This window comes from Helianthus annuus, chromosome 8 (genome assembly GCF_002127325.2).
Source record: "Helianthus annuus cultivar XRQ/B chromosome 8, HanXRQr2.0-SUNRISE, whole genome shotgun sequence".
In the NCBI taxonomy this organism is placed as follows: Eukaryota; Viridiplantae; Streptophyta; class Magnoliopsida; order Asterales; family Asteraceae; genus Helianthus; species Helianthus annuus.
In genome coordinates, this window is record NC_035440.2 from 6,596,136 (window position 1) to 6,668,224 (window position 72,089).

General features: G+C 38.5%; 6 protein-coding genes across 6 annotated transcripts; 3 read left to right on the forward strand and 3 right to left on the reverse strand.

Annotated features, from left to right (window-relative positions):
* Window positions 1-15,329: 15,329 nt before the first annotated feature.
* Window positions 15,330-17,959, forward strand: LOC110869471. The gene is made up of 3 exons (XM_022118724.1): window positions 15,330-15,414; window positions 15,468-15,563; window positions 17,061-17,959. Exons 1-3 carry the CDS (start codon window positions 15,330-15,332, stop codon window positions 17,957-17,959), a joined length of 1,080 nt encoding a protein of 359 aa, XP_021974416.1.
* A 1,363-nt stretch (window positions 17,960-19,322) lies between these two features.
* LOC110871893 (probable mitochondrial-processing peptidase subunit beta, mitochondrial) lies at window positions 19,323-22,880 on the forward strand. The gene is made up of 9 exons (XM_022120649.2): window positions 19,323-20,021; window positions 20,103-20,267; window positions 20,341-20,478; window positions 20,586-20,737; window positions 21,236-21,344; window positions 21,436-21,534; window positions 22,065-22,118; window positions 22,346-22,453; window positions 22,721-22,880. Exons 1-9 carry the CDS (start codon window positions 19,473-19,475, stop codon window positions 22,805-22,807), a joined length of 1,461 nt encoding a protein of 486 aa, XP_021976341.1. The 5' UTR covers window positions 19,323-19,472; the 3' UTR covers window positions 22,808-22,880.
* LOC110871894 (heterodimeric geranylgeranyl pyrophosphate synthase small subunit, chloroplastic) lies at window positions 22,857-31,187 on the reverse strand. The gene is made up of 3 exons (XM_022120650.2): window positions 31,091-31,187; window positions 24,742-25,117; window positions 22,857-23,668 (listed from the first exon to the last, which is right to left on the reverse strand). Exons 2-3 carry the CDS (start codon window positions 25,078-25,080, stop codon window positions 22,991-22,993), a joined length of 1,017 nt encoding a protein of 338 aa, XP_021976342.1. The 5' UTR covers window positions 25,081-25,117; window positions 31,091-31,187; the 3' UTR covers window positions 22,857-22,990.
* A 17,508-nt stretch (window positions 31,188-48,695) lies between these two features.
* LOC110869473 (miraculin) lies at window positions 48,696-49,283 on the reverse strand. The gene has a single exon (XM_022118726.2). The coding sequence runs from the start codon at window positions 49,281-49,283 to the stop codon at window positions 48,696-48,698; it is 588 nt and encodes a 195-aa protein (XP_021974418.1).
* A 2,188-nt stretch (window positions 49,284-51,471) lies between these two features.
* LOC110869474 lies at window positions 51,472-52,902 on the forward strand. Its single transcript, XM_022118727.1, has 2 exons — window positions 51,472-52,473; window positions 52,552-52,902. The coding sequence occupies exons 1-2, from the start codon at window positions 51,472-51,474 to the stop codon at window positions 52,900-52,902; spliced, it is 1,353 nt and encodes a 450-aa protein (XP_021974419.1).
* Window positions 52,903-58,812: 5,910 nt separating this feature from the next.
* LOC110869475 (miraculin) lies at window positions 58,813-59,456 on the reverse strand. The gene has a single exon (XM_022118728.2). It carries the CDS (start codon window positions 59,454-59,456, stop codon window positions 58,878-58,880), a length of 579 nt encoding a protein of 192 aa, XP_021974420.1. The 3' UTR covers window positions 58,813-58,877.
* Between the last annotated feature and the right edge of the window lie 12,633 nt (window positions 59,457-72,089).

Genomic DNA, 72,089 nt, shown 5'->3' on the forward strand with positions numbered 1-72,089 from the left:
CAATCAAACACCGTCCGACAGTTTGAAAGTTTAGTAAATTTGTCAGTTTTAGTTTCTAACTTTCAAAACTTGCAAATTTCGACCGTTTATGAAGATTTAGTCAATTCGGTTTTCAGTCAGGTTTCAGGTAACGAAGACTCGAGCTCCAACATCGTACGATCGAAAATAAAGTATTAATTTTTTTTTTTGGCTTTTATAAAGTTTATATTAAAACACACACAAAATCTTTTTGGTATTTTTGATATTTGAAATGTAAAGACTGAAAGCAGTAAATAAATATATATACAGACATTCTTTTTGCGAGTTTCGAGGATAAGAGAATCATATCAGTGTACGGTCATGCCAAAACGCTCTTGTTTTTCAATTAGTTAACATTAAGATAAGCATCCTATAACAATTATCGGTATTGTTGTCCACTTAAGCTCAACTTATCAGATGTAATCATGGCGAGGGGATACGTTAAGGTATGATTTATACTTACCGACCGGTGTTCATCCACATCACGACACATTCCCGTATCAAGGTATGCACGAGGATTCATCTTACCGGTGAGTATACCGATTATCATCTGTTTTGACCGTATATGATGTGAGATTCTCACTTATTTTGATTTGAAAACAAGCCCTATGTGATAGAATCACTTATTGAAGAGGAACTTGATTTTCATATGCATGAGGGCACAGGAGCAAGTCCGTGAACAGGTCAGTACTTTCGCACAGCAGAGAGACGAACTTGACTCCCGGATAAATGTGATATTTTATCACTTATTTGTTTGGACATGTGATTGTTATCACTTATTGAGGTCGAATGCAGTATGTACACGTATGTATAGTATCATGGAAGATCTAGACTTGCGTCCCCGTTATTTTTCGGAAAAAGATACAACCATGATACCCAGATGATAAGCAGCATAAAGACCGAATATCTCAGAACCTCGGCAATCAATCAAACGAAATTTCGGTACTAAGACCATATGCCAATGAATGGTTCCCACCTGATCTTCAGTCGATTTAAGTTTATATCACCCTGCACACTTTAAAATGATTGTGAGCCTACCGATACCCAGATGATAAGCAGCATAAAGACCGAATATCTCAGAACCTCGGCAATCAATCAAACGAAATTTCGGTACTAAGACCATATGCCAATGAATGGTTCCCACCTGATCTTCAGTCGATTTAAGTTTATATCACCCTGCACACTTTAAAATGATTGTGAGCCTACCGATACATCTTATATAGAGCTGCTTATCGTTTTTCATTTAAGGTTTAAAGAGGTTTGGATAGACCACTGATGTACTATCATTTTCTCTTTTGCTCGCCAGGAAACTCATTTTTGTTTTTCTATTGTTTTTGTGTTTTTAAATTTTTTCGCTGTTTTTGGATTTTCAGATTTTTGGATTTACTCCCCCTAAAATCAATAAACTAAGACAAATTTAAAACACAAAGATATATTTACAAAAATGATTTTCCGATGTTGGTTTTACTCTTGCTTGACCTTAATGCCGTTTACCAATAATAAAAAGTCAAATCTTGATTTGTCAAATGCTTTGGTAAAAAGGTCGGCACGTTGGTCATCGGTGTGAACCTTAACAACATCGATTAGCCTTTTATCAAAGCAATCACGTATGAAGTGATATTTGATTTCGATGTGTTTGGTCTTTGAGTGCTGCACAGGATTTCTAGTGATCTGTAAAGCAGCAGAATTATCAACGTAAATAGGAGTAGTTAGGAATTCAAAACCGTAGTCGCGTAATTGTTGTTGGATCCAAAGAACTTGGGAGCAACAACTTGAGGCAGCAATGTATTCAGCTTCGCATGTTGATGTAGCGACGCACGTCTGCTTCTTGCATTGCCATGTGACTAGGCGATTTCCTAAAAACTGACATCCAGCCGTTGTGGATTTGCCGTCGATTTTGCATCCGCCAAAATCAGAATCACTGAAAGCGACCAATTCAAAGTTATTATCCCTAGGGTACCATAGACCGGTGTCAGGGTAACCCTTCAAATAACGAAAAATCCTTTTGACATCTGCAAGATGTGAGGCCTTCGGGTTAACTTGATATCTGGCAAGCAGGCACGTTGGGTACATTATGTCTGGCCTTGATGCTGTGAGGTACATAAGAGATCCGATCATTGCGCGGTAGTATGAGGGGCTAACAGCTTCACCCTTCAAGTCTGGAGTAATTCCGTGATTTTGTGGCAGTGGGGTACCAATGGGCGTTGCATCAGACATCTGAAACCGGCTCAAGATGTCACCAACATATTTAGTCTGATGGATGAATATCCCAGACTCAGTTTATTGCACTTGTAGGCCCAAAAAGAAAGTCATTTCCCCCATAGCACTCATCTCGAATTTATCCTGCATAATGCGCTCGAAATTCCTACACAAGACATCATTAGTAGAACCAAAAATAATATCATCAACGTATACCTGTACCAGAAGAAGATCTCCATCTTGTTCTTTGATGAAAAGAGTACAGTCAATATGACCTCTTCGAAAACCGTTCTCCAGCAGATAGTTAGATAAGGTTGCATACCAAGCTCGCGGTGCTTGATGTAGACCATAGAGAGCTTTGTTGAGCAACCAAACCCGATCGGGATGGATAGGATCTTCAAAACCTGGAGGCTGTTCGACGTACACCTCTTCTTCAACCACACCATGTAAGAATGCACTTTTGACGTCCATCTGGTAAACCTTGAATCCTTTGAATGAGGCATAAGCCAGAAAGATCCGAATTGCTTCCAGACGTGCAACAGGTGCATAGACTTCGTTGTAGTCGATTCCTTCTATCTGACGAAAACCTTGAACGACTAAACGTGCTTTGTTCCGGATAACAACTCCGCGGTCATCCTTTTTGCATTTAAACACCCAACGGGTACCAATCTTCTTGTAGCCAGCAGGTTTCTCTACGAGTTTCCAGACACCAAGCTTCTGGAATTGTTGCAGTTCTTCCTGCATTGCTTCAACCCAAGAGTTATCTTTCATGGCTTCTTTCCAAGTTCTTGGCTCTTCCTGTGAAACATAACACGCGAAAGACCAATCGTTTTGTTGCCCGGATTCTCGAATAGCTGCATACAAGCCTGCATTGTTGTTGTTTCGCAACATGTTTCTTGTTTGAATGCCACTTTGCACATTTCCGATGATGTTTTGTTGAGGATGGGTATTATGAATCCTTGTTTCTGGATTATCTGGAACTGGAATATTTATACCCAGATTGTTGAAATTCAGATCAACAACTAAATCAATGCCCGGAATTGACGAAGAGGATGATGCAGTAGCTTCAGCTGTTCTATGGGTATCCACTGGAGGAGTACCCTCTGAAGTACCATGAACTGCTGTTGTTGGAGCTTCTTGATCTGCATCTAGAAATTCATCATCCTCTGAAGATTCGTTCAATTCGGTTGCATCATGAAAATCCTCATTGTCGAGAGTATTATTGTTCACCGAAGATGGTTCTTGATTGACAAGAATTGGACGCACTACCGGTGAAACTGTTGCATTGTCACTCTCGAAAAACATCCTTGCCGCAGCACTTTCTTCAACAGCTTCAACATTGATCGAATTGAAAAAGTCATCGTACTCAAACATCCAAGGCTGACCAGGACATTTGACTGGCAAAGTGTGCCTTTGTACTCTGACCTCAGACCATTCCTCGACCCTTTTAGTCTCTAGATTCCAGACTCGTAAATTAGGGGTGGCATAACCACGAAAGTATCCGTCAATTGCTTTGGCCCCAAACTTTCCATTAGGATCGATGATTGTACATGGAGCTCCAAACGGTTCAAGATAAGACAAATCTGGTTTCCGTTTTTGAAGAAGCTCAAAGCAGGTCTTATTGTGCCTTTTGACTGTAAGGACTCGGTTCAATGTGTAACATGCAGAGGCCACAGCTTCAGTCCAGAATGGAATGGGCAACTGCGACTCTACCAACATAGTCCTAGCAGTCTCGATCAATGTGCGGTTCTTACGTTCAGCGACGCCATTCTGTTGAGGAGTATAAGCTGCACTAAACTCATGAAGAATACCCTTTGAAGTGCAAAACTCCGCCATGGCATGATTTTTAAATTCAGTACCATTGTCGCTACGTATCCGCCTAACCTTCAACTTATACAAATTCTCAATCTGAATGATCAAGTTTTTGATAATGCCAAAGGTTTCACTCTTGTGTGCCATGAACGCCACCCAAGAAAATCTTGAATAGTCATCAGTTATCACCAGACAGTATTGATCATTCCGAATACTCTTGTGCTTGACAGGACCGAACAAATCCATGTGCAAACGTTCAAGAGGAACTGCCACCGTGTTGATCTTCTTAGAAGGATGTCGTTTCTTCGTTTGTTTTCCTTTCTGGCACGAAACACAGACGTCTTGAAGATGGAAGTTTTTAAGAGGAACACCATTCACCAATTCATTTGAAACCAAATGATTCATTTTGCGTAAGTGAATGTGACCCATTCGTCTGTGCCAAGAGATAGAGTCTTTTTCTGTGGCTTTGGAAACGAAACAAGTTGCTTGTGCAGACGTAGTAATAGCTTGGCTCATATCAAGGACGTACAAATCATTTATCCTTGGAGCTGACAAGAGAATCCATTCTTTTGGAATTTTGAAGCCGGGTTTCAGCACATAACATCCATTAGCATCAAAGTGTACTGAGAATTGCTTGTCACAAATTTGAGAAACACTAAGAAGATTGTGATCAAGTTGTTGCACAAAGTTGATCTTGTCAAAGCTGACAATCCCGTTGGATATCATTCCTTCACCCGTAATATAACCACCCTTATCTCCAGCAAATGCAACATAACCTCCTCTAATAGATTTGACGTCGTAGAGAAGCTTCATGTCGCCTGTCATGTGCCTGGATGCCCCACTATCAACAATCCAATGACTACTGATAGTTCCTCCTGGAACACCCTGCACATGAACTCAATCAATTAGTTGGAGATGGGGACCCAAGCCATTGTGGTCTTGGGTCTTCCATTTTCATCAATAACGATAACTTCTTGTCTTTGATGATTGGTAAATTGTGATGGTCCCCCTGATTCAGTAACCGTTTTTGGTTTCCAGGTCTGTTTTGTTTTACCAGTGTTATTCTTTAAAATTTTAACTTCATGGTTGTCTGAAGTTTTTGAATTCTCTGGTTTGACAGAAACAACTGTTTTGTTAACCACATTGGTTTTAATCGCCTTTTCAATTTTCTTGACCTGTTGGCGTTTCTGTTTCTTTTCCCTTTCTTTTACAAGGCGGGGATCTTGTTTTACCGAAACAGTTTGTCTGCGGTCAGTTTGGTCACGGGGAACATCAACTTTTCCTTTTTGTTTATGAAGATATGGACAATTTCGAATTATATGTCCAATTGTTCCACACTCAAAACATGATCTTCGTTCAACAAACCCCGAAGTATCATGTAATCGTCTTGCCGATGATGATGAACTTTGTGATCCCGAGGTACTAGGTTTTGAACTACTTGGTTCATTTCTTTTCTGTACAGTTGCTTTCTTAACAAAATCTAAGTTAAATTTGTTTTCAAACGTTTCGATTTTGTCCGTTCCCGTCGATTTCACAAAGTTTACATTTTTGTTCTTCTTTTGATTCGGCTTCTTTTGTGCTTGAGCCGGTGATTTTCCTTTTGGCTTGGTGTGATTTGGCTGCCTTTTCTCTGTTGGTAATTTCTGATTGCCATATTGTTTTCGAATTTCGGCCTTTGGAATAGGAGGACACTGTGTAACTGTAACATGTGGTCCTGTCTTTCCCAAAAACTTACTAGTCGAATTCTCAAAGACTTTACTGATTAAGGATTGATTAACATTCTTAATAGGAAAATCTTTGTCTGAATAAATTTTATCATCACCAACAAGAGTGTACAGCAAATTCACACTCTCCGACTCTTCTGCAAATGATGACTTGATTGCAACAGTCTTAGCGGGTTTTGTAGGAGGATCACATAGAATATGATTCTCAAGAGGTATGTCCTCTTCTTTGATTTCCGCATCAGACTTTGCTGGTATAGTATCATCGGATTCATCATCAGAAGAATCAACATCCTCAATAATAACTGGAGGGTCCTGATTCAGTTCAGCAGAAGACACACATGTATCTGCTGACACGTCTGAATCTGATGATACTTCTTTCGTGTATCCAAGTCCTGTAGCAAACTCCTTTACATCTAGAGGAACAGATGGTTCAAAGAACACTCTATCCTCCTCGTCAGGCATTGCATCATAATTGTGTCTCACTGGTGGTGGACATTTCTTGTAGCCTATGCATGTGACATCCCGTTTCTCTTTCTGAACGTCAATGATGTGATCCAACACATAGCTAGAGCTCAAATAACTGTCTAGCTTAAGTTGGATCGCCTCACTTTCGGTTTTCACACAAGCCATCTCTTTTTGTATAATCTCAAGGCGAGATATATACAAATTAATGTCAGTTTGTTTTCTGGAAACCATTTTAGTTAACTCGGTTTTATCTTTCTTTAACTTTTCAATTACCGATTTAAACTCCTTTTCATGGTTTTCATAAAACATATTGGCTTCAATGCATTTTGAAAGATCCACGGTCAACTTTTGATTGTGGATGAATGTCACATCATACTTTTCTTGCAAAGCCTCGTGTTTGCTTTGCAATTCACACCACTTGGCATTCAAAGAAACATGTTTGTCTTGCAAGTCAAACAAACTAGCTTGTAAAGCATCATGTTTGCCTTGCAACTCAGACATGTTTGCCTCTAAATCAGTACATTTAACATGCAAACTATCACAATTATCACAGTTAATAGCAGTGGGTTCATCGACACATACCTGACTTGATGAACTGTCGACATTAGCCATAAAGGCTGAATGGAGAGAAGACGAAGAATAAGCAGCTTGATCCACCAAGATAGATCTTCTTTGAGTTCCTGCTGCAGCTTCCTCCAAAAGCTCATCAATATCTGTATCGACTGACGCATTTGATGTCTCACCCACATGATCATCGCCTGAACTTGAGGATTCTTAATCTGAACTCCTGCTATATCCCGAAGAGTCTTCATCCTCAGAAGATTCACCACCATTGGCGGAAGATTCTCCACCACTGGTGTGAACTAAATCCTTAACCACTTCAGCAAAACATGTTGTTCCATCTGGAGCATCACCACTTAACTGGATTGACCAGTCACAACCTTCATCCACTTGAACCATAAGTGCCTGGTTGGCATTTGATGTTCCAGCTTGGCTCTGGTTGTTGACAGGTATTAATGTACGCTCATTGTTCCTGTTCTGGTTATGCTGGTTGCCTTGGTTTCTAAAGGGATTCTGGTCCCCATGCTGTGCTGGCTTTGTACATTCCCTTTTAAAGTGACCCCGTTCACCACAATTGAAGCACTTTACTGCCTGTTTATCGAACCCATACTTGGTGTCTTTCTTGCTTTCCAAGCTGGTTCTGCCAGTACTTTCCATGAAATCCTTTGCCCTTCTTACAGCACTAGCAAAGGCCCACTTGATATCCATCAAGTCCATCTCTTCCTTGTCAATCTGCCGATAGTCTTCTTGTGTCAGATTAATGTTGCCAATCTGACCTTCCACTAACCCATTGTACGCGCTCACTATAGTGTTAAGCAGCTCCACGTGTTCCCTTGCTACTTCTACACTGACCTTAGAGAAGCTTGAAGTGTCGAGCTGTACTATATTTGGTTTTGATTGCTGACCAGCAGATGATGTCCCTCCATAACACGCTTGTTGTTGAGCAGGAGGAGATGATTGTAGAGGATTTCCATATATGTCTGTGGTGGGAGCCGGCTTAACAGGGACTTGTACTGGATTGCCATACATATCCGTGCTTGTGACAAACGCCGTTTGAAGTGGAGCATGTGGACCGGTTCTTGCAGACGAAGAAATGGAAGTTCCATAATACATCTCTGGATTTTGTGGCACTGGAACTCTTTTTGCCTTTAAGGTTTCCTCCTGATCCTTGTTTTCTAAAAGCTGCACGAAGTCGTTGATGTTTGTAGTCCTCAACACTCCGTTATACTTCAAGATTTCCAAGAAACTATTCCATTGGGGAGGCAATGCATCAGCAAACTTCTTCACCACCTCTGCTGTAGTTGTCACTACTCCAAAATTGTTCAACTCTGTAAGCAAATGATAAAACCGGCTTGTCATATCTCCCAAGGACTCCTTATCCATACACGTGTCACACCCCGATTTCCACGTGTCTCACCGGTGGGCCCGGTGGGGGATTACCGTGACGATGTTGGCAACAATATAGTCAAACCACACAATTATATAATGCACAGCGGAAGCATAAGATAAATATATAAATTTCAACCTCTGATCGTAATATCAAAATGTATTACAGGGGTTGGATATATCCACAGTGGATCGTAAATAGATATAAAATATTGTTCCATCAGATACTGCAATCAAGCTTGCGAGACTTATCCCGACGCTAGGGAGCTAATACCAGCCAATTACGTTTAGGTACCTGCACTTAATCTTTTTGGGGAAAATACGTCAGTTTACACTGGTAAATACATTCAACTGACACATTTGAAAATGTTTATTAAAATTGATTTGAATGCACAAGGCACAAACTCTTTTATAACTTGGGAAAATTATAATAAAATCTTGTGAACGTTTTACATGTTCTTTTATGCGTTCAGTAGCCCGGGTCGTGCCGGGTTAAAGATTTATAGACACACCACGTTTGCGTAAAACCGTAGTATAAAAACCAACGGCTACGTCTTTTAAATTTAATGTCGACACTTTATACCGGGTGTACGCCTACACCGGGATGTCGATGGTCGTGGCCATTTCGTAAAATGATGCCAAGGATATCCGGGACAACGGTCATTAAACCCCCCAAAGGCTTATAAGCAACAAAACTGTTTAAATGAGCCAATCATATTTAATCAATTAACCACCTAAGCGATGGAATTATATAATGCTCAATCAAGCGGTATTAATATACCGTAACCCAAGCCCATATAGGGGAAATAAGTTAAAGTATTTACCTTTGCAAGTATTAATCCTTAATTTAGATCAAGTCACCGATAGCTTTTACTGGGGCTCCTAATCTGGAACGAAGGTTTTAATTAACCTCTTAGAATCCTAACGGTCCTTATATTAGCCGTAGCTTAAACCGGTTGATTCCGATATATAGATATGGTTAATTCGCACGAAAAGGCGAAAACCGAGAATGGAGTATGAGTTGGACCCAACAAGTTCAGTGACTTGTTTTATATGGGTTTATAGTTCATACTCTGGATTTTGGGGTTCAAATAATATAATTTGACCCATATCGGCTATTGCACGAAAACTAGTTCCATGAGCCGTACCGTGTGCGCAATTAGGCGAAACGGTTAACCATAAGTGTCCTACGCTTATTTCCTAAGTCAATATGCCTTAAAAGTATTTTGGTATCAGTAGGATACCTTCCGTAATGCCCGTAACGAGTTTAAGTTAATATTATGCCCCGTAGGGGCTTGTCGGTCATTTTAAAGACTCTAAAAGGGATTTTCGAGTTCTACAGGAAATCTGAGTTTCCCGAACAGCTTAAAAAGCTTAAAATACTTGATTTATTATTTAAAACCAGTGGCAACTGGAATCGGGTCAAAAGACCTTGTAGAACTCCCGTTTTGGCCAAAAAGGGCATATTCGGTATTTACCGAACCGTAGCCATAACCGCAGGTTATGAGCAAGGTAAAATTTATTAAAAATCTTTAAAATTCCCAAAATATTATTTTACCACAGTGGGTAAAAGTTTTGGTGACGAAAACTTGGGTTAGATGGGCGTTATGCTAATTGCGCCGTTAATTACAAAACTTTCTTAAAAGTGCGCCTTTTAGCATAACTCTCATTCTAGGCCTCGGATTGACGTGAAACTTTAAGGACATGCTTATAATTTAACAAGCAAGGTTTTGGTCCGTTCACGTGTCCGAAATACTCGTTTTAATTTTAAAAGGCCGTTACGGTCAACTTTTAGGCGAATGACGGAAATACGTAAAAGACTTGGATAACTCATGAACCGACCACAGAGGCGTATACCAACATGTGACCTGGTCCTAAGAGAGTCCTAAGGTATATTTATACCTCACTAAAACGGGTCAGAACTGAAGTCAAAGCAAAAGTCAAACTTATGCGACTTTCGGCTCCGAACCGGTTCAATATAGTAAATGATCGATTCAAACGAGCGCAAACAGGTTTATATACTTATTATCATGTTTTATGATTGTCAAAACAGGTTCCATAACATATACATTACAGATTATGCATAAATCGCTAAAATAGCTTTCTGTTGACTTTTTAACCGCACGTTTGACTCGACATTTGACATAGTTAGAGTGGTGATCAGGGGGAACCATTTTAGAGGTTTATTACCCACGTAAATACCAACTCATAACCACTTTTGATTCGTCATAAGACTGAACCATTACTGATTTATTGTAAAGTCAAACCGTAGTTACGACGGTTTGGTTTTTAGCTAACAACTAAGCATAAACTGAACAATGGATGATCAAGGTAACTTACAGAAGTTAGAACTTGAATATGGAGCAGAGAAAAAGGACTTGAGAGCTCTTGAAATGATCAGAGGTGTGTGTTTTGATGTTGTGAATGATATGTTGCATAAGGTGGCTATTTATAGCAAATGCCAAGCCTCTATGATCATTACAACCACCACAATAGTCCAGAGGTGATGGGTAGGTGTCCCAGAGGTGTATGGGTCGAGTAGGGGGCACCCATGCCTCATTTATTGGAGGTTGATCGTTCACAATGCTCAAAAGTCAAGAAAACACAAAGTTTCTGCATCTGGGCGTCCAATGCGGCCCGCATGGAGGTTCCATGCGTTTACAATGCGGGCCGCCTGGGATTAAAAGATCAGACGCGTTATTGAGGAGGCTCGCGGCCCGCCTCAACTTAACCCATTATGCAATGCGGGCCGCGTAGGGTTAAGATTTCAGAAATTTTAAATCTTTTTGCAATGATTGCAGAATCCGGCCATTAATAACGAAATCTTTCGTAATGATTTACCTGACCTTTCGGGTTTGAAGGGGTGACTTTGCGGTTTGGCCCTCGGTTATTTACCGATAGGGGCCTCGTGTTATTTACCCGCATTATTAAGTCCCCGGTTTATTTATTAATTATATTGGAAAGCCTTAACTTTCACTGTTGACGCTTTTAACCCTTCTTCTACGAATTCGATCGTAACTTTCTCGTTTCATATCGAAACTTCGCGAAATTCATATATATTATTTTAGTGAGGGTATAATACCGTTACAAAGTCTTTGGAACGTTAAAGGGTCACTCAGAGGTATTATTAAACATGTTGACACAGTTAACCCCTGTAGTTTGTAATCTCTCACTTTCTTCCGCGTTTTGTTTTTGTACGATCTATAATTTATTCGTTTGAAGGTTTAAGCATTATTTAGGGATACTATACAGTATATTTACCCTTGTTGACATTTATAACCCTCGAATTTATATACTTTCAAGGTTTGTCAAAATTAGTCCTTTATTTATTATAGATGCCACGTGTAACCAAATGACACGTGTTAACACATCATTGGACACAAAAATTCGAGGTGTTACAACACGTGAAACCGTCAAATTCTTTCTTGAGAAGATCATGACGCAATTGACGTGTTGCTTCATTCCCTACCCCTCTGGTCTTCAACGCGTCCCACAGTTTCTTCGTTGTCTTGAAACTGACAAACTGATGGTAAATATCTTTGCTTAACGCCTGAGTGAGAATGGCGTATGCTTTCTTTTCCAGATCATACGTCTTCTTTTGATCTTCAGGAAGATCGGCAAACGTTCCGGCAGATGAAGCGGCAACCTCTATTGTTTGATCGAAATATGTGGTGAAACGTAACCACAATTCTGTATTTTGCCCTAGCACGTAAGTGTAGAACCTATCAACCCAACCCGGATACTCGTTTAAGTGCATCAACTTTGGAGGTCGATTCAAACTTCCGGTTTCGCTTTCGCTCAATAAGATACTTTGAATGCCCGGAGTTTGATTTGACACTAATGCCCATTGACCTGTCGATATGGCATTTGCTTGCGAAGATGTCGACACCGGAGATTCGGCCCATGAGGGAGATAGACTTGTATTTGTGTACTTTCCACTATCTGGAGCCGGTGTACCCCACCATGAGGGAGTTGAACCTGTATTTGTGTATTTTCCACTGTCTGGAGTCGGAGTTCCCCACCAACTTGGGTTCATGTTTGATAATAAAAATGAATTCTATGTTAATATCTCGAAAGATAACACCAGCCGAAGGATCCCTGATCGAAAGACCTTAAAAACACAAACTTGTTAAACTCAAACAGACTAAGATCGAAGGATCAATACTTGTTCGAAGGATCAACAGTGTTCGAAAGATCACTGTTGAATTTCGAACAATGATTTCGAAAGATTCACAATTGAAAGATCCTTATCTTTCGAATATATATCCTTCGAAAAGATTCCCTGGATCGAAGGATAAGTCTCAGACTTCGAAGGATGTTCGAAAGATGATTATCTATCGAACTTCCTTTGATCGAAAGATGATCTTTCGACTTCGAAGGATATCCTTCGATCTCTACTGACACAGTTGACAAAGTGTGACAGGTTGGTGAAAAGGTGATGGGTTGGTAGAAAGCTTTCGGCAGAAAGTATGTTCAAACCATACTTTTTACCAAACCAGGATTTGACCAATAAAATATTGCTAAAAATGGAAGGATCTTATCCAGAAACCGGTCACCGGAGTAAGCCGGAATTTGGCCGGAAATGACCAAACTTCTTAAAAACAAATTTGTAAGTTACCCAACCCGTCCTTTAACACACCCGGTTAGTTTAGAACACGTTTTTACGTCAAGAAATGCGAGAAAAACACTAAAAACGGGTGCTAAACCATGTGAGTTTTGTCCAAACACTCCAAAGTCTTGTATAAACTCGGTTTTTAACAAGGAAAAGAGCCACGGCTCTGATACCACTTGTAGGTCCCTCGGAGGATGAGATCAAACCTTATCCTTGTTATGTTTAACACACTAGCAAGTGCGGAATCCAAGCTAGAATGCAAACCGAGATGAAACAAGCTCAAACACAAGACACACAATATTCACCGATTAACACCACTTGTATTAATACGAATGAGAGATTCAGTTACAAAGCTATGTTTACAAATGTGTTTTGCAAACCCTCTAAACAGTGTGTGTGTGTGTGTTGTGTTCTCTGTCTCTCTTCTGTCTATCTGTGAAGTGAACACTACATGAGTATATATATACCCAACACAGATCGTCTGGTCGAAGGATCAGATAGGCTGATCGAAGGATCAGATAGATGATCGAAAGATCATCTATCGATCTGAAACCTATCGAAGGATCCACATATACCTCGAATGATGATATCCTTCGAGGTCCATCAACATCCATCGAAGGCTTATCCTTCGAGCTCATCGAAGGATCTAAACAATCCTTCGATGACTCATCCTTCGATGAGTCATCCTTCGACAACTCATCCTTCGACACAACATATTACAGCCATTTTCTAACTGTTTGGCCAAGTCAAACCAAGAGGATGGTTGACTTGGTCAAACTTACAGGACTAACAAAGGACATCGTTTTATATCGTGACAATATACAGACAAAGTACAGACACAAGTGCACCAACAGTAGTTTCTTCTGCCTTCAACCCACATCTACATCTTCAACCCACGTTTACTGGAAGTTATTGATAAGATTTAATCGGTTCTCTATAAACTCCCCACTCCTCTACTACTTCCCTTAAACAACCCCACTCCCCTCTCTTTTTCTCCTGGTTTCTTGCTACCCCAACTCAACTGCTTGCATCTTACTTTTATATCACAACCAGTCATCAGGATTACTAACCTAATTTGGATTTGAAGAAATTAAATGTAGACTGACGATTGGGGGATGGGATTGCAACATGATTTTCTTCTCTTTATCCACTTTGATTTTAGTTCCAATGATCTTTGATTTCTCTAGCAGATTCGTAACTTACCAGAACCACTGTGGCATAAATTGAATGCATCACGTTTCTCTACTCCACACTATCTTAAAACCTGAATCTCGATTACTTGGTTCAACACTACGGCTGATCGGGAAGTTCATTTGCTAGCAATTTGTGTGATCCGCAACCCATGTCCTTCTCTGAATGGGAGCACGTAGGTTGCTTCATTTATGTTTGTATTATACATTTTGTTTAGTTTTCCAAGTTAATTGATGGAATTCTAGGTTTCTGATTGCGAAATTGTGCACAAAAAGATAACTTACGAATCTGATACTACATGCTTATAATGTGAGTCATTCTCTTTTTATCAATAGTGTTTTACAATACTCCAAATTATTTTCAAAATTTATAATTACAGGGATTAAGTCGTGGTTATCTTGAATCACTGGCTAGTGGGGTACTGTGCACATTACTAATTTCTCACGGTTAGGCTAATAAATCCTAACAGTGATAGTCATTACTACTTGGGTGAAAGGACCCAATAGTGGTATGACCATCGTCACCAGGAGGTGACACGGCGCCAGATAAAAATAAGATAGAAGCCATTGTAATCGCTCTTATGCTGTAATTTATAACTATGTGTCATTTTTGTACAAACTGAATGAACTCACCAGTATTTCCTGCTGACATAACCTTTTTTAAACGCGTTTCAGGTAACTACAGTAGATCGGAATAAGAGTTGGATACGGCACCAAGAAGGCTTATAGAAGTGGCTCATTTTATCAATTAAATTAAATTAAAAAAAAAGTTGTTTTATGTATTCGGATTTATCCTATATTAAAGCTACCTTTCAAAACATGGATTTATCCCATCTATTCAATAAATAAAAAATCCGGTGTTTTCTAAAACTCTGATATTTTTTCTAACTCACGGTCCTGATGAAATTCCGCTGCAATGCTTTCAAAACAACCACCCGTACCACTGAACTGGTTCGCGGCTCCCGATTCCGTCCAGGGTGGGGTCGGGGGTCGTGACAACTTAAACTCTAATATATTAGGATCTTTTGGTATGCTTGATCAGGTATAATTGATTGTACAAGTTATGTTTGATCATAGAACAGATATGCTTGAAAAGTTTGAAAAGTTAAATGGTTATATCAAGATTGTCTGTTAATGTGGGTTATATTTGCATCTATGATTGTACAGGTTATATTTGGTTATATCAAGATTGACTGTTAATGTGGGTTATATTTGCATCTAAGATTGACTGTTAAAAGCTTGTACAGGTTATATTTGCATCTATGATTAGTGGGTTTGGTTACACAGGCTGTATGATGTTTTTTGCAAAGGAAATGTGCCAATTTATGGTTTTATGGTATACATGAGTATGAATAAGGAAATATGGCAATGTCTCTGCAACTGCAAGTTTTATTGCTTCGTCTTGAAACCATTAACAACAAGTTTTATGAAACTGAGTTTTATGATGGCAATGTCTCTGCAACTGCAAGTTTTATTGCTTCGTCTTGAAACCATTAACAGCAAGTTTTATGAAACTGAGTCAAGGGCATTTTATCACGTTTGCTGTTAAAGATGGCAATGTCTCTGCAACTGCAAGTATGCTATCTGCAACTGCAAGTATGCTATCTGCAGGTTGATTGTCATCTTCATACATTTTTGCAGGTTGTTTGTAATAAGTGGAAGCTATCTACAGGTTGATTGTCATCTTCATACATTTCTTTAGTTTGGAAAAGTTTGATATAGTTTGTAATAATTGGAAGCTATCTGCAGGTTGATTGTCATCTTCATCTGTGGCATGATGATACATCATAAGTTATTAATGGGTTGATTATTAAGAGCAGGGGTTTATAATAATCGAATTTAGGTGGTGGCGGGAAGGTTTTTGGAAGTTGCAGGGGGTAATATTGCTTCGTAACACAAAGTATAGGGGGTAATAAGAAAGGGCATTTTAGTAATTTACATGTGGGGGGTAATTATGCAACGTAACAGGAATGTTGGGGGTAAAATAAAAGGGTAAAATAGTCATTTCACCACCAAGTCAACAGATCAGTCCACAAATTTGAAGCCGGGGGGTAAAGCTGCGACATAACAGCAAATGTTGGGGGTAAAATTGCAATTATTTCTTTAGGGGGGGGGGTAAGGGTGCCAATCACCCCAAACCCCAGGGGGTAATATTGCAGTTTACTCTATTATTTTTTTAAAAAGGTGTGAATTATTCGCAAATAGGGTCATATTATTTTTTTAAAAGGTGTGAATTACTCGCAAATGTCGGGAGGTCTAGCATACGTTGTCTTAATCGGGTTCGCGCTAGAGAGCCCTCGCACAATAGATTCCCAATTTAAACCCCTCAATGAGTATCACCCAGACTCGAACTTGAGACCTAGAGGGAAAAACTCATCCGGGCCCACCATAGGTGGAACTTAAATACTCATGACCACCATAGGGTCATATTATATGCTGGAAACTAGTCATTCAGGTCGTATGATTTTAATCGGTGATTAACATCATGTCTTGTCAGTCACTTTTGTGTCAGGATAGCTAGTAATTTTTGGCAAAAACCAACTCATACAACATTTTACATCCATATAAGATATTTATGACTAATATAAAACTGTGTTTACTGAGAGCATTCACATTGCCACTTAAGTGGTCAAGTCTGTGAATTCGACCCCCCCCCCCCGTACCGATCTAGATTGTAGGGATAGTCCTGACACCAATTTGACATGGTGGTTCGTGAATCCGAACTTCACGGGGATTGCTTAGGGTGGGACCGGACTCAATTAAAAAATAATTCTTTTGGTGTCAAAATTGAATTGAAAATGTAAAAGTAGGCGATGATGTATAGGTTTGTAGAGGTTTTGTGTTGTTAGGAAAGATAAAGGTTTTAGAGAGCTTTGAAATATGATGTGGCATGATAAGAGAAGGTTTGTAGAGGTTTATGGAGTGTAGCAATGTGGATGTTCTAAAAGGAGAAAAAGTGATTGTCACATAGGGCTGTAAACGAGCCTAGTTAAACCGAACCAGAGTGGGCTCAGGCTTGGCTCGTTTAAAAATCGAATCGAGCTGAGCCAGCTCATTTTTCTTAACGAGCTGGAAAGTTGGGCTCGGGCTCAGGCTCGGCTCGTCAAAAGCTCGATCCAGCTTGCAGACTCCACCAAGGGTCAGCGTTGAGTCCTTTTCTTTTTGCGATTGTTCTAGATGAGTTGTCAAAGTCGATTCAGGAATCAATTCCATGGTGCTTGCTTTTTGCAGACGATATTGTGCTAATAGAAGAAAGTAAACAGAGCTTGAATGAGAGGTTAGAAGAATGGCGTGTAGCCTTAGAAGGCAAAGGTTTGAGGATAAGTCGCTCTAAGACTGAGTACCTTTACTGTGATTTTAGTGGAGCAGGCGATGAGCATGACACTCAGATCACCATTGAGGGTCAGGTGGTCCCACCGGCAACTAAGTTCAAGTATTTAGGATCGTTTGTTCAGAGTAATGGAGAGACAGACAGTGACGTAGCTCACCGTATCCAGGTTGGATGGTGTAGGTGGAGAGCAGCCACAGGGGTATTGTGCGACAAGAGGTTCCCTGATAAATTAAAAGGGAAATTTTATAGGGTGGCAATTAGACCCTCTATGTTATACGGAACAGATTGTTGGGCCATCAAGAAAATCCATGCACGAAAGCTAGAGGTGGCAGAGATGAGGATGCTAAGATGGATGTGTGGGCATACTAGGTTGGACAAGATAAGAAATGAGGTTTTTAGGGTAAGATTAGGAGTTGCTTGTATTTCAGACAAAATAAAGGAGGGAAGATTGAGATGGTTTGGGCATGTCAGGAGAAGGCAGATGACAGACCCGATTAGAATAGTTGAAACACTCACTATAGATGGAAGGAGGTGTAGAGGTAGGCCAAAAATGACTTGGAATGAGCGGATTAGGCAAGATTTGCTAGATTTGCACCTCTTCGATGACATGGTCGAGAATAGAACTTCGTGGAGACGTAGGATTAAGGTTAAGGACTTTTAGAAGTTTGGCCTGGTTTTTGGTTTAGGTTCTTGTCTTATTAGTTAAATTTTTTTCGTTTTCTATGAGGTGTGATATAGTTTTTTATAAGTTGTCACTTATTCCCGGCGACTTACTTATTTATGTGTTTATTTTTATTATTTTTCTCTTCCACATTTTTTTAGTAGTTGTGTGCTTATATACGTTTTGCCTGAAGCTTATGTCTTGGTTATGGTTTTTTAGAGCCGGGGGTCTCAATGGAAGCAGCCTCTTAATCCCCTGGGATAGAGGTAAGGCTTGCCTACATCCTACCCTCCCCAGACCCTATCAATAGCTTCGCTATAGGTGGGATTATACTGGGTATGGTTGTTGTTGTTATTTTTTACACATAATGATATACATAAAACCAAAAAAACAATAAATAAAACATTATTTAGGCTAATAGAATAGTAATTTTGTGCGAACTATAAATCAAACGAACATGAAAAGATTCTAACTTACCGTAATATATATATATTTTTTTAAATCAATATTACTAATTAACACTATAGCTTAACAATCTATTTCTTTCGATAAAAAAATAACCATGTACTAATTAAACAACATTTCTTAAATATATTAGAATACAAACATATATAATTTGGGGTTTAATTTAAACGAGCTAAACGAGCGAGCTAACGAGCCAACTATCGAGTGAGCCACGAATCGAACCTACCTTGGCTTGGGCTCGGCTCGACTCGTTTACAAACCGATCCGAGCTGACTTCGAATCAAGCTTTTTTCAAATTTTTTTCGAACGAGCCCCGAGCTACGAGTTTTTTTAACACCCCTATTGTCACATAGGTAGTAGAACTCTCACCAACTAACTAAACACTTAAAAGTGTGTAATAGTTTAACCGAAACAAATTAAATAAAGTAAAAAGAAATAAGTGAGTGTGATATGTAAATATTTGATTGATTAAAAAATGTTAACTACATAACTGCTCCCTTACGCCTGTTAGGCTGGTAATATCGACACCAATACCGCCCCATAACCCACCATCGGAATGGTGTTTGACGCTTGTGAGTGCTAAGGTGGCCTAGAGCGCCAACCCACTACAAATGGCTTAATGTGTCAATCTAAGTTCTAACATTATTATATACAAGCCGACTATTTTCACCGTGTAATACAACCGCTTAACATGTCATCAGTATGGTGAGTGTTTTTTTTACCGGTCCACTTTAGTAAAATCTCTTTTTTTAACGACGGTATATTCGGGTTGAATGGCCCACTTTAGTAAAATCTCTTGTTTGTATTTGCGCTACAAACAAGCATAGAGCCGTTATGACATAACTGAAATTCAAACGAAACTGGTTTGAGGCAGCAGCCATTGGAAACACCAACGATTATTTTCCAACAGAATGAAGCAGGCCATGGACGGCAACCGAAACCGGTTCGTTTCCACCATTGTTTCTTGTCGTTATCATCATCCCCATTGCCATATTACCCTCCCAATTTCACTTCACATCAGAATCACAAAAACACACATACACCCACCATGTCCATCGCCACGCGCCGCCTCATCATGCTGTCTCGCCGCTCTCACCAAGCTCTGACCACCACCCGATCCACTTCAACCGCCGTATCCGACACTCCTAGGTTCCTAAAACACAACTCTCCTCACCCTATCCTAACCGATCACACATCTACCCTCTCCTGTCCCCAGACACGTCTCACCACTCTTCCTAACGGCCTCCGTATCGCCACTGAGTCTAATCTCTCCCACACAGCCACCGTCTGTGTGTGGATCGATACAGGCTCCCGGTTTGAAACAGACGAGACCCGTGGTGTTGCTAATTTCCTTATGAATATGGTATACCGAGGGACTTCGAAGAGGTCTATGAGTGATCTGGATGAGGAATTTGAGAACATGGGAGGCGAATACCAAAGCTATATTTCAAGGGAACAGACGGTTTATATCGTTAAAGTGACGGCAACAGACGTGCCTAAGGCGATTGATGTTCTATCTGATATGTTGCAGAACTCCACTTTTGAAGAAAACATGATTGTAGATTTGCGTAATGATACGATAACTCGGATGCTAGAGGTTTGTTTTATTGTTTGCAGATATGTAACCTGAATACATGTCACATGTGTGTGTTATTATTCTTGAATTTGTCGGTTTCAGGAGAATGAAGATCCAGATTCGGTAGTTTCTGATTGTTTACATGCTGCTGCTTTCCGAGACACTCCCTTTGGTCGGAGCACTGATGGGCGTCCTAAAGACGCCTTTTTTGTGACAAAGAAGGTTCTTCAAGATTACCTTTCAACCCACTATTCCACCCACAGAACGGTATTCATTAATATGATTTCCAATGTCCTATCGCTTATTGTTATCTTTATACTATTAATATGATCTGTTACAGATCATTACAGCCTCAGGGGCCGTTAACCATGGGGAGATTGTAGAGCAGGTGAAAAAGACGTTCACAAAACTATCGACCAATCCCATAACTTCGACGCAGTTAGTAAAACAAGCGCCTGCTATATTCACTGGGTCCGAGGTGTGGTGTCACAGTTTTTGTGGGCTTGAATTAGTGACATGGAGTTTGGATAACTAACGAATCTTAGTTGATTTAATAACTTGTTGCTGTAACTGTGAAATAATCAGATTCGTAAGAGGGATGATGATATGCCGTATGCTTATTTTGGGATTTTCTTCAAAGGAGCTTCATGGACAGATCCCGATTCGTTTGCTTTGTTGGTCATACAACTTATGCTTGGATCATGGACCAAATCCACAGATGTCGACAAAAATAAGGGGTTGGTAGTCGGTACCCTTTTTATTTAATCTTGTAAGGAATAATGAATTTTAATAATCTCAACTATTAGCAGTTGGCCGGCAACAATCCCAACTACAGAAATATCTACTTTTGGTCCCACCTTTTAACCTATTTTCCGGCTAGTGGTCGTTAAGGTGGTGGTGAGTGGTCGTGGTTGTGACGCGGTGATGAGAATGCTAAATAAGGAGCCACCTCATAAAATAACAAAGGTTTGTGCCACGATAGCGTCCACATCACCAAAAAACTAACTGGGTTAGAAAAGGCTCGCTGGGAGAAAATAGGTTAAAAGGTGGGACCATCAGTAGATATTTCTGTAGTTGAGAGTGTTGCCGGCAAATTGCTAATAGTTGGGATTACTACAATCCATTTTATATACTGAAATTAAATTTGTTTCGTGCAAACGTTGTTTTTACTTTCAACATTGCGAATAGAGTGTGATTTCGTTATTGCTTTTGTATTCTTTGGAAACGATGAACAGCTCACAATTCGCTCAGATGGCGGGGATCGATGAACTTGCTGAGCACTTAAGGGCGGGGACTTGTCACTACAAAGATACCGGGCTCTTTGGTGTCAGTGCTATTGCTAAAGTGAGTTGTTGAATAATCGTTTCTCATGACATCATCAAGACAAACTTCTTATTACTGATTGCCAGCTTAACGCTTTCTATTCTTTCTGCAGCCAGATTGCTTAGATGATTTGGCTTCTGCAATAATGCAAAAGTTAAGCCAACTATGTTACCAAGTCACAGAGGAGGATGTTATTCGCGCTCAAAATAAGGTAAATCGGCACTAGTTAGTGATCATGCGATTCTGGAACCTGTAAATCATCATCATCATCATACTCAGTAAATCCCACCAATAGCAAAGCAAAGGTAGGGTCTGAGGAGGGTAAGATGTAGACAGCCTTACCTCTACCCCGTAGGAATAGAGAGGCTGCTTCCAGTGAGACCCCCGGCTCGATGGTAGTTTTGCATCCAGCCTTGGACATAAGGCACATAACACTCAGCAATCGGGACAAAGACCGATTAGTGCATGTACCCTTTTGTCTTTCAGCTATCAACGCCACCACTTGATGCATGATTAACCGTCCTCAGCTTTTAACGTTATTTTCAAAAAATTAGTAAAATAACGTTAAAATTAATGCACTTTCACTTTTGCCCCCCGATGGCCCACACATATATTCATTATATGCGCATACCACAAGCGGGGCGTTTACTGAGCCTGTAAATCCACTGGCATATTATAGTAATCTTTATTAATCCACAAGTATTTGTACTTAAATCATAACGGTTTCTTCACTATTTGCAGCTTAAATATGAATTCTGTAAAGAACAGCCCAGGGCTGAAGAAATTGGACGGCAGGTACACCAGATACATATCTACATTAGATATCGTCATAGAACTGATGGGTAGCTTGTAAAATTATAATTATTCATAATTAAAATATAAAAATATAGAATTACAAATTTCGGATACTAATAAATAAAACATTGGGGCATGCCAATTCTGTGGTCTGCAGTGATAAAACATTATAACACTTGTCATCGTCTTTTACTCTTTTAAATCTCTTATTATTTCTATTTTTGCAGTTGCTTGCATACGGGCGTAGAATCCCACTTGCCGAAATGTTAGCCAGAGTTGATGCAGTGGATGTTGCTACAGTCAAACGTGTAGCTAACAGATTCATATTTGATCAGGTTATCCCTCTTTACACACGGTATTAATATATACTTAATATGACCCGTTTGGCCGTTTCAACCCGAGTTTTTCCTTGGTGAGAACCCGTTCTGTCCCGAACCAAAAGGCTACCTTTTTTATAAACGATCTGTTCCGACCCAAACCTAGTTTATACAGTGTAGAACAAGTGTTGGTGACGGTGGGGATGGTATTATTATTATTATTATTATTATTATTATTATTATTTATTTATTTATTTATTTGTTTTGAACTTTTGAGGATTGCAGGACATAGCAATTGCATCAACAGGGCCAGTGGAGCTATTGCCAGATTACAATTGGTTGCGTGGTCGCACTTCCATGCTTCGTTCTTAGGCTCTTTTGTATCGCCTCTAATACGATTTGGACTCGATTTATACACCTGAATCATTATGCGAATTTTTGTTTCCATTACCTCGCACCATAATCAAACGATGAGAAGATCGGTTCTTCTCAGAATCCTAATCTCGAATTCTTGTTTCTAATAACTTTAACATATAATTTATTTATATTTAATAATCAAACGTGATCAGCGAAGCTAAAACTTCTATCAGCAGCGTAATCGACAAAACTGTATAACGGCAACACCTTCTCGCCATACTTCTCGAAACCTTCCAAAGCGGTTTTAGCCTCGGCTCTAAGACCCTCCGCCACTTCCATCGCCTTCTCGACGCCATACGCACCTACATAACTCTTCTCCTTCTTTTCATTCACAAGTTTCTCGGCAGCTACTAATTTGTTTTTAGATGATTTCGCTTCCAACAAATCGTCAACCACTTGATACAAGATCCCAACCGCCCTCCCGTATGTTCTGAGCCGTTGGATCTCCTCATCATTAGCACCCGCTAGAAGTCCTCCACAAACGGCAGAGCATTCACCCATCTCGCCGTACTTCTTTTCGTGGATGAAGTCTATGGCGTTTGCGGGGACCTCCAGGTCCACAAACTGACCAGCAGCCATGCCGGTGGAACCAACGGCTCGTGCAATTTCGTTTATGACACGAAGGAGTTGGGTTTCTGGGACGAGATTAGTTGGGGTGTGAGAAACAATATGGCGGAACCCTAGCGGGAACAAAGCGTCGGCAGTTAGGATGGCCATGTCCATCTCAAAGACGGTGTGGTTTGATGGTTGACCTCTTCGGGATGGGTCATCGTCCATGCATGGTAAGTCATCATGGATTAAAGAAGCAGCATGCACCTATAAAACACACATATGCCAGCTGATCGGATATCGGATATAAAACAACTGAAAAAAGGCAATGTTTTCGTAACCGGGCTGTTCATTTAACTGCACCTTACTAGTCCACTGGTCAGACCGGTTTTAAAAACCAGATGACATTATAAAAAAATTAAAACTAGAGTATATATTTTTAACGAAAAACAAAAGGGTAAAACTAAAATGCCATTTTCGTCCCTGAGGTTTGGCCAGATTGCGACTTTCATCCAAAGGTTTGTTTTTCGGCATCTGGATCCAAAAGGTTTGAAATCTTGCCATATTCATCCGGCTCGTTAACTCCATCCATTTTTCTCCGTTAAGTCAGGGGTATTTTCGTCTTTTTTGTTAACTTAAAAGGCAATTCGGTCTTTTTCACTTTATGTACAAGCATATAGCATAATCTACATGTATTCCAAAAACCGAATTGCCCTTTAAGTTAACAAAAAAGACAAAAATACCCCTGAATTAACGGGAAAATGGATGGAGTTAACGAGCCTGATGAATATACAAAATTTCAAACCTCTTGGATCCAAATGCGAAAAAACAAACATTTGGGCGAAAGTCGCAAAAGTGGCCAAACGTCAGGGACAACCATGGCATTTTACTCAAAACAAAACATGTAACTACTATCTTTTGGTGTAGATTTGCAATTTAATAAAATATGAAGCCTTAGATACATAAAATATGGAGAGTGAAGTAGTAAATGAATCACTAAATCAGATTTTGAATAAAAAAATTAGAAATACAGTCCGTGGCGGACCCAGAAATTATTTGCTGGGGGTGCGGATGAGGTGTTCAACCATATTTTCAAGGGGTGCGGTCGGGTTTTTTTGCCTAAAATATACACTAAGTTTTTTTTTCAAGGGGTGCGGCCGCCCACCCTGACCACTACGTAGGTCCGCCCATGAATACAGTTCAACCACCCGGTCTGTAACCCTCCGGTTCAAATACACTCAACCGGACTGGTTATGTAGCCGGTTGCAGTCCAACCTGTCGTTCCGGTTATGAAAACATTGAAAAAGGTGAAAGCATGTCAAAGGACATATACGATATACCATCTCAAGGGCACACGCAGTGGGGAAGGCAGCAAGGCGGTTACCGCCAAGGAGCTCACAGGCAGCAACACACATAACGGGAGGTGCTCGTTTAGCTCCTTCGGCAAGAACAGAATAGCGCATGGATTCGTATATCTGAGCGGGGTACTTAACAGGTATAGCTTCATCAAGCTTCTGGTTGATTTCTTCTCTCAGAGTTGACCAGTAAGTTTTAAGGTCAAAACTGGCGGAAATTGATGATGTGGTCGAAGAACATTTGATCGTTTGTCGAGTAACCGAAAGTCTCTTTGGGAAATGTAAATAAGAACATGAAGTTACGGTTGTTGCGAACATCACCATTTTGTTTTCTCTATACCCTGATTGGCTTTGCAGATTTCTGTCCATATGTTGAATATTCGACAGTTAGCGTGTTAAAAAGTTTGAAAAATTTGCATTGAACATCGCCATATCACAGGCTTCTAAGAAGCAAACATGCATTACACATTCCTTAACAGAAACATAACTTATTGCTTTAGCAAAGAAGCATAACGTCTGAGAAATTTGTTACTCGATACCAACATTTATTTAGTAACGCTACAATGACGCAACCATGTCTAGAGCTTTTAGCAAGATTTATAACGGCACATGTCGCGCTCATACACATCTTGATCTAACAGTATTATAAGTTTATAATAGGTGTTTAAGTTAGATCTAAACACAACCTTATAACAAAATACCTATCGAGGGATATGATAAAAACTAATAGACACGCAATACATCTAAGTAGGATGAGATCGGTACCATAGTACCAAAAGTACCCAGGGACAGAGTTAGTGTATTAGGAGGGGTAGCACGGGCTACCCCGTCTTCGTACCGTTTTCGTATTGTCATTTTTTTTTTCCGGTTTTATACAAAGGATAACCCTGATCCAAAAAAAATAAAATTGGGATGCCCCTTTCTTTTTGTGCTAGATCCGCCACTTAAGTACCTGTCCTGAAAATCATAAGCTATGGGTACCGGTACCAAAAGTGTTTGGTACAGTACGATATTCAATGGTAAAAAGTGGGTAAAATATTGCACCGGTTCCGAAAGCACCGATCCGCATAAACTGGGGACCGATACCGAAAGTGTTCGGTTCTGTACCGGTATTGTACCTGTTCAGTTTCGGTACCTGATACCATTTGCTCATCCTAGTTTGTGTATAGCATTTTTGAATTTGTCAATATACAGGAATTATGGTGTAATAGCCTTAATTTCCACAAAACATTAAACAGTTTATACCTGGTAAATCGAAGGGTGTGACGATGCGTACGAATCCCTTTTTGGGTCTATACCGTTTCAGTTCATCGTGTTAGAATGTTAGGTTCGGTTGGGTTTGGTCAAAGAAAGTCAAAATTGGTTTTTTCCCAAATCAATTTAGATTGGTTCGATTTGAACCGGTTCAACCAGGTTTTACCTGGCTCTCTTCAGTTTTGACAGGTTTCAGTTTCAACAAAGCGGTTCACCGATAGATTACAAATTGCTGGTTTGGTTTCGAACCGGCTTCTCTCAAACCCGTTTTTGGTGCAATTCGGTTTCGCTTTGGGAACCTCTATGTTAGGAAACTTTCTTAGAGCATTCACATCCAAGGAATCAAATTATGTGTGTGTTGTTTTTAAAATATAAAGAGTATAAAAAGTGGCTGTGAGTGGAGGAGAGAGAAAATGTTACTGTTCATCTGTATATTTGGGGAGACACTGTTCACCCCCTATATATTTTGAAAGTGGTTGTGAGTGGAAGAGAAAGAAAAGTTAATGATAAAGGTATAAAAATATTATTTAATTGAAAATGAGAGAGAAAGTGTAGTATTTTTAGTGTAATTTAGGGTTAAAATATAATGAATTGGATGTAAATGCTCTTACATACCGTACAACTTCTCTATTTTATCATAGTTTGCATGTTTTTTCTTTCTCTTTCCCGCTCAAAAAGATCGGCTTCAATCTTTATAGAGGGCTTATGACCACTGACTACATCGTTCTCCCTCTTTGACATGTCTACAACGGTCCTATGTTTTTCTTCTATGAAAGTTTGTTCGTGGAGCTAAAAACTCTGACCGTAGGAGGTCTTACTATAGTTTTATTATATTTTATTACAAGCATTGACAGAATAATAATGTAAATGTGTATTTTTTAATGATATTATATGAAATTGGTTAAATAAATAAAAAGAAAAACATATTTTTCTTAGTTTAACGTATTATACTATTGCTAGAAAGGTGCCCACGTGATGTGTCGGAAAACACAGACACTAACAAGGTGTGCATTGTTCGGTTGGTTTAGTCTTTTATCCTCAACCAAAGTTATCGATTAGTCTATTTTATTAAAAAATCGTTTTGGTTTATTCGGTTGGATTAACGGTTTTTGGTTTTACTTATTTATTTTCGGTTAATAGTTGAAACCAAACTTGGACTAAAACTTTTGCTTAGAAATACATGAAATTGAGGTATAAATACATGAAATAGATGTATAAATACATGAAATGGAAGTATAACTACATAAAATTGAGGTACAAATATGAAATACATGAACTAAAGGTATGAAAGCTAGAAATATATAAAAATATGAATGGATCGATTCGATTCGGTTAATTTTGGTTGAACAAGGGTACAAAAAAATCAGTCCCCAGATTCGGTTCGGTTTCGTATGTTTTTGATTCAGTTCCCTTTAATGATTTAATTATTGCTCACCTTAAACATTGTTAATCACGTAAAGTATCATTTTTAATAAAAACACAATAGCAATAGTATACTCGAATTGGAGAGAATAAATACTCGTTTTGTTGTGTGTTTTTTAAATATTAACGTACAAAAAAGTTATGACCGTTTAAAAATCGTGGGGCAGTTAGTTTTATAAATGGATAAAGTGTAACTACTAACTAGTTATCTATAAATTTGTTAAAGACGAGGAGGTTAAAGTGTAACTCTGATGAGGAGATTAAAGTGTAATTAGTGTTTGAGAGATTAATTTACCATCATTTTAGGTTGTACCTTATGTACTAAAGCAAAAAAAAAATATTAACTTTTTGGTATCTTAAAATATTTTAAAGTATTTATAATTTTGTTAAAAATGAGGGGATTAAAAAGGGAAATTACAAAAATAACCATTAACCAAATCTATTTCCAAATTTGGCAACCTCATGCGTTCTTGGAGCAGCGCATCATGCGCTGGATGCGTCTTTCAAGCACGGAATGCGTCTTTGGAGTGAAACCCAATAAAAAATGGACACGTGGCCACCATGACTTTCAAAAGGGGCATGGGATGCGTCTGGAAGGCATGGAATGCGTCCGGAGGGGCATGGGATGCGTCTGGAGGGGCATGGGCTGCGTTTGCGAGGGCATGGGATGCGTCTGCGAGGGCATGAGATGCGTCTGGGCTCACCTTGAACATTTAAAACGACATGTGGCCTTTTTTATTGGGTGTTTGAGAGGTTTGCATATAGACGCATCTCATATTTGACGTGCCGCTCCAAGGATGAATGGGGTTGCCAAATTTGAAAATGGTTTTGGTCAATGGTTATTTTTGTAATTTTCCGATAAAAATAATAATAATTTACCCTCATAGTGTGGCCCGATTAATCAACAAACGGGTTATTACGCCTATTGGGGTTTCTTGTTGATCTTTACTTGTATTTTACGCAAATGATCTCTAGATCAAGTGGTGGAGGGCTTGCATTTCTTTTGAGAGATGGAGGTTCGACTCTCACTTGGTGCAGGGTGAGGCACTGGTGGGCAATGATAGGAGACCCAGGCAGTGGCGGAACTAGGTCTTCAACTCAGGGGTATCCCAAAATTTTTTAGGGGTGTCCTCGTACTTGTTCAGGGGTGTCATGTGTATAAAAATCGGAAATTTTTTTTTTTACACTACTCGTAAAAACTTGAGCCGTAGCCCGGGCTACGCTCATTCACACTACAGGTCCGCCCCTGGACCCAGGGAAACCTGGGTTGGATCCTTGAGCCAAACGGGTTTTACCGATAATTTCACTATCGTGCCTACGGGCGGGTGGGTTACCGGATTTCTCCGGAATTGGTGGTGGACTCGGGTTACTCTCGGAGTACTCCGTTTATCCAGTGGATACCCCGAGAGTGCTCGGAATTGAGTTTGTTGGCCGTTAAAAAAAAGGGTTAAGCTATTAATGTGTTTGTTGGGTCGATGGATCTTTAATAGCCTCAATGACAGGCCCAGGGAAGTAGCCTATCTCTCTTGGACAAATAGATATTTGACTGACCTTGTTTCTTAATTAGATATCAGAAAATTCAGCGTGGCCCAAATATTGGGCAGCTAGTTTTGACAAAAGCTATCACTTTCTTTAATGAAATTAAATTATTTGAAAGTTTTGACAAAAGCTACAACTTTCTTGAATGAAATTAAATTATTTGAAAATAAATCAAATTTAAACAAGTTGACTCATTCATAAACCACTCATAAGTGACTCACTAAAAAATTGAATAAATCAAAGTTGAAGGAGCACAACTATATTATAAAAAAGATTGAATAAATCAAAGTTGAAGGAGCACAACTATATTATAAAAAAGTGAGATAAATCAAAGTTGAAGGAGCACAACTATATTATAAAACTCATTTGATAAATGAGTTTTGAGTTAACTTCAGAGACTATTCTTGAAAATATATTATTTTATTATAACTAGTATTAAACATCCTCGTGTTAAGATGGAGGCGTAAAACCGTGTCAAACAGCATCAATGTCATACCATCGTGAGCGACTACCAAAACTGAATTTGCGGTGAAAAATTAGACCGAAACGTAAAACATAGAAGAAATAACTAAGTCGATCTAGGACCCGCAAGTTACGACGAACTTGTCAAACAGGAAAAAAAATAGACGACGTAAAAACGTTGAACTACATACGTACATTGCATTGTATTAACTCGCAAAACTTAGAACGAAGCATAAAACGGAACGTAAAAACGTTGAACCACACACGCACGTTGCGCTGTGTTAACTCGCAAAATTTAGAACAAAACGTAAAACGAAAAATTTGCGAAATATGAAAAATATAAGGGACCAAAGTTGAAAGTAAAAAAGTTATGAGGTTAAACTGGAAAGATGAAAAATTTAGGTTAAAAGTTTTAAGTTAAAAATAATTCATCAAATACTTTTGTACTAAAAGTAAAAAAATCAATTTTTTTTTGTAAAACTCTCCAAACATGATATACAACACCTTATGCACAACTAAGTTGATGATTTATAGTATTTAAATTTAAATTAAATAAGAAAACTAAATAATATATATCTTACTATATTTAAAGTTACATATAAAAAGTTAAAAATAAACACATAAAATAATAACAAATTTCATAAATCAAGCTCGAGCTTCTTAGGTTAAATGAGCGGAACTCAAATAACTTATTATCACTTATTCAAGTTATAATCATTTATTTGCGATCTCAATAGTTATTCTAGTTATATATTGTTTTACACCTCTAGAGGCAAATGTCATAAAAAAACCAAGATCATTTATATTTTTTTCTCATAAAAGTCATTTCATTTTTTTTTTTGCATTTAAAAAACCAACATACTTTCTTTTTTGTTTCAAAAAAGTCTCTCCACTTTTTTTTTTTCACATGAAAAACCAACATACTTTCTTTTTTGTCTCATAAAATTCCTCTAACCATTTTTATACATAAAAACAACATACTTTCTACTCTTGTATCATACACGTCCCTTAAAATGTTAAACTTTAACAAAAAAAATCTCTTAATTATGATCGGATGAAATCAAGAAAACATTATTTGACAAATTATGTTATACTTTTAACGATTTGAATTTACACATACCATTTGATATGTTTGTTATTTTATTTTATTTTGAGTTATGTCATCCACACTCGTGAATTTTATTATATTGTTTTCCGAATAATATATATTGTTATCAGTTTATTGAATTTAAAATATACAAGAAAAGACAAACATTAAGCATACTTTGGTTTACCTTATATCTAATTTAAAACATTAATTCATCTAAATTCTTTTTTAGCATGGTATTAATAAGTAAAAAATAATAATTCACAGTTTTGTCAAATTTAACATTTGGGGAGACTTTTATATGCAAAAAGTTGTTTAGAAACTTTTACGAGACAAAAAGGAAAATATGTTAGTTTTTTTATGGTACTTCCCCCTTTTTAAACAACCAAGTGATTATTTGATATCCCTAAAACAGAAGCTAAGCAGTATAGTGGTGGTCAGGTTTTTTTTAAATAAAACTTCGACCCAAACGGGCAAAAAGCCAATACAAAACAGTACCCCTGTCCCAAACGGGCAAAGGACAAAATTACAACATAGAAACTTTAGAAATTAAATAAAACTATCACTGACCGGCGGAGAACTTGACGATGGAATGGTGTTTCCGGCGGTTGTGGTACGGTGGTGCGTCCACTTCTACACCTTCTCAGTAATGAACGAAGAAAGAGACTTAAATAGGCATATCATTCGTTTGGTTAAGTAAAGAAGAAAATGGGAGGTTGCATTAAGAGTACTTGATTTCTTCTACTTGTGCATAAAGCATTCATGAAGTTTTAAGTTAAGCCATATTAGTCCTTCAACTTTGTTACTTTTTGAAAGTATTCTTTTTTTTTGAACGGCAAACTTCATTTTTAATCTCTAACTAGGTTTATCACCCTAGCCACAACACTTCTTTTGTTATTTAGTCTGTGTTTACATATGCTTTAAAATCACTACGAGCGCGTTGCACACGGAACCACTAACAAGAATAAAAAGAAAATTTAAAAAACAATAAAAAATAATCGAAAGAAAATCAACCAAAAAAGTTGTATGTTAGTGATGTTGTTGGTATGAAACCCGTGGTCAGAGATGAGCAAATAATACTGGGTACCGACACCAAATTTTCCGAACAGAAGGATCCTAAGTACCAATTCGTTACCGACTTTTGGCGTTCCTAGTAACGGTTCGCTACCGATTTTTACCTTCATATACCGGTATCGTAACATGTATTTTCGGTATCGGTTGCCACCGAGCTCTGATCAGGGATGAGCAAATGGTACCGTCTAGCAGTACCGAATTTCCCGAACTAAAAGATTTTCAAACTTAATCCGGTACCGACTTTTGGCGGTTTTGTGTATCAGGTTGGTGCCGATTTTTACCTTCATGTACCGATAATGAACCGGACCGTACCGGTATTTTCGATACCAGTATTAGTTGACACCAAACTTGTCCAACTTAGAAAGTAAAGAACATAATAATAATTATTAATATACTAATATATGATTATAATATATTAAATTAACTGTTCATTTCATTTGCTAAATTAATATATAGTATAGTGATAGTCCTTCATCTTTTACTGACCCAAATTTTGTCACTCTAGCTTCCAATATATGTTTTGACGAGCGGTAAAGATCATATGGGGCCCGCAAGTGACCGACTGTGCAAGGTTTCCTCAAGTTTAGCCTCACCCACGGTTTACCTTTTCCGCTCCAATGAAGCAGGCTAATCGGACCAGGGGTGCAAACTCCTACATTTCCTTGAATGTTGTCACCACCTATGATCAATGCCTTTAATGTTCCTGGTAAAAAAAACAAGCAAAAATGGTGGCATCGAACCCAAGTAATTAGAAGGTTGAAAGGTATTATTATATAGATGGTGGGAAGTGGGAAGTTGTTGGTTTGGAGTTTTGATAGTTTTTGACACAAAGTCAAACTTGGATATTGTTTTAGACTTGTAAATGGATGCTGTAAATAGGGCGGTAGGTGTGTACACAGGGTGGTTCAGTTCGGTTTCAAGCCCCCATGAACTGAACCGATTTTACGGTTAGTGGTTTCTATATTAGCCTTGTGGTCGTGGGTTCGGGCCCCACGGTGGGCGCCAATGATGAAACAATGGTTAACCGGGCAGGGTTAACACACTGGTCTCGTCAAGAAGGGTTAATCCCTTCCTCTCGAGGATCGCTGGCTGGATCACCGGTGGTTGATCTCCTGCACAAGATTCTCACGCCGGAGAGTGGTAACAAGGAGCACCCCCTACCCCATCCTCCTTGTTACGAGTCACGGCTTGTTTTCTTGTGCAGGAGATCAACCACCGGTGATCCAGCCAGTGATCCTCGAGAGGAAGGGATTAACCCTTCTTGACGAGACCAGTGTGTTAACCCTGCCCGGTTAACCATTGTTTCATCATTTCACTACTAGAAAACTGGGTATTTCCGACCGCATTTACAGTCGCAATTGCCTTGTTGCGACCGTTTTGCAACTGAAAATGTGATTGGAAAAACACTTGTCGCAATTGCCCTATTGCGACCTAGTTGCGACCGCTACTGCATTTTCTGCGACTTGTGTTTGCGATCATAAGAACGGTCGCAAAATTTGCGACTGTCCTGATTTTTATAACATTCTTTGACTTGTTGCGACCGTTTTGCGACCGCCTAACTTTTGCAACCGTAAGATGTATACCTCCCCATGATTTGTTATAAAGATGATATCTCCATGGCTTCCTTTTCGATGGTTATGGCCATCATTAGTTGGGATGATATGTAGGAACATATGGTGATGCCTGCATCAATCATAAGAAGGGTTCTATCGATAAAGCTTTAATAAACATCCGTTGCATAGAAAAATGGCACCAAATTTTCACAAACAAATAAGAACATCTACACCAAACCACATAGAGATCTGGCCACGCATACCGCTCCTGCATGTAGTTTGTTACTAAATACACCACTACTAGAATTTCACCTTCTTACTCTTGGCTGATTTAGCAAAATTTGCAGCTTTTCCGATAAAATTCGAAATCATTTTAGTTGGGTCTTTTCCTGGAGGATGGCTTTCCTCTTGGCTTGTGGAGGTGGAACGGGTAGTTTGAAGTTTTTCTAGGTGTATCATCTCACCTATCCTGCCCGAGACGGAACTTGTCAACTGATTAAAAAGAGGAAATTTGAGAAACAATTGCTTTATACCACCCAGTGATGTGGCATAGTTCCAAGAATTGATTCGCTAAACTCCCTGCATTCAAACTACAGTTGAAGAATGCTCAGCTAAAGATAATACCAAATATTTAGCAATAGACATTGTTTATCTACCAAACTTATGTTGTGAAATAAGTACATCTCCTGGTTGGCGTCTATTAAGAACATGAACATCAAGCTTATAATTATGTTGTGAAATTAGTGTTGATTCATCTAATGAACTGCTTCAATTTTCTATTATTACATAGATCAATTGTTAATAAACGTAGAAGATTTAAGAAAGTATACTTTCATGCTTAACATTAATTTAAAGTAAAAACAAATTCCCATTTCAGTTGTATGCTACCAAACAAAGTTCAAATAAAATATAAACTTCAAAATACCTCATTTTTTCTACTCAAGCAGAGTGTACCGGTTCGCCCCGCAAAAGCATAAAAGGCAAAATGGCATAAATTAACAGCTCCTGACACATCTGCAGACTACATGCAAACTCCTTATACTCTATTTATATAAGAATAAAAGATGTATATTTGAGGGTATTTAAAACAAAAACTAATATGCAAGTTCTTACTTCTTTCTCGCTTGCGATTCTTCTTTGTTGTTTAGCACTTTCCTCCGGTCCCAAACAGTTCACATTTCCCACTCAAGCATGTATCTGTTAGACCCTGGAGCAAAATTTCAACTATGGCAGTTGAAAAGAAAGCTATCCACAAAAGGGCACTGTTAAAAGATACTGGGCTGTTCATTCAATTTGGGTTATACTGTTTTATTTATTGGGCCTAATATGTGGGTTGTGTCTACTGATCGTTATTATTGTTTAAGTTGTTATAACAGATTCATGGGCCAGATATTTTGGAGGTAGTCCGTTGTAACTTGCAGGGGTGTATTTTGGACAATCTGATACTTCATGGTGCTAAGTGAATCTGTTGATCAGCAGGAGTATAAAAGTCACTTTCTCTCTCATTTGATCATTATTCACTCCCAATTATTGTTACGTTTCTCTGTTTAGATCTAGGGTTTGTTATCTCCGGTTGTATCTCCGGTTGTACTTTGTCTTCTCTCATCTGTTGGAGAGATCTGCTGTACTTGTTGGTATAGATGATCATCAGTGGATGATCATCAAGTCTGGTTGTATCGTTCCTCTTTGTATTGATCTTACGATTGTAAGATCTAGGGTTTGGGGGGTATTTTTTTGGTTTGGGTTAAATAAGATTTTGTCACTTTGTTTTGTCGCTATTTTGTGTTGTTCTTGTTGTTTCTGTTATTGAATCATCACAATACCATTGTTTTTAACATGGTATCAGAGCCTTGAGCTCCTGTTGATGATCTGTTTGTATATCCGCTGCATTTGGTCTTGTGTTTTCTGATTAGTTTCGTTATTGTTGTTTAGGGTTTCTGTGCTCGGAAACTTGTGTTGATATCAGATCTGGTTAGATCTGGTTGTTCTTGGTGGTGATTGGACTAAACCCTAGCTAAGGGTTGGCTGGTTGTTAACAGATCTGGTTAGATCTGTTCACTATCTGAAGGATCTTTGTACCCTCTTCTTGTCAAGACTTCTGTGTTGGTCTCTAGATCCTTAGAAGATCTAGGGCAAACTGACCAGAAGGGTTATCTTGTGGTTTCTTGCATCAGATCCAGTAGTTCTTGAAAACTACAGATCTGGTGATCTTTGAAGGTTTTATTGCACCCACTGTAAGCTGGTTCTATCTCTCTTTTTTATTTCTGTTGATTGGAGTAGTTGAAGTCGGGGTAGTGAGGACCGGCACATATATTTGTTATTGGTTGTTATTGATTGTCTAGGGTAGATTGGCTTCTGAGTAAAGGCTTGTCCAGGCACCTATTGAGTGATGAACCTGGAATCTGGTCCCTGACTCAGTTTCGCCATAGTGTTTTTTTTTTTTTTGGCTGTTTTGTCTTTTGTTCTGTGTGTTTGCTGTTGTTTACCTGCTGGTGTTTGTTTGTATATTTGGTGTTTACCTGCTGGTGTTTGTTTGTATATCTGGTGTCTTATTATTGTTTGTCATTATGCCTCCTGAACCTGCTCCTAGTACTTCTCAGACTTTGATTGGTAAATTGGATATAGGAGATCCATTGTACTTACACCCTAGTGACTCCAGTAGTTTAACCATTGTTAGTGTTAAACTCAAAGGTACTGAGAATTATGCTGTGTGGTCTAGTGCTATGAAGTTGGCTTTAGAAGCTAAAAACAAGTATGGGTTTATAGATGGTAAGGTGGAAAAGTCTAAGGATGATGAGATATTAGCTGCTCAGTGGGATAGATGCAATTCTGTTGTACTTACTTGGTTATTGAATTCTGTTTCAGAAGAGTTGTTTCTTGGTCAAGTTTTTTCTAAACTAGCTTCTGAAGTTTGGACTGATTTAAAAGAGTCTTTTGATAAGATTGATGGTTCTGTTGTCTATGATCTGTATAAGAAAATAAACTGTATTGCTCAAAATGGTAGTACTGTTGCTGAATACTATAATAAGTTGACAACAATGTGGAAGCAGTTTGATGCAATGCTTCAACTGCCTTCATGTTCTTGTCAAGCTGCTAAGGACTATAATGACTTCTCTGCTCTTATAAAGTTAATGCAGTTTCTCATGGGGCTTGATGATATCTATCAACCTGTGAGAACTAATATTTTAACAAGAGAAACATTTCCATCAGTTAAAGTTGCTTTCTCTATTGTTTCTAGAGAGGAGTCACATAGACTCTCAAGTAGTGGTTCTAAGAGTCAAAGTGTCTCTTATGTGGCTAGGTCTAATCAATCTAATCAAAACACATCAAAAAGAAATTTTAGAGGACCTAATTCAAATCTAAAGTGTACTCATTGTAATATGATAGGTCATACTGTTGATAGGTGTTTTGAAATAATTGGTTATCCACCTGGTATGAAAAAAAGGGTTATAAACTTTGGAGTATAGATGAGAAAAAGGTTTTTTTCTCTAGAGATGTCAAGTTTTATGAACATGTGTATCCTTTTAAGTCTAAACAAATTAATGGTGAAGTTAATATTGATAACAGTTTAAACTTGATAAACTTTTTTGATAAAAATGAAACAAATTCACCTGAGTTTTCTTTAACTCCCAATGATGAAGAGGGTACTACTGATTCTCACGACACAGTCAGTGATGATCAGCAGCCAGGTCCCTCTACGTCTGCCGCTCCTGGTCTAAGTAGTTCAGGTCATAACTTAGGTTCTAGTGTAGAAGGTAGTAGTAGTAGGGAGTCTGGCAGGGCAGAGGACACTGTTGTGTCGACTGATGAGATCAGCCCAGCTGAGGGAAATTTAGAAGGTCTTAGACGGTCTTCTAGAAATGTATCTTTTCCTAAAAAATTCCAGGATTTTGTGTTAAGTGGTAATGTGAAATATGATATTAATAAAGTTGTGAATTATGCATGTTTATCTGCTGAAAATGTGAGCTTTATTAGTAAACTAAGTAAGTCAACTGAACCCAGTTGTTATAATGAGGCTTCAAAGGATTCTAAGTGGGTCGAAGCAATGAACCTTGAAATGGAAGCCTTAATGCGGAATAACACTTGGGAACTTGTTGACTTACCTAGTGGTAGGAAACCCATTGGATGTAAATGGGTCTACAAGATTAAGTATCGGTCTAATGGTGAGATTGAGCGCTATAAAGCGAGGTTAGTTGCTAAAGGGTATAACCAACGGGAAGGGATTGACTTTGGTGAAACCTTTTCACCGGTAGTCAAAATGGTTACTATAAGATGTGTCTTGAGCTTGGCTGTTCAGTATAATTGGTCATTGTACCAATTAGATGTAAATAATGCGTTTTTATATGGCTCAATATCGGAAGATGTTTATATGACTCTTCCTGAAGGTTATTATAGCAAAAATGAGTCTAAGGTTTGTAAATTAGTTAAGTCTTTGTATGGGCTGAAACAGGCCCCTAGAAAGTGGAATGAAAAGCTAACTGATGTTTTGCTTGGTATAGGGTTTGTTCAAAGTTCTTGTGATCATTCGTTGTATGTTTTATCCAAGCCCTCTGTATTTGTTGTGTTACTTGTGTATGTTGATGACATAATTGTAACTGGTAATAATGATTTGGAAATCAATAAAGTGAAAACTTTGCTTAGTAATAATTTCCAAATTAAAGACCTGGGAATACTAAAGTATTTTCTTGGTTTGGAAGTTGTATATGATAAAAGTGGGCTGTGTTTGAATCAGCGTAAATATTGTTTGGAGTTGTTAGCTGAATTTGGGTATCTTGGGTGTAAACCTGTAAATACTCCAATAGAGTCGAGTCATGTTGTGAATAAGAGGGCTGAAAGTGATAGGACTGAGTTGATTGATATTACCAATTATCAAAAATTGATTGGTAAGTTAATCTATTTGTCTATAACTCGTCCTGATATTAGTTATTCTGTTCAGTACTTAAGCCAATTTATGCATAAGCCATTGACTGTTCATTTGAAAATTGCCTTAAGGTTGTTACGGTATCTAAAACTTAGTCCAGGTAAAGGTTTAATGTTCAAAAAGAGTGGTAGTTTTGATCTGTCCTGTTATGCAGATTCTGATTGGGCTAAATGTTTGGATACTCGTAAGTCTGTCACTGGTTTCTGTATATTTTTGGGTCAAAATCTTGTTTCGTGGAAAAGTAAAAAGCAATCCACGGTTTCAAGATCGACTGGTGAAGCTGAGTACCGTGCCATGTGCTCAGCTACTTGTGAACTTGTGTGGATTGTGAATGTTTTAAATGAGTTGAATGTCAAATGTAGTCTTCCAATACAAGTATTTTGTGATAGTAGTGCAGCTATGTCAATAGCTGCAAATCCTGTGTTTCATGAGCGTACGAAACATTTTGAGATTGATTTGTATTTTTTAAGAGAGAAGGTGTCGAATGGTTTCATTGTTACAACAAAGGTTGAATCCGAGGATCAACTGGCAGACATCTTTACAAAAGGGTTGAGTATTACTCAACATAATGGTTTTTGTGATCGTTTGGGATTATTGGATTTGTTTAAACCCAATTGAATGAAGGGGGAGTGTTAAAAGATACTGGGCTGTTCATTCAATTTGGGTTATACTGTTTTATTTATTGGGCCTAATATGTGGGTTGTGTCTACTGATCGTTATTATTGTTTAAGTTGTTATAACAGATTCATGGGCCAGATATTTTGGAGGTAGTCCGTTGTAACTTGCAGGGGTGTATTTTGGACAATCTGATACTTCATGGTGCTAAGTGAATCTGTTGATCAGCAGGAGTATAAAAGTCACTTTCTCTCTCATTTGATCATTATTCACTCCCAATTATTGTTACGTTTCTCTGTTTAGATCTAGGGTTTGTTATCTCCGGTTGTATCTCCGGTTGTACTTTGTCTTCTCTCATCTGTTGGAGAGATCTGCTGTACTTGTTGGTATAGATGATCATCAGTGGATGATCATCAAGTCTGGTTGTATCGTTCCTCTTTGTATTGATCTTACGATTGTAAGATCTAGGGTTTGGGGGGTATTTTTTTGGTTTGGGTTAAATAAGATTTTGTCACTTTGTTTTGTCGCTATTTTGTGTTGTTCTTGTTGTTTCTGTTATTGAATCATCACAATACCATTGTTTTTAACAGGCACTTCTCCACCTGCACAATAACACACAAAGATAAACCAACTGGGGTGTCCCAGTTGGCCAGCCTCACCTCTACTCTTCATAGAGACCCGGGTTCGAGTCCAGGCACGGGGACAATCGGCCACCTTCTTCCCAGAAGGAAACGGACTCAGCTCGGGATGGGGTATTCACCGCCAGGCAGCTATGGGGCTGAGCTAGCTTGTGGAGTGGGATCACTCCAGCGGTTGGGAGGACCGTGCAATATCCCCCCCCCCCAATAACACACAAAGATATGTAAAATGTGACAACTTAACATTGTGGCAATGTACATTAAATCATGTTGCAAAATAAATAATTGTGGTAAGTTTTATAGTACTGATTAGTTGCCATAGATTATCAAGATGCCACTTCTTCAAAAGCAAAAAGTACACCAACGTCTGGGGCACGACAAGCAGCATCAATTCGAGCAGCTGATCCACAAGTTACGAGATCACGCCGCTTTTGATCATTATTAAAAAATCTAAGCCATCTCCATGTCAACCCGTATTTCTTTGATCCACCCGATGACACAGCAACAATACTGCCAGCAATCTGTCAACAAGTCCACATCACATATATGGTATAAGTTAATATGGGAAAACAGTTAATGAGAGCATAAACAACCCAAATCACCTTAACCACCAAAGTTCTAAATGAGAATATGGCAAGGGCATCAACACCAGCAACCTCAACCTCTGGTGCTATTAAAGTCATTATCAAACAAGCAAACAAAGTAAGGCTGCAAATATGAGAAATGCAGCCAAGTACATGTGACAGAGCATACAAGACATACATATTATTAGGTAGAGGATCCTGTAAAAAGTGCTCAAAGTGTGAGAAGTGTGAGAATTATAACACTATATATAATACTTATAACACCATATAAACACCGTATAACAATATGTAACACCATATAATACCATATAACACTTTATAACACTATATATCATTATATAACACTATAGGTTGTCTGATAGCATGTCTATGATAGATGTATAGTGTTATATTTGTTATATAATGATATATAGTGTTACATAGTGTTATATGGTATTATATGGTGTTACATATTGTTATACGGTGTTTATATGGTGTTATATAGTATTATATATAGTGTTATAATACAGTTCTCACACTTCTCACACTTTAGGCCCTTTTTACACTATCCTTACCCCATATTATTAAATGCTAATATCTAACCAATCGGTTTGTGTTAAACTGATTTTTGGAATGGGTACGGTTTGGTTATAGATCTGGTTAACTGATGTCTGTGATTGCCATTGGTGAAGCGGAGACAGTGTTAGCGGAAGCCGATGATTCTCATTATCATCACAGTTAGGTTTTGGAGGTTTGACATGAAACAGGGAATTGGAAACTGAATTGGTAGGCATGATTATAACAGAAAGAATGAACAAGATTGGACAAACAATAACTGAAATTATGAATGTCTTGGTACCAAGGGATGTTCCCGGCATCAAGTTTATATACATGCTTGGTTATGACAGTTGTTTGGCGGTTTAAATTTTGGCGGGAGAAACCGTCAAACTACAACCGATAACAAACCGTCACACCTCTAAGTTCATATCGTTTCATACATATAGAAATAATAATAATGTTAAGATATAAGTAACAACATAACATATTCGTTCATAATTATGTTTATAAATAACTAATACTCTCCCCTAAACATAATTATGTTTACGGGAGTTCTTGATGACACTGTAATTCGCTTCGTTTACTGCATTCCTTGCTCTTGAGAAATCGAATTTCTTTCGTTGATGCAGTTTCTTGAGTCCATGCCAATCACTTCCACCATAGTATGCATAATGATCCCCAGTTATGTCTTGAATACCTTCCGCCTGTTTATAAGAAGCACCGGCCATATCTGCATTGTCTTCCGACTGTTTGTGTAACACTTTGGCTACTTCTGCATGATCAGCATATAAAGCATATTGTTCAGCATCCACTCCTTTTGTCCGTGTACTCCTCGAGCATTCAGCAGCCTCCGTTTGACCCGCACTACTCATAGCATCCTTATCTCCTTCGCTCACATTCTGCCTAGGATCCACCATCTTTACCTCTTCTTGTTCGAGTGCATTCTCTTGTGTTACCTTGAATTTGTAGTAATACACAAGTACATCCAGATACATTGCGTATATCAGCCGCATGTATTCACCATCTTCATACTCGAAACCTATATCTTTTGCTATCATGGCCCACATGCCATTCTCGGTGATCCTCCGATGACCTCCTTCCCTTTTTACCATCATGTATAAATCTAGTAATCCCACCTTTCTGTTGTTTGATGCATATGCGGGTAATGGTCTTGAATGAATTTCCAGTTTCTCTTTAATAAACCATTCTATCATGTTTTCGAAAACCGAATCAAGATAGTATTTATACTTGATCACATAATCTTCATCTTCAAGCATATGCAGTAATGCCTTGCAATCTTGGAAGTCCTTAAAGGACATTGCCTGTAAAATCAGTATGTTCCAGTCTGGTTCGGTGGTGGAGATATTCAAGTTTTCGAAATATTCATTTAAAAATTCTGATTTGAATTTCTCATAATCAGAATTCTTACTGAACATATATTCTTTTTCAAGTTTTCCGATCTCTTCTTCTCTTGTAAGACCAGTATGAACATTCTGAAACCGGTTAATCTCTTAACAGTCCATAGTTAGTTAGATAGTTAGAATATATATATTACTTAAGCGGTTATGAAGTTCAAGGACTAAAGTTGACAAAGTAAAAGATGGTAACTACCATCATAATCGAAAAGGTGTGTCTCCACACACACACCTATTCCGAATCGGTACAAGGCAACAAAGGAGAAGACGCGACTGTTGGATTGAACGGACAAGGATCATCACACCTCTTCAAGATATGATCACAACCACACATCCAAGAGACGTGTCCCTTCACGAAGAGACGCAACCATTCACTCGTACCCTTAGAAAACTATAAATAGGTTCATGTAATTTCATTTGTAAAATCACTTACTACTCTCAATTCGATTGTATACATTCATTCGGTTATTACAAGTTATTCAAGTTTATCATGCTCATTTAGAGATCAAGATCCAGTTCGGGCCAACAAATTTGTATCAGAGCATCAGGCTCTAGGCGTGGGAATCGCAAGGCATCGCAGGGAATTCGCAATCAGGTTTCAATTTCGTTTTTTTTTTTAATTCGCAAAGTTCAATTCAGAATTTTTATTTCGGTTCTAGGATAAGCGGTTGAACCGAAAGGTTGGTTAGGAATCTAGGATTTGTTTTTTGATTCCGGGGTTTAGTGCGAATTAGTTTGGTTCGGTTGTTTGATTATAACACGATTCGGGTAATCGGGGTTATTAAGATCTGTTGAAACCAAAAGAAAGTTTATTAGAAGTGAAGATTATTCGGCAGGAAGATATGGCAGGATCATCCGGACAAAGTCCGATAATAATACAGAAAGATGGAAATTCTCTTTCCCAGTTTCAGTGTCCGATTCTGAAACCAACAAACTATACGGTTTGGGCTATTCGTATCAAGACGATTCTTGAAGCGAATGGTTTGTGGGAAACGATTGAACCGGCAGAAAATGCAATGGTAGACACTAAGAAAGATAAGTCTGCAATTGCATATCTGTTTCAAGCAATACCAGAAGACGTTGTATTGCAAGTTGCAAGTTGTAAAACTGCAAAAGAGATTTGGGATAATCTAAAGGTTAGACACGTTGGTGTTGATCGGGTATAAAAGGCGCGTATGCACACGCTATTGTCAGAATTTGAATTGTTGCAAATGAAGGATGACGACACTATTGATTCGTTTACCGCAAAGATTAATAGTATCATTACCCGAGCAACTGAAGTAGGAACGACATTGAGTCAACCGACTCTAGTACGCAAACTTCTAAATGGCGTACCGGATAAGTTTACTCAAATCGTTGCCTCCATGGAACAATACTCCGATCTAGAAACTATGACGCTAGAAGAAGCGGTCGGAAGACTAAAGACATATGAAGAACGACTCAAGTTAAAGAAAGGAAATCAAGGAGAAAGCCAAGATAGGCTTATGTTCACACATCATGATAACACCAGAGGAAGGCAATCTGGAAACCGCGGACGTGGTAGATTTAACCAATCGCTTGGAAATTGGCGAAACAACGGAAATAGGCAAAGTCCCAAAAACGAAGGATCCACATCTAGACCTAGAAATGGAAGTTCTAGAAATTGGAGGAAGTTTGCAGAAACCGACCTAAGTAAAATCCAATGTTTTAAGTGTCAGAAGTTTGGACACTTCAAGAAGGACTGTTCTGAGAAAGACGAAGTACAAGAACATTCAAACCTCGTCGAAGAAGACGAAGCACCCGTATTACTAATGGCAATACAAGAAGAAAATGTTCAAGAAAGGGCTCTGCTAAACGAGGAACGTATAAAACCAACAAGCTACGCCTCAGAAAATGAAAATCTTTGGTACTTAGACAACGGGGCTAGCAACCACATGACGGGAGTGCGAAGTCACTTCAAGGAATTAGATGAAACGGTGACAGGGCAAGTTCGGTTCGGTGACGGGTCATACGTAGAAATTAAAGGCAAAGGTTCAATACTGCTGGAATGTCTGAACAAAGAACAAAAGATTGTTTCACAAGTATACTACATTCCAAGTCTGAAAAGCAACATATTGAGCCTCGGACAACTTACAGAAATCGGTTGCAAAGTGGTTATGGACGGAGATTTACTTACTATCCGAGATCGAAATAGAAAGCTACTAATGCGAGTCAAGAGATTGAAGAACAGGCTGTACAAAGTCAAACTGAAGACGGGAAAACCAATCTGCTTACTATCAAAGACCGAAGACACAGCATGGTTATGGCACGCGAGGTTAGGCCATTTACACTTTGATGCTATTAAAGAAATGACTCGTAAAAACTTGGTACATGGAGTTCCCCAAATAAGTCATGCTAGTCAAGTCTGTGACGCATGCTTGTTAGGAAAACATAGTAGGGCACCATTTCCAAATCAGGCAAAGTTCAGATCTTTAAAACCTCTGGACTTAGTCTATGGAGATTTGTGTGGTCCTATAACTCCACCAACACATGCTGGGAAGAAGTATATATTCTTACTTGTAGACGATTGTACTCGCTACATGTGGGCTTATTTACTAACTTCCAAGGATCAAGCATTCGAAACATTTAAGGAGTTCAAAGAAAAGGTGGAAAAAGAAACGCAGACCAAGTTAAAGATGCTAAGGACGGATAGAGGAGGTGAATTCACATCGGCTGAATTTAACAAGTATTGCAAATCCAACGGCATAGCAAGACAGCTTACATCACCATATTCCCCACAGCAAAATGGAGTAGTAGAAAGGCGAAACAGGACGATGTTATCCACTACTAGCAGTATGCTAAAGGCAATGAACATGCCACAGAACTTTTGGGGTGAAGCAATACGACACGCGATATACGTACTAAATAGGGTTCCAACAAAAGCCCTGGTGAACAAGACACCATATGAAGCACTAAAAGGAAGAAAGCCAAATCTGGAACACTTGAAGGTTTTTGGTTGCACTGCTTACGCTAAGGTACTACCACTTCAACAAAAGAAGTTAGATGATAGAAGTACACCTATGGTTTACCTTGGAATAGAAGAAGGATCAAAAGCATACAGATTATATGATCCAGCAAAGAACAAGATATGTGTCAGTAGAGATGTAAAGTTCATGGAAGGTCAACCATGGAACTGGAATAGTTATATGGAAACGGTAGATTCAGGGAATCCCGAATGGACAAACTTTGTCATTCAAGAAGATGACATACCACCAGAATTAGAAGGAAATGAACCAAGTAGTCCTGGCAGTAGCGGGCCACATCATGACGATTCAGGAGTAGATCAGACAGAAGAACAAGACTCCTATGTAACCCCGCCAGCATATTCATACAATCAGAACTCAGCAGCAAGTTCAAGCAGTTTATCAAGTGGAAGTCCATCCACCTCTGAAAGTACAACAGAAAGTATTAGCAACACTCCAGTAAGACTAAAAAGTCTCAAAGACCTGTATGAAGAAACAGAAGAAATTCAACTAGATCCACATGAATTATTACTCGCTGAAGAAGAACCAAGGAATTACAAGGAAGCATCTAGTGACAGAAAGTGGATTGAAGCAATGAAGGCTGAGTTAGACTCAATAAACAAGAATAACACTTGGAGTTTAATGGAGTTGCCAAGAGATCACAAGGCAATAGGTTTAAAGTGGGTATTCAAGACTAAGAAAGATGCAAACGGAAATATTGTCAGACACAAAGCAAGGCTAGTTGCAAAAGGATATGTTCAGCAACACGGAATAGACTTTGATGAAGTCTTTGCACCAGTAGCACGTATGGAAACAGTACGACTAATGTTGGCTTTAGCAGCATATCAAGGTTGGGAAGTACATCATTTAGATGTGAAATCTGCATTCTTACACGGAGACCTCAAGGAGGAAGTCTATGTATCACAACCAGAAGGATTTGTAAAGCCAGGAAATGAGGGAAAGGTTTACAGACTATCAAAAGCACTGTATGGATTGAGACAAGCACCAAGAGCTTGGAATACGAAGTTAGATCAAACCCTAAAGTCACTTAACTTCAAGAAGTGCACTTTAGAAAATGCAATCTATACAAGGACAAATGAAAATTCTACGCTAATAGTTGGAGTCTACGTTGATGACTTGATAGTCACTGGAACATCAAAGAAGGAGATAGACATCTTCAAATCTCAGATGAAGAACAAATTCGATATGAGCGATCTAGGATTGCTAGCATACTATCTGGGAATAGAAGTAATTCAAGCAGGGGGTGAGATAGGCATCAAACAGACAGGATATATCAATAAGATACTCAAAGACGCTGATATGTTATCCTGCAATGACACAAAGACTCCCATGACTCCAGGAACTCAATTAACAAAGACTGAAGAAGGAGATCTAGTAGATGCAACACACTACAGAAGCCTGATAGGTTCTCTCAGGTACTTATTGCATACAAGGCCAGATCTATGTTACCCAGTCAGTCTACTTAGTAGATTCATGCAAGAACCGAAGGAACAACACCTGAAGGCAGTAAAGCAAATACTACGTTAAATCAAAGGAACTAAAGAGCATGGAATCATCTACAAAAGACAAGGAGGATGCAAGATCACAGGTTATAGTGACAGTAGTTTTGGAGTTAATACAGACAAAGGAAAAGGAACAACTGGTCTGGTATTATACTTCGGAGAGTCACCTATAACCTGGTGTACACAGAAGCAACAGACAGTGGCACTATCATCATGCGAATCAGAATTCATGGCAGCCACTGCAGCAGCATGTCAAGCACTATGGCTTAAAAGATTGTTAAGTGAAATCACAGGCTGGAAGGAAGAGAAAATAACACTCAGAGTAGATAATGTTTCAGCAATAGCACTCATGAGAAATCCAGTCTTTCATGGAAGAAGCAAGCACATAGACACACGCTATCACTTTATAAGAGAATGTGTGGAAAACGAAGATATCACTGTGGAACACATAAGTGGAGAACTACAACGGGCAGATATACTAACAAAGGCACTAGCAAGGATCAAGTTTGCTACAATGAGGGAACTGCTCGGAATTCAAGACTTAAAGCAACTTATGGATGTTTGAGATTAAGGGGGTGAATGAAACCGGTTAATCTCTTAACATTCCATAGTTAGTTAGATAGTTAGAATATATATATTACTTAAGCGGTTATGAAGTTCAAGGACTAAAGTTGACAAAGTAAAAGATGGTAACTACCATCATAATCGAAAAGGTGTGTCTCCACACACACACCTATTCCGAATCGGTACAAGGCAACAAAGGAGAAGACGCGACTGTTGGATTGAACGGACAAGGATCATCACACCTCTTCAAGATATGATCACAACCACACATCCAAGAGACGTGTCCCTTCACGAAGAGACGCAACCATTCACTCGTACCCTTAGAAAACTATAAATAGGTTCATGTAATTTCATTTGTAAAATCACTTACTACTCTCAATTCGATTGTATACATTCATTCGGTTATTACAAGTTATTCAAGTTTATCACGCTCATTTAGAGATCAAGATCTAGTTCGGGCCAACACATTCCTCTTATTGTTTATAGGCACACTGAATGTGGGAAATAATTTGCATACATCTCCCATGAATTTCACCGTGAATCCCTGAACCATTAACTGATCTAGACTCAAGACATTTCTATCAATGTCTGGTGTGTAAAACACACTTTGTATTCGAGCCTTTTCAGTCCCTGTTATGATATCAACAACGCCGATCCCTCTAATAAAAAGGAAATTGTTTTCCCCATTCTCCGTTTCAACACATAACATACTTTTCATTCGTTTAAACATGTCGATATTACCAGAGATATGACGTTTGTAAGTTTTACAAACATACCATATGTCTGACCAGTATCCTCCGTCGGTTCCGATCACCATGAATTCTTGTCTCTGCCCGGATTGTACATCTCTTTCTGCTTCTTGATTTTTCTGTGTACCCTTGTTAACTGCTAGGCGAAGTAACTGACTTTCTTCATCTTTCTCCTTCTCTTGACATGTAGAAATTTTATGGCCTGGTCTGTTACAGTAGTAACAACATCGATGCATCCATTTTCTTTCACGTTTTTCTTCAGTGCAATGCATACATGGCATCATGGTTGATGATGGTTTTAAATCATCATCACTTGCATAACCGGCTCTGATACCACTTGTTAGCGGAAGCCGATGATTCTCATTATCATCACAGTTAGGTTTTGGAGGTTTGACATGAAACAGGGAATTGGAAACTGAATTGGTAGGCATGATTATAACAGAAAGAATGAACAAGATTGGACAAACAATAACTGAAATTATGAATGTCTTGGTACCAAGGGATGTTCCCGGCATCAAGTTTATATACATGCTTGGTTATGACAGTTGTTTGGCGGTTTAAATTTTGGCGGGAGAAACCGTCAAACTACAACCGATAACAAACCGTCACACCTCTAAGTTCATATCGTTTCATACATATAGAAATAATAATGTTAAGATATAAGTAACAACATAACATATTCGTTCATAATTATGTTTATAAATAACTAATAGACAGATAATGGTCATGAGTGGTGCTAACTCATTTGAATCCTTAGTTGCTTGTTTTGACCCATTGTCTAATTTGAGTTGACTCTAATTAACCTGTTGCTACATGTCTTGGTTGGTGTAGTATTCTACATTTCTACTTGTCACTTAAAAACCTCTCACTTGTGCTTAAGGATCTATTATTTGTCAACAGGATAAATATTAAGCAACTGTCGAACTTTTATTGCATATTGTTTCATACATAAAACAATTTAAGGTTGCGAGTTACATAATTAAATTATTCAAGCACAGATGGAATAAAATAACTGGTGGAACTAGTTAGTACTCCAGAATTCAAAAGACATAGGATCACCGCTGAGTACCAAACGTCGCCAACCATCTTTGTCTATAACGGTTCCAACATCCTTGCACATAACCTTACAGTAGCTGCAAACACTCGGGCAAAAAACGAACTTATACCCGTCATTAGTTTTCTCAATCTTAAACCAGTTATCCAATGTTTCGGGTCCCGGGTTTCCCTCAACACCCCCCACCATCACAGCATATTGCTTCAAGGCTTTATCATATTTCACCTTCCATACGTTTGACTCGATGTCCCATCCGGTGGAATCTGAAAACTTTATGTTAACATCTGTGGAAAGACGGATCACGCCTTTCTTGGGGTTTACTGGGCTGAAAGTCAACGGCAGGCCGAGATTGTAATAGTCTCGGGACTGTGCAACGGCAGCTGTGTAGTTCACCGGAAAAAGTCCGCCATGTTCATCGTCCGAAACCACTGGCGTAACATAGTATTTGGCCCCGGTTTGGAGGTATTTTCCACGAAGATCGAGCACTGGAGCGGGAGCGGGAGCTGCATTGGCTGCGAATACGAGTGCAAGTGAGAATAAGATGAGTGTTTTCATTTTGAAAAGTGTTGGTGAATGATGTAGATTAATGGCTATTTATACATGGTAGGAAGTTTGCTAGTTTTTGATTTAATAACAACATGTTGTTGTTGGTTTAGAGTTTTGGTTGTTTTAGATACTGGTGAATTTGGATATTGTTTTTGACTTGTAATTGATGTTTTTAACAACTAAAATATAAATAATTAACTACAACATGCTGGCTTTCTTCTTGCAGCTGGAGAAAATGTAACTAAAAGGGCATCTTTTAATAACACAAAGGTAAAGGTATTGTCCATCACTTTGTGCATTTTTAAAGGTACCCCTATATCGAAGGGGCGTTTCTTCATGTTCGATTGGGTCCTGATGATATTGCCAGGGATGATGATGGACGCTATTATCTAGTGGTTCTGATTGGAAGTCCCTAAATGGGCGTCCTTCGTGGCCCACAACTGCTTATGTTATCGCCGGTATTTCCATGAGCCCAAGAAGGTTACCCCATGGTAGCACTGGGGTGTTCTTAACATGGAGAGTTGGGCCAAGAAATCCCACAATCAAGCCCAATGGGGTCCTCCTCTTGTACCAAAAACACACCTCGGATTTGTGCATCAGTGTTTCTTGAGAGGATCTGAAGTCCTGAACACATGCATGGTTTACCATTCATTTAAAGTTCAATTATGTTCATGAGAAATTTAACTTTGGTTGTCTAGGTGCCATGTAGAATTTACAGGTAACTAAGTTGAGAAAAAAAATGGGTGAATCTGTATTAGCATTAAAAATATCTTCACTATGTAATGTTTTCTACATTCTACTCTAGATACGTGATAACTATAAATAACTAACTAAACTACAAGAAGAGAGGCTAATTAACATCATTGAGGTTGAGGATGACTAAACATGATGTTTTCACTTGTGGATACACTTTTTTGTTCATTTGGCTTCGGTTCTTGCATTTTTTAAATCAAACAATGATACGTCTTTTTACTGACCCAGATTTTGTCACTCTTCCAATTTATGTTTTGACGAGCGGTAAAGATCATATGGGGCCCGCTAGTGACCGACCGTGCAAGGTTTCCTCAAGTCTAGTCTCAACCACGGTTTACCTTTTCCGCTCCAATGAAGCAGGCTAATCAGACCAGGGGTGCAAACTCCTACATCTTCCTTGAATGTTGTCACTACCTAACCCATACTGGTTTCATCTATGACACTATGTTAAATGCCTTTAATGTTCCCAGCAAAAATGGTGGCATCGAACCCAAGTAATTAGAAGATTGAAAGGTATTATTATATAGAGATGGTGGGAAGTGGGAAGTTGCTAGTTGTAGATTGTAAAATGATCATGTTGTTGGTTTGGAGTTTTGATAGTTTTTGACCCAAAGTCTTGGATATTGTTTTAGACTTGTAAATGGATGCTGTGCTGGAATGCCAATAATTGAAGGGAAAATTACGAATCTAGCCAAGAAAATTGGTTGACCACCAAATTAGCCAGCTCATGCCTCTTTGGAATAGGGCATCCGCCATCTAATGCGTCCGCCAGTAGATGATTGACACGTGGCAAGAATGTTTCAATGATTGGGGCAGAGAAATCTGCTGCTTCGAAGGCGCCTAAGTGACGCATCCACTGTAGCTTGCGTCCGGCTGAATTTGTTGCGTCTGGCTGGGCACTACTTTTTATGCGTCTCTGGAAACGCTTCCTATGCGTCTAACGAGACGCTTCCATTGTCAGAGCTGGATGCCCTATCGGCTGCTTCCTATGCGTCTACCAGACGCTTCCCGTTTCAGCTTTTGGTTGCCCCTATCAGCTGCTTCCTATGCGTCTAACAGACGCTTCCGATGTCAGCTTTTGGTTGCCCCTATCAGCTGCTTCCTATGTGTCTGACAGACGCTTCCGATGTCAGCTTTTAAAGCCCCTAAAGGCTGCTTGCTATGCGTCTGAGAGACGCTTCCATTGTCAGAGCCATGCCCCTAAAGGCTGCTTCGGATGCGTCTTCGAGGCGCTTCCAGTGTCAGTAGCTGGATGATGTGATGCGTCTTATCACGTTTATTTAGGCGTCTACCCGAGGAGTCTACGAGACGCATTAGACCACAAAAACAATAGCTACTTGTTTTTTTTTTTGTTTTTTGTTTTTACTTTTATTATAAATGTGTGCGTTTCTATTTTTAGATTAGAAAATACATCTTCCTATTTTTGTTTTCTCTCTCAATTGATATGGCAATGAAATTTGTTGTTTACTGTGGTGGCAAGTGGGAAGTCGTTGATGGGAGGCTAGAGTACGTGGTCCAAGCAGATTCTGTTAGACGTGGTTTTGAGACTTCTACTACAGTTTCTTATAGTACATTTTTAAAAAATCTTAGTGAGTCAACCGGTCTTCAAAACATCACACGTGTATCTTACAAAATTTCAAATTTTAACGATCCCATTGATATAGTTGATGATTCTGATCTAACTTTTTTATCCAAAATTGGGGAAACAAACCCTCTTGAGTTATTTAAATTATATGTGGTTGAAGATCAAGTTGGTTCATCGGCCGGTTCTTCGAATTTTTTTAAGTGTCCTGATCTTAATGCAAATGTTTTTCCTGAAGATGAATGTAACGTATATAATAAATCTGGAGTAACTGATAATGTTAATTGTCCCGTTGGAAATAAAAGCCAGTTTTACATAGGTTATATTTTCCGTAACAAACAGGAAATGAAAATAGAATTAGGAAAAATGTGTCTTTCCGAAAGTTTTTCGTATAAAGTAGACAGATCATCCAAAACTCGTTACGAAGTATCTTGTATTGAAGAGAATTGCGAGTGGAATTTCAAGGCAGCGAGTCGGGAATCTTGTGATGTTTTTTACGTAAAACATTTTAACAACAATCATACATGTTCTAAGACGCAAACATATCCACATATGCGACAAGCAAACCCAATGGTGGTGGGTAGCTTATTAGTAGAACAATTTAAAGATTCTGGACGGATATACCGTTCGACCGAAATTGTAAAAGATTTTAGGATTAAAGAAAAAGTCAATTTAACGTATATGCAAGCATGGCGTGGTAAATGTAACGCATTAGAACTTTTGCAAGGTAGTTCGTCAAGTTCTTTTGCGGAACTTCCCGTCTATTGTTATAACTTGGAGAAGGTTAATCCAGGAACAGTGACACAGATACGCACTGATTCTGAAAGTCGTTTTGAAATGTTATTTGTGGCCATAGGTGCGGTGGTAAGTGAAACACTATAAAAAAATAAATCAATAAATAAAATTTTCCACGTATGTCTAACATTATCGTATTTGTTTCAGATTCGGAGCTTTGTCCGTAACTTAAGACCGCTTATCATCATAGATGCTGCCCACTTGAAAGGTGAATTTAAGGGAACAATGTTTTTGGCTGTGGGCATGGACGGAAACAATCAGATTTTGCCTATTGGTTATGGCATTGGTAAATCTGAGGACGGTGAGTCGTGGACGTGGTTCCTTTCAAAACTGAAAGAATGCATCGGCGAACACCCAGAATTGGCAATCATTTCTGACCGGGCAGCTTCTATACAATTAGCCGTACGGTTGGTGTTTCCAAGAAGCTTTCACGGGTTATGTTGTCGTCATTTGATGGTCAACCTTCGATTACCGTCAAAAAAAAAAAAAGGAATATGAGAGTCTTTGGTGGAAGACGTGCAAATCTTACCGGATGTCCGATTTTCAAGAATCGTTTGACGCGCTATGTGCTGCTGTTCCAAGATTACGAGACATTCTTATAGAAATTGGGTTTGAGAAATGGTCAAGAGCACATTGTCCAGCGAGAAGATATCATTACATGACATCTAATAGCGCTGAATCTATGAATGCTTTATCAAACCATGCTCGAAAAATTCCAATAACCCAATTGATAGAATTTTTCGTACAGTCTGTCCAAAAATGGTTCTATGATCGCCGGAAAGAGGGAATTCAAGGGGAACACTTTCTTACACCGTGGGCTCAAAAAAAAATTCGAGGCAAAGTGGAAGGTTCTCGTTCGTGGGTGGTTGCTGGAATTTCCCAGGACAGTTTTGATGTTGATGACGGTGGAAAGAGAGGTTTAGTTGACTTCTCAAATGGAACATGCACTTGTCGGGTTTGGCAAGTATCTGGGTTACCTTGCGGGCATGTTATTGCGGTATCTAGATTTTTAGGTGAACCAGATTGTGCTCATTATGCGATGCCATTTTACAGTAATGAAGTTTATAAATCGTGACCAAAGACCGTCTGCCTTAGCCTATGTTCTAAATTAGCCGTCATTTTCTTCTTGATTCTATCTAGAACCGTCCAAGCTGCTCTAACTCTAATTCTAGGAGCCTTAGCCTACATCAATGGAATAATGAATGGTAAAGACTACAAGAAAAACTAAAAAATCAGTAACACTAACATAAAAAATGAAGATTAAAAATTACCAGTTTAGTGGTATCCGGACGAGTGTTGTCAAGCATAGCAACCGTATCTTCGATGGTGAATTCGATGTTAAAGTTTGGCAACGAGTCATCCTCCCAAAAATTCTGATTCATGTCGCGTGCTTCTGTTAAAAAACGGGTCGGATCGGGTCGGAGACTGACGGAATCGGGTCGGATTGTGTCGTTTACTGAGGAGAGATGGTTCGGAGCTCCGACAATGGTGGTCCCTGTAACCCGCTTAGGAAGCAGCAACCTAGGAACAGTGTAACCACCGCATGTGGTGGTCCCTGCAATGGGAGACGCCTAACACCGGATGCGTCTATGGACCTCTCGTTGAAAGTGAAGCTGCATCGGATACCTCTAAAGTTATCAAAAATTCAATTAAAGTGAAGCTGCACCGGATGCGTCTATGGACCCCACTCATTGCTTCTTTCTAGGCGTCTCTGACGCATAAGAGGGGTTTGGATGCCCCATCTCCTTTATGTTGTTGTTGTTTTTTTTTAATGCAAATTTTTTTTATATAATTAACTTTTATTCCAATGCCAAAACACATAAAAATTTGTGGTTCGGTAAATTCTAAAAAAAACCATGTCCGAACGGCGGGGAAAAGAATTAGCTGATGAAGAATACTGCTCTCAACCGGCCAAAAAATCCTCAAGTTGGATCCTTAATCGATGGAGGAAGCCGGTGACTGCTGCAGAAGGCGGAACATCATCCAACCCCCCAAAAAAGGAAGGTGAAGACTGTCTACAAAATAAACATAGCCTACATCAGCACAACCGTGGTAGATGGGCGATACCAGACGATGAAACAGAAAATTGGTCGAAAGATGTGCTCGAATTCTACAACAGAGGCGATGCACCGTTCTGTTATTCAGCAGTTTTTAATAGATCAGTGCAGCTTGACAAAAACTTTTGGGGAACCTTATTGGGATTTCGTTTCAACGGCTATCTCACCGACACAGTAAATTATATGAACAATTTTGCGTAAACTATATTTAGTTATAAACTTTTTTACTAACACTACAGTTTTTACAGCATATCGAAGCGTGGGTTGGAAGACTGATGATTTGGAGAAGTAGGAAAATTCAAAAAAACTCCTTGTTAAATCTACGTTGGACAATACTACCACCAAAGTTTTATGATTGTTTATTGGAATCGGTTACGAAAAACGCGTCTACTTACTGTAACGGTAAATTAAGTCCGTTTCCTTCCTTTTTTGACATTGACTATGTTTTTTTCCCGATCCCGCTAGAAAATAAAGAGTGGCTAATGCTACGTCTAGAGCTAGAAACCCAACAACTGGTAATGTTCCCGGGTCAAGACATTTGTGCCGGCAATAAATACAGACAGGTTGTCATCCCTAGGCTGACAAAAATATGCATATACCTTGGAGCAGTATTAGTTAATCTGCGGTATTGGAAAAAGACTGGAAAGCCAGAAAAAATCATTTCATTTGAAATGAACGATGACTATGTCGTGTCAAACGCCTCTTTGACTGGAAACGAAGCTGTGTATCTATGTATGCTGATGGAGCATCTCGTTACGGATAAACCGATAAATCTGACCGGTGATATCAATCAAAAAATGAAGTCATATAGAAGGTTCATGGCAGATAATTTGTATTTCTGGCGTTGTTTACCACGTCCTAACGTAGTTTAATATGTAATTTTTAACAAAATTTGGCCTATTAAATTTATCATCATGATTGTTTCAGTTTTTTTTCTTTATGTAATAATTCAATTATAAATATAATTTAATTAATACTACAAAAATAACCAAATAACAAGATATTTATTGGTTTTCATTTGACTTTTATAACAAATAACCTAAAATATAAATTTCAAACATATTAACATTTTAATATCTAACATTTACAAAATACTTGCATGTGTATTCATAAGAAATTACTGAATTGTAAATAAAATACGAAATTTGTTTTTTATTAACTTTAAATTTGGACTAGTTTTTCTTAAAATATTACATAATAACATTAACATACATTACACCATTAATAACTACTTTGCTAATTTAACCGCTGCTCACGTTCCTTGGGGTTCTCACACTCGCTATAGTTTGACTGACTACCACCAACTCGCAGACAGGAAAACTGGAGTTCTGCCATGGCACAATCGTAAGCAAAGCTTGCTTCTTCATCGGTGATACCGTCCCACTCATCATCAGTTTTACCAGGCGGCGGGTTGAATAAATTAGGATTTAAAAGGGGTGGTGGCAGTGCACGGTTGCCTGGTGGCATTGCATGGCAGCCTGGTGGCGGTGTATAGTGGTTTGCTGGCGGTGTACAGTGGTGTTGTGGCGGTGCAGGGCAGCCTGCTGGCGGTGCCCGGCAGCCGGTTGGCGGTGAAGGGAAGGCTACTGGCGGGTCACGGTAGGTTGGTGGCAATGAAGGGTAGCATGGTGGTGGGTTGCAATACCCCGAGGGTTGAAATTCTTCAAATTCACCACCACCCATCTCTTCTAAAGTGATATACTAGATAAAAATTTTTAAATATATAGATGGACATATGGATAATAATGTTAAATAAAAAAAATAAAATAACGTACAACTTTTTATTTACTAAACAAACAAATTAAATTACAGAATTAAATTAAATTACAAAAATAAAGGAAAACAATAATAAAATTTTTTTTAAGCAATAACACGAAGTGATCCAACTCCTCCACAAAGCTCGGTCTCCAATTCCTCTTTGTTTTTAAACAATTTCGGGCCTTAGGAGGAGCGGTGGAGGACGTGGACGAGGAACTCCGGTAACACGAAGTGATCCAACGTTCCCTTTGTAGGTGAGTTCTTCACATTTCTTCGTTAAACCCCCTACAATAAATGGCAACGACGATCTCTTCGAGCACTAGTGGCAGGTCCCGTCACCCATAAACACTAGCACTTCTAAAGCTCAGAAAAACGTCATCTTCAAAACTGTTAAACATCTTGATTTTTATTTGGAGAGTATCAAATGGCGGATACATTGACATAAGCATTTTATAAAGGCTTTTAAAAATCAGTTGGTCTGGAGAGAAAATATTGAAATATATCTGATTTTTTTCAATATATATATAGGAGGGAGAAATGTAAATAGAAAAAAATGTAAATGAATTTTTTATAAAATAAGAAAAACAAAATCACGGATACCGATGCCCCCCATGCGCCACAATGCGTCGAACACATCCCAATGCCCCATTTCGCGTCTAAAAGCTGCTTCAACGAGCCACTCAACCAGACTGAGCCGAGCCAGCCATTTGCATTTTGACGCAGCTAAGCCGGACGCATCAGCCTACCTTTTGGACTGGATGCGTCGGCGGCTGACCTTTCCACTAAGTTTTGCCACGTGTCAATCATCTACTGGCGGACGCATTAGATGGCGGATGCCCTATTCCAAAGAGGCATGAGCTGGCTAATTTGGTGGTCAACCAATTTTCCTGGCTAGAATCGTAATTTTCCTATAATTGAAAGCATACAATTGCAATACAAATAGTCAACTACAACAAAGACATCATATCCATATCCAAACAAAAGAACTTGATGGAACCAAAGTACTAAACTACCCTCAACACCTCCTTAAACTTAAGCATGGCAAATTGGCCAGGTCGTACGGGTTCAGATGATGCGCCAGAATGGGTTTGGTCAATATTAGTGATGAGCAAAATAAGCAGCGCCGGCCCATTAGGCTTACCAATCTAGGCATAGGCCAAGGGCCACCAAAAATCAAGGGCCTCTAATTTATAGTAAAGTTTTACATATAGTATATGTATTAGACTCAAATAAAAGCAAAACTAAACCATGATTTTTTAATAAAGTTGCACAGATAAAAATTATTTAGGAAAAAAGGCCCACATTCAAGACTCAGTTTCGAAATTAAACCACAAACATAACTACAATCTATGGCAACCATTGACCACTCGATCTCATCCGAATTCAGCGAATTAGCACCTAAAATCCCTAAAATTGAGCCGCAGTCATCGTTCCCACTTCCCATCGCAACCTACTCTTTCGATTTTCTAGGTTATCAGCTATAACTAACGGTAATCACTCATGGCGTCAGGTCCGCTGGGTTTGGAGGAGAAATTATGGGCAAAATTAGGGTTAATTACTCAACGTATGTTAACTTTAGCGGCTAATTATCTATTAATCTCTGTATGTTATGCAAAAGGACCTCCACTTCGTAGCCCGCTTAGGATCTACAAAAACGTTGGAACGGCCCTGAAAATAAGTTCAGGTCAAAACGGTTCTAGCGAAAATGGAGTTTGTTGGGTTATGCGGTTTGTTCGCGGGTCACACGAGTCGGCATATTATCACGGGTTCAACGCGGGTCACGGAAAAGGAGCAGATATCGAATATCTTTGAATAGTTCAAGTTGGTCAATGAGAGTTTGTTTTTACTTACGTTATATTTGCATAAGTCTAAGTGTTGCATGTGTTTAATTAGTGTGGTCAAATCGTGGGTCATATTTTTTCCCATAATGTAGGAGTATTTATCGTTCACGTTCATTAGCATTAGTGCTATATATATATTTTCTGTTTGATGAATGAAAGTGTGAGTTCATAATTTATTTTCACCAGGCACATTTCCGATTCCAAACTTTTGTTATTTCCGTGATTCTTTTGTAACCAAGCTTGGGGCCTGAACCAACAGAGTTGAGTTAAATACTTAAAACTATTTATATAGATAAAAGTATCAAAATAGTTTCATATGCTATATCTTTTATGGTGGCCGGTAGGGCCGTAGGGGTGTACACAGGGTGGTTCAGTTCAGTCAAGAACTTAGACTATCTCCAATGCTAAAGATGTCCTTAAGCGTCCTTAACTGCCTGGTCAGCTGCCACATCATATCCTTACAAATTCATAAAAATCCTTACAAATCCTTAAAAACCTCCTATTCACCTCCAACCATACAAACATCCTTACATATCCTTACTGTTTCCACATCATCACCCATCTTTTCTTTTAATTTAATTACTTATATTATAAAAATATATTTAATTTGTTACATAATTAGAAAATTAATATCTAAAAGAAAAACAAACTACATTTCTACTTGTCCCTTAAAAACCTCTGATCACTTGTGCTTTGTGGTATTTAAGGATCTATTATTCTTCAACAAGAAAAATATTAAGCAACTGTCAAGAACTTTTATTGCATATTGTTTCATACATAAAACAGTTTAAGGTTGCGAGTTGCATAATTAAATTATTCAAGCGCGGTCCCAGAAGTCAAAAGACATAGGATCACCACTGAGTACCAAACGTCGCCAGCCGTCTTTGTCTATAACGGTTCCAACATCCTTGCACATAACCTTACAGTAGCTGCAAACACTCGGGCAAAAAACGAACTTATACCCGTCATTAGTTTTCTCAATCTTAAACCAGTTATCCAATGTTTCTGGTCCAGGGTTTCCCTCAACACCCCCCACTATCACAGCATATTTCTTCAAGGCTTTATCATATTTCACCTTCCATGCGTTTGACTCGATGTCCCATCCGGTGGAATCTGAAAACTTTATGTTAACATCTGTGGAAAGACGGATCACGCCTTTCTTGGGGTTGACCGGGCTGAAAGTCAACTGTTGGCCGAGATCGTAGTCTCGGGATTGTGCAACGGTGTGGTTCACCGGAAAAAGTCCGCCATGTTCATCGTCCGGAACCACTGGCATAACGTAGTATTTGGCCCCGGTTCGGAGGTACTTTCCACGAACATCGAGCACTGGGGCGGGAGCGGGAGCTGCGTTGGCTGCGAATACGAGTGCAAGTGAGAATAAGATGATTGTTTTCATTTTGAAAAGTGTTGGTGAATGATGTAGATTAATGGCTATTTATACATGGTAGGAAGTTTGCTAGTTTTTGATTAATAACAACATGTTGCTGGTTTAAAGTTTTGGTAGTTTTAGATACTGGTGAATTTGGATATTATTTTTGACTTGTAATTGATGTTTTTAACAACTAAAATATAAATAATTAACTACAACATGCTAGCTTTCTTCTTGCAGCTGGAGAAAATGTAACTTTGAACAGTGGCGAAGCTTGACCATGAAAACGGGGGGGTCGAAAACGTATATACCCAAAAATTTCTATAGAACCGGGGGGTCGAAAATGTATATACCCAAAAATTTCTATACGAGAACTACATATATAACACTACTGAGCGAAAAGTTCGGGGGGTCGGGCGCCCCTCCCGGCCCCTCTTAAGCTACGCCCTTGACTTTGAATATATTGCGTATTATCTTCTATATTTTAAAAGGTGTATTTGTAAATTTATTATCTAAGATATGTATTGTGTTGAATATTCAAGTATGTTAATATTCTTTCTATGCTTTGATTGCTTTCTATTGGCAGCGGATAATTAACATTCATCCGATGATCATTAACATCAGACTTGGATTCACAAGGCTTGGAAGTAGATTCCATGTTTAACCTTGATCAAATGAACGATAACAAACACACACACAGAAACGAATGAATATGAAGTTGAAGAGGATATTCTACAATATCTTGGTACCGGAAATGTTGCCGGCAAATGTCAACTTATACATGAAGAGATGTCGGTTGGAGTGGTGGTTATTCTTGGCGGATATAACTGCCGTTTGAACCGGTAACTACCAACCGTCGTATCCCTTCCCTTATTCGCTACATATATATGTAATATAAGTTTAATTATCCTAAAAATACAAAATACACATACATAATTAAGTTTATAATCTAATACTTTCTATGTCATAGTTATACTAATTTTTTTTTATTCGTGAATTACATATCAAATTGAAATATACATTGAATTTAGCTTGTGAGAATTTATAGGTATACACTTGACATTAAGGAATTGACTATTAAATATGGATGTGTTAAGCTTATTCCTTTTGTTCAAAATGGAAAGGAATTGACTATTAAATATGGATGTGTTAAGCTTATTCCTTTTGTTCAAAATGGATTATCAGTGTAAGTTTTTTTTTCTTTTTATAGTTTTGTTAAAAAGTGAAAATGCACTAATTTTAGCGTTATTTTATTAATTCCATGAAAATAACGTCAAAAACTGAGGACGGTTAATCATGCTTCATGTGGTGGTGTTGATAGCTGAAAGACAAAAGGGTACATGCACTAATCGGTTGTCACACCCCGATATTTTCACGTATTACCGGTGGGCCCGGTGGGGAGTATCGTGACGTAGTTGAGATCATCATAGTCAAACAACACAATATATAAATGCACAGCGGAAGCAAAAGATAAATATATCACAATCCGAATATAAAGTAATATCAAGTATTACAACGGAAAGTAAAGGATCCACAGGCGGATCAAATAAAAGAAAAACTGTTCAACAGACTTTAGGCATCTAGAACTTACAAGATTCCCTATTGACGCCCTGAGCTCCCAGCCAATTACGTACAGTACCTGCCACTTAACCTTTTTGGAAAATACGTCAGTTTACACTGGTAAATACAATTAACTGACTCATTTGAAATTGTTTAAGAAAATTGATTTGAATGCACAAGGCACAACATATCTTTTATAACTTGGGACAATTATATTTATAATCTTGTATACAGATTTACATGTTCGTTGTACGTTCAGGGCCCGATGTAGAAACCGAGTCAAGATTAACAGACACGCCACAAGTATAGGCCCACAAGAGAGTGAGATACCGTTTCCCTTATGCACTGTCAGGGGTATGCCTACACCTCGTGCATAAGACGTGGCCATTTTATAATACAATGATGTCAAGGATATCCGGGACATGGTCATTAACCCCTAAAGGCTTTTATTTCAAACAATACAGATTAAAGCGGGTTACCTCAATAATTTAATCACAATACGACTAAACATTCAATACCCGACCAAGCGGTATTATTATAATACCATATCCCAAGCCCGTATAGGGAAAATAAGTTAAAAGTATTTACCTGAGCTAGCAATGCGATTTATACTCAGCCGTATATTCTAGTCAGCAAGCACAAATACTTCTACTGGGGCTCACAATCTGGAACGAAGGTTTTAATAACGTATTAGATTCCTAACGGGTCTTATTTAAGTCGTAACTTAGACCGGTTAGTTTTAAGGAAAGGTTTACGGTTCAAAACGCATGATTAAGCGAAGACCGGAATAGAATGCGATTTAGACCCGACAAGTTTGGAGACTTGTAAAATATGGGTAAACTAAACACATTCTGAATTTTGAGATAAAAACGACAAAGTTTGACCCGTTTCGGCTAATTTATGCAAACTAGTTACATAAACCGAACCGAACGCGTAATTAGCGTAACGGGTAACCGTAAGAGTCCTATGCAGGTTTCCTAAGTCAATATGCTCTAAATATGTTGTGATATCCTTAGGGTACCTTCCATTATGTCCAAAACGAGTTTAATCTCATAATACGCCCCGTAGGGGTATTTTGGTCATTTTAAAGATTATAAAAGAGGTTAATTATAATTCTGAAACTCGGGTCTGAATACATCAGTAAAATAACTTATTTTAACAGGTTACATCAGTTGATGATAAGTCTTATGTGACAAAATGGTTTTAAACCCAAACTATGCGTTTAATACGCGTAAAAAGTCATTTTAAGTGATTTCTGAGTTATACCGGAAATCCGAGTTTTCTGATCAGATTATAAAGTTCAAAATACTACATTTATTATATAAGATTAGTAGCAATTGGATTGGTGTCAAAATACTATGTAAAACTCATTTTATACATAAAAAGGGTATAATCGGTATATACCGAATTAAGGCAATAGCCTTAGGTTATGATCAGTTTAAAAATAATTAAAAATCATTAAAAATCTCAAAATATTATATTACATCAGTGGGTAAAAGGTTTGGTGTCAAAAATTGGGTTTAGATAGGCTTTATGCTAATTGCGCCGTTTAATTACTAAAAGGCGTTATAATTACGCTAATGAGCATAACTCCTAATCTAGACCTCCAACTGATGTGAAAATTTAGGGACAACTTTATAAATCAGTAATAAGGGTTATTGTCCTTTCACATTTCCGAAATTCTCGTTTTATGGTCAAAAGGGGATATTGGTCAACGTTTAAGCAATTAACGGAAACGTGTAAACGACTCGGGTAATCAATGAAGCAACCACAGAGGGTTATACTAACATGTAACCTGGTCCTAAGGAAGCTCTAAAGCATATCCAAACTTATCTAAATCGGGTCAGAACTGAAGTCAAAGCAAAAGTCAAAGTTTTGCGACTTTCGGTTCCGAACCGGTCCTAAACTGAAAATTGTCGGATCAAACATGTTAGACATGTTCTTACCTTAATTACTAGGTTATAAGAGTAAGGGTGTAAGGGGTGCTCACCTAATAGGTGAGTCCCCCATCTTACACATAGCCAATCAGATCAAGCCACGTCAACTCCCCTAATACACTCCCCTAATACCTTGTTTTGATGGCGGCACTCACCTATTAGGTGAGTTGTTTTTTTTTTTATTCTAAAATAATGCATGTTTTATAAATTAAAAAAATATTAGTAAAAATAAAAATTAAATAAAAGACATTTCATTAAATTAAAAAAAAAACATTCGAACTAGAAAAAAAGATACATTCAACCTAAAAAAAAATCATATTTTTTTTACTAGACGATGCCGTGTCTAGTAGCTCCGCTTGTTGGATGAGATTTTGGAAGAAAACTAAGCTACTATCGCTTGACGACGCATCTCCATCGTCGGGAAAGTCGGGTAGGGTAGAAAGAAACGGGAACTTGGAATCCATTTTGTGTTTGAAAGATATAAATTTGAGAATTTTGGTGTTGGTTTGTTGTGAATGTGGTAAAAAATGAATTAAGATTGGTTAGTATATATATTGTTTTAAAAAAAATTGATTTTTTTTTTAAATTCGACCGTTGGTAAACGGTCAATTCTCGATCCACGCGCAAAATCAATCGGTGAACCCACAATCAAAACCCACCCCGATTCGGGACCTCGCGGTGATGGCGGCGGTGTTCCCGATCGGGGAAAGGCCTCACCGATGGGACTCCCCGAGAACGCCCCGTTCACCCTAATAAAACAGGTTGCAAAGCTTCTACATTGCTAATTATGTTTTAAATCGCAAATTAGGATCCTGTTGACTTTTTATAAACAACTTTGGCCCGACATTTGATCTAGTTAGAGTGGGAATCAGAGGGTGCCCTTTTAAGGGTTTAATGCCCACATAATTACCAACTTATAACTACCTTTGATTCGACTAATCACTGGACCATTATTGATTAATCGTTAAGTCAACCGTTAATTATGACGGTTTGACTTCTAAGCTATAACTAAGTAAAAACTCAACTAAGAAAGGTTAAGCATACTTACTAAGGTCTAAGGCACGACCATAGAGGCTTAGAGAAGGCTCTTGAGCTCCAGAGATGATCAGAAGAGGAGTTGTGAATGAATGATCAAAGTTTGCAAACATTGGGCTTTATATAGTGTTCTTGATTGCTTAAGATCATGACAACTCATGCTATACATGATCCCTGATGATTAACAAGTGTCCCTAAGGCCTTAGGATTAGTTTAGGCAGCTCTTGGAAGTGTTTGAGGGCCATATATGTCGTTTACATGGGCTGTACAGGCAACAGAAACGATTTTCTACATCTCGGCGTGCCAGGCGGCCCGCGTAAGTGTCTCCCTGGGCTTACGCGGCCTGCTTGAGGGTGGTGGTCAGGTTACACAAGTTTTCAGTTTGCACCCTTGGCTCTTGGTTCTTCGAAAGGTCAACCACACTTTGTTTCTTGCATTTTGAGCCCCTCTTATTGACTTATAAGGGGTTCATGACTTATACCCACTTTGTTAAGTTCTTGGTCACTTCATGTTACCCGAAAAGTCATAATTTTCAACGTTGACGATTTAACCCCTCGTATATGAATTTGATCATAACTTTCTCATACGATAACGAAACTTTATGAGATTTTTATCGTGCATTCTAGTGAGCATGATTAATCGTTACAAAGCTTCGGGTTTGCTAAAAGGTCATTCAGAGGTATACTTTAAACATGTTGACACATTTAACCCCTGCAGTTTGTAATCTCTCACTTTCTTTCATATTTAGCTTCGTATGATCCATGATTTATTCATTTAAGGGTATAAACATCATGTAGGGTTACTGTAAAGTATATTTATCCCTTGTTGACATTTTAAACCCTTATATTCTCATGCTTTCCATGTTTGTCAACTTTAGTCACTCTAGAGTATACTTTCACACGTTCAAACTTATGACACGTGTCAATACATTATAGGAAGTGAATTTTCGAGGTGTTACATCCTCACCCCCTTAAAAGAAATCTCGACCTCGAGATTTGTTAAAATGCTTGAAGTACTTTTTGTCGCATAATGGACTTAACTTCTATAACATATCTGGAGTCTTCCCAAACTCCCTAGGTGACCCCTATATTAGATACATGTATCCTTTTGAAGCTTCTTAACCTGTCGATTCTCAATCGATACAGGATGCTTATCACATCATAAATCTGTATATCATTATGTGATAGTGTTTCTTGACTTATTTGCGAAACACATCCTTTAGTCACTAGGGTGCAATGTATTGCGAGCTTCGCCAAGCTCCTTAAATAGGTTTTAGCTTATAAGCTACTTGATCTTGATACATTCGATTTCCTTCGAATGATTATATATATTCAGAGCTTAACTAGCCTGATAATTTAACGACTTTGGCACACCCTTCCTGGGTGATATCTTTTGTTGTACCTTATATCTTAACAAGAATTTAGGAGGGTTGCTACTTTCATTAATTCTTGATTTTCTGTCGAACGCTGGCAACTTATAGATGATTAGGGATTTGTATGATCTTATTTGTTGTTTCCAATGCAACTTTCAGATCCTGATGATTGGACTTACCAATCTATTGTCCTATCAATATATGTTCAATACTCCATCTTTACAAGGTCTCCAAAGGAGCAGCCTTGATGCTTATATATCAACTGTTATAGAAAAGCTTATCTTAAGGTGAGATGGTTATTCCAACCACTGCTTAATTAATTTTTAAAGAATAGCTAATCCTTGTCGTTAGTCGAACAAATCGACGATCCTGGGCAGCTGATGGCAATTTCTTAATTGTTGCCTAAATGGGGTTGCGGTAATCATTGCATAAGTAGGATGAACCGTCTTACTTAATTAATTATACCGAACTCTCAGAATATTGAGTTAGGCTATATGAATCCTCTATTTCAAAACTTACTTAATCAGGGTTTTCGACTCTTCCATTAATGGTACTAGCTGTCTTGGAGATTTTATAATAATGCAGCCCTAAATGGGATATAAATCTTAACTCTACTCGCCTCTCGGGAGGTAAACAGGGTAGTCTTAGGAGAAGATAATCAAGATACAAGGAGATTACAGAGATTTTCCAATCTCAGGCTCCAGTTCATCCATCCTTGCTTGCTTGTGTCAAATGAGTGACACACTTACGAGTCCACAGATTTAATCAAAGACACTTACTTGGAAAATTCCATTCTGGATATCTTCTTTGAATACCATTAGTTGATTTTAGTACCATATGATTATTTGAATGTCCTTGCGGCTCCATGCATTAAACCTCCATACTGATCAGGCATGGAAGCAATCTATGAAACATATTAAGATACACCAATCCTCATATGGCGCTTTTGTCATACCATTTGGTATTCGAAATCAATGGAGACCAAAGGGATATCAATTTCATATGATGATGTACTTTATCTGGAGAGAGGGTACATTAGGACTTTATGATTGAAGATTTCTGACAGGAATAGAGGAAATAGTTCTTGTGAATTTTCTACCTGTGAGTTTTACCTTACACTTAATATATAGGGTTTTTATGAAACGTTTTAAAAGCTTGCTATACTTATAGTTTATGAGGGATTTATTGGTATCCGAACCAAAATAAAAACTCTTAGCATTTAAATCTCTGATAAAATGTCAAGGAATGTACCTGAGGCCATTATTTATGAACTAGCTCGGGTATTTTAGGCGCTTTCATTCTTAGGCTTTCCTTCCTTAGCCGCATTTCCTTTGACAGATTTAGGGCACGTGGTCTTGATGTGGCCTTTCTCATTACAGCCGAAGCAGACTGCATTCTTCATGTCCTTGCAGTCCAACGTTTTATGTTCCCTTGATTTGCAGATCCCACAAGCCCTTGGCTGCGATTGGGATTTTGGTTCGAACCTGCACTTCCCATAATGGCGCTTCTTGCAGGTCTTGCATACTGGTTTCTGGTTGGACTTTTGTTTGTTCTTCTTCATAGAGCTCTGGGAGTAATTTTCCTCCTTTTTCATTTTTAGCTCATCTTTTGCATTTGAGGCATGAACAAGACCCTAATTATGAGTCAGGAAATGTGGTCCTAGATAAAATTTGGAGCGAGTAGCATGGGGCTCCTTGAACTTTTTCACAGCCTTCCTCACAGCCTTCCTAACAGCTGCGTTTATCATAGTTTGAAGAACATCTTCGAAAATTTTAAGGCTCACACTCGTAGCACCATTGGCATGTGTCGCATCATTCATAACACGATCAACGGCTGTCTTATCTGAGGTTGCCATACTCGATATTGGTTCCTGCTATATATTTATCATTCTGCACCATCTCCTGGGCGTTCATCCTGAAGACTCATGCGTTTGTTCTCTTGGCCTCTTCGGGCTTCTTCTGATTTCTAGGGCAGTTAGTCTTGATATGTCCCTTCTCGTTGCAACCGTAGCAGGTTGCGTCCTTCAACTTCTTGCATTCCAAGGTTTTATGTTCCCTAGACTTGCAAATCCCACAAGGTAGAGGCTGAGATTCAAATCTGCATTTCCCGAGGTGGTATTTCCTACAGGTTTCGCACCTGGTCTTCTCACCCGACTGCTGGCTGTCTTTCTTAAACCCGGAACTCTTCTCATCCTCAGAGTTCCTCTTTGTCTTCTTATCGGAGCGATGAGAATCCTCATCCTCCCTTTTACTCTTTCCATCTTCAGAGGCTTTGGCAGCCTTGTTTCTGACTACATCGAGTGTAAGAGATAGCGACAGGTCTGCCGCTGACCTGAACGTAGTAGGTCTCGATGCTTTCACACTTGCCTTTATTTCTGGGGCTAGACCCCCAATAAAGCGAGCTATACGCTTTGGTTCCGGCATGATTAAGTAAGGAACCAATCGAGACATAGTATTGAAACTTGTAAGGTATGCTTGACAATCTAAGTTCTCCATGACTAATGTCAAGAATTCAGTCTCAATTTTCTCAACTATGCTGAGGACAGTAACTTTCTTTGATAAGAGCAACGAACTGACCCCAAGTCATGTTGTACAAAGGGATCTTCCCTGTAGTTTGGATCAGTGATCTCCACCATGCCAGAGCTTCTCCTTTAAAAGATTGTGAAACAAACTTCACAATGTCTTGCTCTGCACATCCACTGATGTCAACAACAGTGTCCATCTCATCGAGCCACGCCATGCAGTCGATGGCTCCTTCTTCTCCTGTGAAGTCTCTGGGCTTGCAGGAGACAAAATATTTATATGAGTAGGTCTTAACTGGTGCCTCTTGATGAAGCACCATCTGTCTAGACGGGACACTCCTTTGATTTGACGAGTTATGATCATCATCCTCCCTTGACTCATGTGATTTAGAAGGGGGCTTACTACGAGCCACAGATAGAGTCTTAGAGTGTGTACCACTTGATTCATCATACTGTCTGTCGAGAGCCCGTGTAACGGCATTATCTAATAATGACTGCAGTTCCGCACCAGTTATATTAACTCTGGTAGCATCATCATTCTCCCTCGGGTGGCTGTTGACCTCATCCGATCCAGCCATGTAGCTTGATTGCTACATAAACATTGACGATGATTCATTCAGAGGTTATTATGGATTCATCATTTTCGACGATTCATCAACCATGGTAATATAAACCATATTGGTTAATTTATTGGTTATATTTAATTAGTATTTTCATTATAATTTATCCTAGTTATAAAACATTAAGGATATTAAAGTGGCGCAAAAGGCCTAGTCACAAGGACTGTTTTAATTTATAAGCCATGATTTCAGAGAATCTAGGCATTAAGGCTTGAACATATTTATTACCATTTCTTGACAGAGAGTCAAAGACCTCAACTGTCTTTTGTCCCTTAGGACAATAAGTATGGCCCGTAGGCATTTCATCCCTTATGGATGTTTATAATATGATCATCTTCATTTGATGATATTAGTCAAGATCGCATTGATCATACAAACTATTATGCTTGGACGTAGTCCAACATCTTTAGACGGGGGTCAAAGACCACCACTGACGTTGTCTTATCGGACAACAAGTTTGGCCCGTAGGCACTTCATCACTAATGGATGTTTATAATATGATCATCTTCATTTGATGATTTAAGCCATGATTTCTAAATCACTAGGCGAGATAAGCGTTGGAAATTTCCATTACAAGATGACAAGTGTGATTTTTATCGCATCACTGTTGTTTAGGAGTGTTAACATGTTTTTAGATGTTAACCAGGATCTGAATCTCTTTTAAACAGGTTTTTACCATCATAGCTAGGTCTTTAATGACATTCAAGCTAGGTTTTACCTTTTAAGATTCTTTCAATATATATACTGGTAGATCAATTATGAAAAGGAATAATAATTTGATTTATTTCATATATTATTTTCATAAAATGATAAAAATGGAATTCAGATAAAATATTCAAATGATTTTAAAAGGAGTATATAATTGCCCTAAACGGGACTTGAAAGGAATGACGTTGTCCTCGAAGGGACTAAAAGATAGATACGTCCTTATAAGGACTATTAAGGAAACGATCTTTAGCAAAAGGAGTTTTCTTCTTTACTTTATTTCTGAATGTATTCTCCCTAGATGCACGTTTCATCCTAGCCGCGGTACGAAGCTCAGCATTTCAAGGCTCCGGGTGTGGAGAATTTCTAATACGGCTTCTTCGCTTGGCGACGTATCCAATAAAAAAAATTGGAAGCAATAATTTCCAGATTAGGATTAAGAGTATTCCTATGTTAAGTCTAGACTCAGAAGGTCAAGGAATGTGCTACTGTGTCATTGAGATTAAACACTAAGGGCTAGTGTTTAATTCACTCAATGTTGGCTCTGATACCAACCTGTCACACCCCGATATTTCCACGTATTACCGGTGGGCCCGGTGGGGAGTATCGTGACGTAGTTGAGATCATCATAGTCAAACAACACAATATATAAATGCACAGCGGAAGCAAAAGATAAATATATCACAATCCGAATATAAAGTAATATCAAGTATTACAACGGAAAGTAAAGGATCCACAGGCGGATCAAATAAAAGAAAAACTGTTCAACAGACTTAGGCATCTAGAACTTGCAAGATTCCCTATTGACGCCCTGAGCTCCCAGCCAATAACGTACAGTACCTGCCACTTAACCTTTTTGGAAAATACGTCAGTTTACACTAGTAAATACAATTAACTGACTCATTTGAAATTGTTTAAGAAAATTGATTTGAATACACAAGGCACAACATATCTTTCATAACTTGGGACAATTATATTTATAATCTTGTATACAGATTTACATGTTCGTTGTACGTTCAGGGCCCGATGTAGAAACCGAGTCAAGATTAACAGACACGCCACAAGTATAGGCCCACAAGAGAGTGAGATACCGTTTCCCTTATGCACTGTCAGGGGTATGCCTACACCTCGTGCATAAGACGTGGCCATTTTATAATACAATGATGTCAAGGATATCCGGGACATGGTCATTAACCCCTAAGGGCTTTTATTTCAAACAATACAAATTAAAGCGGGTTACCTTAATAATTTAATCACAATACGACTTTAAACATTCAATACCCGACCAAGCGGTATTATTATAATACCGTATCCCAAGCCCGTATAGGGAAAATAAGTTAAAAGTATTTACCTGAGCTAGCAATGCGATTTATACTCAGCCGTATATTCTAGTCAGCAAGCACAAATACTTCTACTGGGGCTCACAATCTGGAACGAAGGTTTTAATAACCTATTAGATTCCTAACGGGTCTTATTTAAGTCGTAACTTAGACCGGTTAGTTTTAAGGAAATGTTTACGGTTCAAAACGCATGATTAAGCGAAGACCGGAATAGAATGTGATTTAGACCCGACAAGTTTGGACACTTGTATAATATGGGTAAACTAAACACATTCTGAATTTTGAGATAAAAACGACAAGCCGTTTCGGCTAATTTATGCAAACTAGTTACATAAACCGAACCGAACGCGTAATTAGCGTAACGGGTAACCGTAAGAGTCTTATACAGGTTTCCTAAGTCAATATGCTCTAAATATGTTGTGATATCCTTAGGGTACCTTCCATTATGCCCAAAACGAGTTTAATCTCATAATACGCCCCGTAGGGGTATTTTGGTCATTTTAAAGATTATAAAAGAGGTTAATTATAATTCTGAAACTCGGGTCTAAATACATCAGTAAAATAACTTATTTTAACAGGTTACGTCAGTTGATGATAAGTCTTATGTGAAAAAATGGTTTTAAACCCAAACTATGCGTTTAATACGCGTAAAAAGTCATTTTAAGCGATTTCTGAGTTATACCGGAAATCCGAGTTTTCTGGTCAGATTATAAAGTTCAAAATACTACATTTATTATATAAGATCAGTAGCAATTGGATTGGTGTCAAAATACTATGTAAAACTCATTTTATACATAAAAAGGGTATAATCGGTATTTACCGAATTTTTGGCGATAGCCTTAGGTTATGACCAGTTTAAAAATAATTAAAAATCTTTAAAAATCTCAAAATATTATATTACATCAGTGGGTAAAAGGTTTGGTGTCAAAAATTGGGTTTAGATAGGCTTTATGCTAATTGCGCCGTTTAATTACTAAAAGGCGTTATAATTACGCTAATGAGCATAACTCCTACTCTAGACCTCCAACTGATGTGAAAATTTAGGGACAACTTTATAAATCAGTAATAAGGATTATTGTCCTTTCACATTTCCAAAATTCTCGTTTTATGGTCAAAAGGGCATATTGGTCAACGTTTAAGCAATTAATGGAAACGTGTAAACGACTCGGGTAATCAATGAACCAACCACAGAGGGTTATACTAACATGTAACCTGGTCCTAAGGAAGCTCTAAAGCATTTCCAAACTTATCTAAATCGGGTCAGAACTGTCGTCAAAGCAAAAGTCAAAGTTTTGCGACTTTCGGTTCCGAACCGGTCCTAAACTGAAAATTGTCGGATCAAACATGTTTAGACATGTTCTTACCTTAATTTAATAGGTCATAAGAGTAATAAAACATGTTGCAAAGCTTCTACATTGCTAATTATGTTTTAAATCGCAAATTAGGATCCAGTTGACTTTTCATAAACAACTTTGACCCGACATTTGATCTAGTTAGAGTGGGAATCAGAGGGTGCCCTTTTAAGGGTTTAATGCCTACATAATTAACAACTTATAACTACCTTTGATTC

Bases quoted from the DNA above. Each gene is read 5' to 3' on its own strand.
- LOC110871893 (XM_022120649.2), top strand. From the start codon at position 19,473: ATGTCCATCGCCACGCGCCGCCTCATCATGCTGTCTCGCCGCTCTCAC. The intron at 20,738-21,235 runs GTTGGTAGTCGG...AACGATGAACAG, and splicing joins GATGTCGACAAAAATAAGGG to CTCACAATTCGCTCAGATGG. The intron at 21,345-21,435 runs GTGAGTTGTTGA...TTCTTTCTGCAG, and splicing joins GTGTCAGTGCTATTGCTAAA to CCAGATTGCTTAGATGATTT.
- LOC110869474 (XM_022118727.1), top strand. From the start codon at position 51,472: ATGGCAATGAAATTTGTTGTTTACTGTGGTGGCAAGTGGGAAGTCGTT. The intron at 52,474-52,551 runs GTAAGTGAAACA...TATTTGTTTCAG, and splicing joins TTGTGGCCATAGGTGCGGTG to ATTCGGAGCTTTGTCCGTAA.
- LOC110869475 (XM_022118728.2), bottom strand. From the start codon at position 59,456: ATGAAAACAATCATCTTATTCTCACTTGCACTCGTATTCGCAGCCAAC.
- LOC110871894 (XM_022120650.2), bottom strand. From the start codon at position 25,080: ATGGTGATGTTCGCAACAACCGTAACTTCATGTTCTTATTTACATTTC. The intron at 23,669-24,741 runs GTATATCGTATA...TGTGTTTTATAG, and splicing joins CTGCGTGTGCCCTTGAGATG to GTGCATGCTGCTTCTTTAAT.
- LOC110869471 (XM_022118724.1), top strand. From the start codon at position 15,330: ATGGCAATGTCTCTGCAACTGCAAGTTTTATTGCTTCGTCTTGAAACC. The intron at 15,415-15,467 runs GCAATGTCTCTG...AACCATTAACAG, and splicing joins TGAAACTGAGTTTTATGATG to CAAGTTTTATGAAACTGAGT. The intron at 15,564-17,060 runs GTATGCTATCTG...GCTCGGGCTCAG, and splicing joins TATGCTATCTGCAACTGCAA to GCTCGGCTCGTCAAAAGCTC.
- LOC110869473 (XM_022118726.2), bottom strand. From the start codon at position 49,283: ATGAAAACACTCATCTTATTCTCACTTGCACTCGTATTCGCAGCCAAT.